Source organism: Acinonyx jubatus, chromosome D2, assembly GCF_027475565.1.
Source record: "Acinonyx jubatus isolate Ajub_Pintada_27869175 chromosome D2, VMU_Ajub_asm_v1.0, whole genome shotgun sequence".
NCBI classification, from domain to species: domain Eukaryota; kingdom Metazoa; phylum Chordata; class Mammalia; order Carnivora; family Felidae; genus Acinonyx; species Acinonyx jubatus.
The window spans coordinates 25,842,285-25,914,373 of NC_069393.1; positions in this window are offsets into that span (position 1 = coordinate 25,842,285).

The window sequence follows — 72,089 nt, forward strand, 5'->3', positions numbered from 1 at the left end:
ATTTGGGTCACCACACCAGGTAAAGAACCACAACCAGCTTGGTGCTTCCTAAATGCAAAGGGAATACAGAATTATTAGTGGAAGAAGGTAGTTATGAATACCAGGTGTTGCTACATGACTAGTTAGACATATGAGGACTATAATTGTCATGAGTATTTCTTCCTTACATTGTTATGAATATGTTTGTGTGTGGAGAGTCTGGATGGATAGATAGATAGATAGATAGATCTATAAATGTTGTTTTCTTCCCTCTATTATCTCTTTATCATATATAGTAAGTTATATTAGCTTTATTATAGTATTTAAACATTTTTAACAGTATATCATAGTATGTAGGCTATGAGATATAGCAAAAAGAGTATACATCAACCAAAAACTCTGCATCCTTTTCTGGTGAAAAGATTAATTATCATTTTCAATCATACACATGATTGCTGCATTATGTTAGGTCTGCCTTAGTATTACCACACCCTGTGATTGTAGTCAATGGAAAATTAGCATTATGACTATGCTATTGTCTTTATCTAGAGATCAAGTAGGATTTAAGGAAATGTGTGAGAGTGGCATTTTGACACAGCAGTTGGACTCAGGATATTTAATTTTGTGTGCGAACTTGCAGAGTGTTTTTGCATGAGATTAACATTTAAATCAATGTGCTTTGGGTAAAACACATTGCTCTCCATTTGTGGGTGAGCCTTGTCTAATCAATTGAAGATCTAAATAGAACAAAAAGACTGACTTCTCTGAGCAAGAGAGAATTCTCCAGAAGACTGCCTTCAGACTTCATACACACTATCAGCAACCTGGGCTTGGAGGCTGCTGGTCTTTGAACTGGAGTGCACCATTGGCTCTCCTGGATCTCAAGCTTTTCAGCATATACTGCTGAGTTTGGAGTTGCCAACTTCCATAATTGTGTGAGTCAATTCCTTATAATATATCTCTTTCTATATATGCACATCCAATTGGTTCTGTTTATGCGTAGAGCTCTGAGTAATACAGAAGTATAGGCTTTTGTTTTTTAATTTACTCACTGAATAGGAAAGACAAAGGAAAGATGCTGTACAAAGTGCCAGGCTTGGACCACAACTCCATGCCAATGACAATTCTTGCCAACTCTATGATGATCCAATTTGCAATATCACTGCCTCACTCACCAAAGCCGAAGAATAGATTTTACATCCTGAAAGGCAAGAAATCTGGCTCTTCTCTTCACATTTTCAAGGCGATTTTTGAAAACTGTGGATAAAAATGGAAGCTTAAAGGATAAGAAGCCTCGCTGGAACTTTATTCTGATGGATTGTTCCAGAAAGTATAAGAAATGAGAATTTGATGGCCCATTTCTGGAGAAGAGGTTTCTACATATTGAGGTGCTTTTTGCCAAATGTGGGCCTAATTAAGCCTGAGAAAACCCGTTTCTCTGCGGGCCTGGAGCTGCCGGGTAGAGACGAGCAGTGGTGTAGCGTCATGAGACTTCATTATAATGTTGGCAAGTCTTTTATTAGCAGTAGTTGGGAGGACACCTGGCTAACTGGGGTTTAGAGGATATATGATTCCTGCCACATTGCAGGTGGAATGTTAAAGAGCATAATGCAGCTTCTGGAGGAAGATGTTCTGCAGTTGCCAAAAGCCTTAGTGTTGCCTAAGGATGCCAAAACCTGTAACCTTCTACTTCGCGTTTAGAATGTTCTGCAAAGCAAGTGGAACATTTGAGATGGTGGAAATGGACTGATTCCTCAGGCCAGTAACAACAGTTAATGAGACCAGACCACCAAACAAACTTCCCAGACTGATAGCCATGAATTTCCTAAAAAACAAACAAACACACACACACACACACACACACACACACACACACACAGGGTTCATACAGCATGATCATACCTATAAATAACCCAGGCTAAGAAATATCCTTCCTCCCTACTCCTATCCTCAAATTAAATTTGAACTAGTTTTGGTTTGAGCTTTGAAAATAGTTTTGTTGGTGTCTCTTTGGAAAAGAATATTTTGCTTCAACATTCACTAAACAATGGATATCATAGGAATGGCTCCTGGGTTATTTGCTTATTTACAAAGAGTTTCATATACACTGTGCAGATTATCTTGGTCATTTCTCTCTCTCTCTCTCTCTGTCTTTTTAAGTAGGCTTCATGCCCAGTGTGGTGCCCAACATAGGGCTTGAACTCACAACCCTGAGATCAAGACCTAACTTGAGATCAAGAGCCAGGTGCTTAACCAATTGAGCCACCAGGCGCCCAAGTTTCTTTTTGTTAAAGCAAACTTAAACTTTGTTGTTAACAAACTGTAAACAACAACAAAAAAAACCCAAAAAAACAAAAAAACCCTGGAACTAATTATATAATTGCTATTATTCTAGAAATTTTAGCCGTCTTATATTAAATCTTAGCAGTTTTATGCACGCAACAAACATAAGTTTCCAAGATTTCTGACAGCAAACAGTGAAGGAGAGATGCAGTTTCTCAGATCGTCCTCTATTCCTCTTTCTATAACTTCTAGGATGTTCTTTTGCAATTTTAAAACAAAATACTTTTTGATGATCACGTTTTACGGGTTACATTGTATGTTTGCCACTATATAGAGTCCATCAAATTATAAAGAAATAGTAATTGAATTTTTTCAGTAAAGGATAGACTTTAACCTACATTTCATATACCTATTTCATTCCTTATATGTGTTTCCTGTTACATCATACCTTGAGATCATTTTCTTTTATGTCTCAATTCAATGTGGTTTTTTAAGTAAGACCTGGGGATTAGTGTATTATTATCCCACTTATAAGATGAAAATGTTTTCTATGGGAGCCCAGCCTCATGAGAGATACCAATATACTGTGTGCTTATAAAAACAGCATTTTGTTCATATATATATATATATATATATATGCACACACACAATTATACTGAGTATATTGCATATGTCCCTAATTTTAAGAAAAATCACACATAATTAATACAATCTCTTATTGTGATAAAGATTGTGTTTCAAAAGAAAAATCTTTGCTAACTCTTCAGTTACTTATGAACTGACCTTATGACATTTTATCTTTATCCTTCAGTATTCTTTCTTGCTCATCAATCACTGTTTTCTTCTGTTCCATGTCAGTGAGAAAAGTAGTGATGCAGCCACAAATAATGAATCATGAACAAGCTTTTGCCATTTATATCATAAATATGACAGGGCAGTGCCTGCAGACAGTGTTATTTCCGGTCTGCATTCCTGAACACTGAGGTCAATAAAATTGCTACCAGTCATAAAGCACGGGTAGGAGACATACTTGTATGCAGTGAATCTTCCAGCTGGAGAATGAATTACTGCTTCTGGATGACAAAATCAAGGCATCCAGGGCCTCTTGGTAGAAAGATGACTCTACTATATTTTGAGATTGTTCCTTACACATCCTTTTTATGATTTTCTATAACCCCCTAAGAATTGGTCTATTTCTTCGTTTCATCATTACTAAGTAAAGCTTTGCCTGGGTCTCTCTACTTCCCTTGATATGCAGGCATAATGGGTCTCTAAGTCAACTTCACCCCTTTGACCACTCTCAGAAGCAAGCATATATTTTAATCCTGTTTTAAGTCTTGTACTGCTCTGTATCCTAGGAAACAGTCATTGGTTAGGACTGATGAAGGTTCTCTCCTTGACCAAATTTTACTCAGACTCCTCTGAATTCTGTTTTCAACTAGGCTTTGAATTTCAGTGTCCGTGTTCATCTCTGTATTGCCTTATTTTAGCAAAAATCCTATTAAAGTTAGTTTATTCAAAATCTTCATCATCTATATCTGATCACCCTCGATCGGATCAGGTTCCTCAACCTTCACCATTCCCTAGGTGTTTTGTGATCACCTTGGCCCGGCCTTCAGCAAAAATCCTGTTAACCAGAACTCGCCTCCCCCTTACCACTGTTTAGTAATTTTCCAAGTACTGATCCCCATCCTGGTCCTTAAATTATAAATTACCACTTCCCCCTGTTGTATTTGGAGTTCTCTCTCCCATTGCAAAACTACATTCCAGTGATTCCTTAAACCTATTCCAGTAGTCTCCCTGAATAAAGTTTGCTTTACCATCTTTAATAAGCGTCATGAATAATTTTCACAGGATAATATATTTTTTCTTTTTTTAAAGTTTTATTTATTTATTTTTAGAAAGAGAGAGAGAAAGTGGATTAGGGGTAGAGGGAGGGAGAGAGAGGGAGACACAGAATCCAAAGCAGGCTCCAGGCTCTGAGCTCTGAGCTGTCAGCACAGAGCCAATTCAGGGCTCCATCTCACAAACTGTGAGATTATGATCTGAGCCGAGATTGATGCTTAACCAACTGAGCCACCCAGGCGCCCCTAATTTTTTTTTAATAGAACCAATAAATATTAAAAAAAAAACCAAAATCTTGAGTCTCAAATCTCAGTTTCCCAAAATGCTCAGATAACCTTTCTTTGTTCCCTCTCTAAAGTTTCTTCAATATTCATACTTGCTTTATAAACAAAGAGTTACCTAATATATATTCCTTCTTTGAACCACACATTTCATATATCTCCTTTCAAACTTTTTGGAGCTTTTGATAGCAAGAAAGAGTAGGCATTTAGTATCTTTTATGCAACCCAAGATCAAATGGAATTTATTAATTTATTCTTTGATTCTTGATTCCTTTTGCATGTGTTTCATTTGACAGGTTTTTCTGGTTATTCTTCCTTTGCCCCCACCCTTAGTCACTACCAGGATATTGTAGGGATGTAAGGAGAGACTCACCCCTTCCTCTCTGCCATGCAAGTTTTTCTGACCCTGTTGCAACAGTTACAGCTTCTGTCTGTAACAGATTTCTCCCATGGCTACAGATGTATTGGCTTTGTATGATACCTTCAGCCTGCCATGTCAGGACAAAAAAAAAAAAAAAAAAAATGGTAAAGGCTTCATGCTGATTCTACTTCCTTTGTGGCACATCATTGCCCTATTGATTTCTTTAACCTTGCCCAAACCTCTGTAAAAAGTTCTTGCCTGAAATTATTGTAAATTAAATTATTTTGAATGTGCCACCCATTTCTAAATGGGACCCACAGTGAAATGTCTGAACCATTCCTCCCTTTCCCTACCCTGGCCTCCTTCCTACACTTAAAGCCTCTTTTTGTTCAACACTAGCTCAATCATTACTTTCCCAGGAAAAACTTCTTCCACTAAGCAGTTTCATTACTAATTGTCCCAAGAAACTCTCTACCTTTTCTTAGGAAGTTAAAGTGTTATATTCCTTTACATAATTATCTTACTGTCTATCTCATTTAACTCCATTCTCTATGAGAGCTTGGTCCAGGTACTCCTTGCTCATTATATCTCCAGCGTCTAGCCAGACTTTCCAGCACATTGGAGGCACTCAATAGATATTGAGTAAATGACTTGCTATTCTGATTCAAGTTAATGTGTACTGTTTTCTCTCGTATCAGTAACTCTTTAGGCATTATTCTTTTTTTTTTTTTTTTTTTTTTTTTTTTTTGAATTAGCCAAGCTGGGCCATTTGCTGACTTTTCTGTGATTACATTTCAGTAGCAGATACTTCTCAAAATAAAATAAAAATTCCTTTGAGAAAAAAATAGGTTAGCAGGCTAGCCAATACATCTTTAAAAATATAATTGCACTCGTTGAGTGTGGTAGTTTTGCTGATCAAAATATTTGTTTGTCTAGAGAGGCATCTTTACTGAAAATAGCTAAGGGCAAGTCTAGGCAGGTCTCAGAAAATTTCTGCCACAGGAGACTGATCTGACTTCCAGATCACTTGACCTTTCCAGATCCTTGTAAAGGTCAAGATGCAATTCCACCAGCTGTACCTAAAGCTCTCTCTCTGATTTTAAATTTAGCTAGAATGCTTCCTCTCTCATTCTTCTTTTCCCTGTTTATTAGTTTAGTGCATCTATTAGATACTCTCAGTGATCTCACTGTATTTTTAATTTAATTCCCAAGTAACTGTAATGTAATTCTTCCTCTTAATAGAAATAGATTTATACTTGCTTGCCACCTCTACACTCAGTTTCTTATTTATTCTGAGTATAATAAGAATGTAATCCTACGGCACAAGTTTCCTTCATCTTGTTTAGCAAATAGTTTAGCCTGGTGACAAGAAGGAACTGTTTTGTTTTGTCCACTTCCTTTGGTAAAATTTTAAAATTCAGTATATTTCTGCATAAGTATTTCCATCAATAGGAAGTATGGGAAATTTCTAGTGGGAGAAGAAGCTGGGAGTGTCAGAAGTTGTAAATGATTATATAGCGTGATGTTACTTATTAGCATAATGAGCGAAACCACAGCCCTTATCTTGTATTTTATTTCCTCTTCAGTTTCCAAAACACTATGCTTAAATCAATTTTTAAACCAAAATTAGTGTAGTGATTGGTACAGCATCTTCAATAATTATACATTGACATTTGAATAATATATATTGTTTAGGATAGTTTATGATTTCTGATGCCAGTTTTTATCTTTTCTCAGACTAAAAATTGATTAGAAAACAAAGTTTTAAAAAGTAACTTGGATACCATTGGCAACAATAGTTCCATATGAGCAATATTCATAATTTTATTTTTTGTGTCATGTTTTTATTTGTATTCTAGTTAATTAACATACCGTGTGATAATGGTTTCAGGAGTAGAATTCAGTGATTCATCGCTTACATATGACACCCAGTGCTCATCCCAATAAGTGCCTCCTTAATGCACATCACACATCCAGCCCATTCCCCACCTACCTTCCTCCAGCAACCCTTAGTTTCTTCTCTATAGTTAACAGTCTTTCATGCTTTACCTCCTCTCCTTCTCCTTCCACCTCCCCGCAGCCCCTATGTTCATCTGTTTTGTTTCTTAAATTCCAAGTATGAGTGAAATCATATGATATTTATTTTTCACTTACAATGTTTAAATAAAAATCACAATAGCTACAGTTTATTATGCGTCGGTCATTTTCCATGAATTAAGACAAGTACTTTACATGTTTATTCTTTGTTTTTTATTGTGAAAACAATGTGAGTTTATCTCTACTTTATTGATAGAAGAATAGAGCTTAGAAAACTTAACAAGTAAGACACATAGCCAAATATTAAAATATAAATCGTCATCAATCCACGCCCTCTTTTTATGCTGCCTTAGAAGAGTCTGAAAAGGAGAAGAAGAAGGTGACTAGACAGGCTAAATACATTATACAGTTTACAATCTTGTGTTTCAATCATGTCTCTATCAATAGAACCTAATGTGTCTGTCCTTGAATACATTGCTTAACTTTAATTTAAAGTCTCAGGTTCTTCTCTGGCAAAATGGGCACAATATAAAATCTTTGTTTATACATAACAATGAAAATAAAATCCAGAAGAGTCTATTTTTGTGTATGCTGTAAGAAAGTGGTCCAGTTTCATTTTTTTGCATGCACCTGTCCAACCTCCCAACCTTTCTCCATTATATATCTTCTCCATTATGTATTTCTACTTCCATTTTTGTAGATTAATTAATAGTGTAAGTATCAGTATATTTCTGGCTCTCATTTCTTTCATAGATCTATATGTCTATTTTGGTTCCAGTATCATACTGTTTTAATTACTAAAATTTTGTAGTATAGTTTGAAATCTGGGATTGGATTCCTCCAACTCCATTCTTTCTCAAGATTGCTTTAGCTATTTGAGCTCTTTTTTGGATCTATACAAATTTTAAGATTTTGTTGTTGTTGTTGTTGTTCTAGCTCTATAAAAAATACCATTGGTATTTTGATCAGGACAAAAATAAACTCAAAATATATTAAAGACCTAAATGTAAGACCTCACACTGTTAAATTCTTAAAAGAAAACATTGGCAGTCACCTGTTAGACATCAACCTTAGCAGTATTTTCCTAGATATGTCTTCCCAGGTCAGGGAAACAAGAACAAAAACAAACAACTGGGACTACAACAAGCTAAAAAGCTTTTGCACAGTGGAGGAAACCTTCAACAAAATGAAAAGGCAACCTATTTAATGGGAGATGGTATTTGAAAATGATATATCTGGTAAGGTGTTAATATCTAAAATACATAAAGAATTTATACAACTCAACACCAGTAATAATAATAATAATAATAATAATAATAATAGTAACAGTAATAATAATAAAATTTAAAAATGCTTAGATGACCTAAAAAGACATTTTTCCAAAGAAGACATACAGATGGCCAAAAGACATATGGAAAGATGTTCAGTATCACTAATCACTGGGGACATAATAATCAAAACTCAATGAAATGTCACCTCATAGTAGTCAGAATAGCAAGTATCAATAAGACATAAATACCAAGTGTTGGCAAGAATGTGGAGAATAAATATCTCTTGTGCACTATTGATGGGCATGCAAATTGGTTCAGTCACTATGGAAAACAGTATGGAAGTTCCTCAAAAAGCCAAAAAATAGAGGTACTCTAAGATCCACTCTCTGGGTACTTATCTGAGGAAAACAAAAACACTAATTCAAAAGGATATTATGCAGCCCTATGTTTATTGCAGCATTATTCACTCTAGCTAAGGTATGGAGGCAACCTAAATGTCAAGTGATAGATGAATGGGTAAAGAAGATGTGGCATATATACACAATGGAATATTACTCATCCATAAAAAAGAATGAAATCTTGCTGTTTGCAACAACACGGATAGACCTAGAGGGTATTATGCTAAGTGAAATAAGACAGAGAAAGAACAATACCGTAGGATTTCATTTATATGAAGAATCTAAAAAACAACACAAATAAACAAACAAAACAGAAACAGAATCATAAATATAGAGAACAAACTAGCGGTTGCCAGAGGGGAGGGGGATGGGGACATAGGTGAAATAGGTGGAGGAGATTAAGAGGTGAAAACTTCTAGTTATAAACTAAATAAGTCATGAGGATGAAAAAAGTACAGCATATAGAATATAAACAATAACATTTCAATAAATTTGTGCAGTGATAAGTAGTAACTATACTCAACATGGTATTTTGTAATATATATATAATTGTCGAATAACTATGTTGTACATCTGAAACTAATATAATATTATATGTCAACTATAATTAAATAAAAATAAAATAAAAGGTGAAAACAATACAAAAGAAAGAAAATGTACCTGATACATGATAGGACCTCAATATGCTAAATATCATTATCATTGTTATTATTATTTAATACCCTTTTCCTAAGGCGTGTCATTGAACAATTAAAGACAACTGCTTTCCGGGCCACCTGAGTGGCTTAGTTGGTTAAGCATCGTACTCTTGGTTTGGGCTCAGGTCATGATCTCTAGGTTCATGAGTTCCAGCCCCACATCAGGTTCTGCGGTGACAGTGCAGAGACTGCTTGGGATTCTCTCTCTCTTTTTCTGCCCCTCCCCATCTCTCTCTTTCTCAAAATGAATAAACAAAATTAAAAAAAAAATCTTTATAAAAACAACTGCTTTCCAGAGGTCAGAAGTTTCCCCTATAAGAGAAGTTTGGGACTAAATGGAATAGCACAGGTCAACTTATTTCTTCTGTTGATTATGACTAACATCTAGACAAAATATACAAAGCAACCATCTGAGTACTCTAAAAAGTAAAAAATAAATAATCACTTAAAAATCAAATGATTTTTGTGGGCGCCTGGCTGTCTCAATCAGTTAAGCATCCAACTTCAGCTCAGATCGTGATCTCACAGGTTAGTGAGTTCAAGCCCTGCGCGAGGATCTCTGCTGTCAGCATAGAGCCCGCCTCAGATTGTATGTGTCCCTCTTTCAGCCTCTCCCTCACTCTCACTCTTTCTCTCTCAAAAAATAAATATACATTAAAAAAAATAAAGAGCTCCATTGCAGACAGAAGGGAAAATATTGAGAATGCCTGGTAGTTTAAAAATATATATAAAATGATTTTTAGAGGGGAAAATATGAAGAAGTAACTTTTACAGAAGTGAGTTTTCCATTTTACTTTCTTTTTTTCCTTGCACGTTTTCTTTCAAGGGTGGGACCAATAATGGAATTAAATAGCAGTGGTGGTGACAAGGGCTAAAATTTCAGAGAAATGTTGTCCTTCTGGCCAATGGGGGAAACACGTCCTCCTTCTATGCAAAGTATGATGAGTCCTTAACCTTCACCCTAAAAAATTATAAAAGTATGTAAAACTAAGCGGAGGAAGGGAATAATAAAGGTAAGAGATCTATAAAATTAAAAATGGAAAGCAATGAAGAAAACAACTGAAAGCTATTTCTTTAAAGAGATCAATAAAATTGATAAACATTTAGCCAGGCTGATTAATAAAAAAACAAACTAACAAAAAAAAAAAGCAAAGAAGATACAGACACAAGAATGAAAGGAGGGATGTGACTACAGACACTAAAGCGGCAAAAAAGGAAAGTAAGAAATATTGCAAACAAGTTTTTACTTAAATTTGACAACTCAGATGAACTGGATTAATTCCTTGAATGACACATATTCCACAAGTTCACTATTTAAGGAAAACCTCAATATTTCTAAATCTATTAAAGAGACTAAATTTAGAGTGAAAGTCTTTATCAAAACAATAACAATAAGAAAAATTTTAGGTTAGCTTAGCTATCTTACTGCATATACTACCAAGTGCTTAAAGACACACCAATTCTACATAAACGCTTCCAGAAAACAGGAGATTAAGAAACACTTCCTAACTCATTTAATGAGGCCCTCTTACCTTGGTTCCAAAACGAGACAAAAATACTACCAAAAAATGAAATATAAATCATGAATATAAATGCAAAATGTCTTAAAATACTGCAAATCTAATGCAGCAACATGAAGAGGACAGTGTATTGTGAAAAATGGGATTTATCCTGAAATTGCAGGCTGGTTCGATTCAACATTAGAATATCAATCAAGTATAAATTATTGTCAAGGGATTAAGAGGAAAAAAAAACATATGATCATCTTAGTCGATGCAGAAACAATATTTGACAAAATTCAATACCCACTCGTGATTCAAAACTCACACAAAACCCTGACTACAAGGGAATTTATTTAACCTAACATTGAACATCTCTAAAAACCTATACCTACCATCTTAATAATTAATATCCTTCTTAATATTTTTTTCTCTAAGGTTGGAAACAAGGCAAGAACGTTTATTCAGCTTTACACTGGAGATCCCAACCAGTGCAAAAGGCAATAAAAAGCAATAACAAGGATACCTATAAAAAGGAATAAATAAAAATATTTAAATTTTCAGCCCACACAATTTCCCAAGTAGAATCATCCCAAGAAGTTTACAAAAGAACACAAATAAAACAAAAAGTGGTTAGAACTAGTAAGTGAGGATAGCAAGTTTTCAGGATATTATGTAATAAAAATAAGCAACTGTATTTTTATATGCTAACAATAACCACTGGAAAATTAAAAAAATAAGTCTCATTTATAATAGGTATATATATATATATATATATATATATATATATATATATATATATAAAGCTATGAAGTACTTCATTATACACCTAACAAATATGTGAAAGATCTCGATGATGAAAGCTTCACAATCAGGCAGTGTTCAGTTAGCATGGCTCAACTGTGCACAGATTTCAAGCAACATGGTTCAGTTAAATAATGCCAGTTTCCCCAAACACAGTTCAAGTTCAGTGGCCATAGTACATGAGCCGTGATTGATTGCATAAAATATAAACTTCGCTGCTAGTTCTTCCGTCCACATACTTCTGCATACATAACAAACGTACAGCATGATCAGTAACCGATGATGCTCTTTTACAGGGTGCTGATCGGTCACTTTGCACCTGTTATTTAGTTCATGCTCATAGAGCAAAGTGTGTCATTGTGTTGTCTCCTTCTGTCCCCATGATAACCCACATGACATTTTTTTCAAAATGAATAATCAAAAGATGGAATGCCCAAAAGAGATGAACGTACAGCAAGGAAGCAAATGTTCATGCCAGAAGTGAAAGCACAATGGAACATAAATCAGGGCGCTTGGGTGGCTCAGCTGGTTAAGCGGCCGACTTCGCTCAGATCATGATCTCACAGTTCAGGAGCTCGAGCCCCGCGTCGGGCTCTGTGCTAATAGCTTGGAACCTGGAGCCTGGAGGCGGCTTCAGATTCTGTGTCTCCCTCTCTCTGCCCCTCACCCGCTCACACTCTGTCTCTCTCTGTCTCTCAAACATAAATAAACATTTTAAAAATTTAAAAAAAACAACAATTGCACATAAATATAGTTACAGAAGAAATAGGTGATGGGGAGATGTTGACTCCATGTATGAGCCAGAAGAATTTATAAAGGAGAACATATGCACATAAATGGGGAAAAAAACGATAATGTAAAAGATGAAGACACCCCAGAGGAAGTTATGTTGAAAGAAAACTTTGCATTAAGGAAAATCTCTAGGATATTTTATACACTGAAAGTATGAAAGGTAGAATGACAGAAGCGAATCCAAGCTTAGAAAGAAGTATAACAATTCATAAAAGCTCAGAAAAGATGCTTTCTCCCTATCGTTACTTATAAATGACAAGAAGAAATAAGCAAGCATTTTTCAAATTCCTCTAAAATGTGGACAGAAAATAAATCTATGAAAGTAAACATGAAAAGTCATGTAGCTTGGTAAGATAAGGTTGCAATTTGCTTTTGCCGTAGCATAGTCACTTACTTTTCTGTAAAGCTCCTCCAAACATTTTTAGAGTTATTTTATGTGGTTATCAATTAACGTGATCACAATTAATTATTCCTTGTTGCTTATTGAGCAAAATATTATGGTCATGAAATATGTTTAGTGTATTGTAATAATTTCCTGCAAAATATGAGTTCAGAATAATCAAAGATAGCTAACTTGTGTAAAATCTGTTAATTAAACCATTTTTTTTGGTAACCACTTTATTTTTCCTTCAAGGTTCAAACTATCACCGTTAAAATTCTGCAAATTGGTGGGCTCCTGGGGGGCTCGGTCGGTTGAGTATCTGACTCGTGCTCAGATTCTGATCACACAGTTCGTGAGTTCAAGGCCCACATCAGGCTCTGTGCTGACAGTGCGGATCCTGCTTCGGATCCTCTACTTCCCCCCCTCTCTCTGCCTCTCCCCTGCTTGTGCTCTCTCTCTTTCTCAAAAATAAATAATAGATATTTTTAAAAATCTGCCAATTGGAACAAAGGATATAAGAAAGCTAATTACCAAAAGAGGCAAATTAAAAATATCAATCAGACTAAGGTTTATTTTTGCTCTCTGTTATTATAATTATTCCAATTCCTTAAGATTTCATCTTATTGAAGTGCAATCTAACTCTGAAAAAAAAATGCAGTAGTGGTTCTTTGTGAGTCCTTATTTCTCCGACGACATTCTACCCTGGTATGTGCGGGAAGGACCTTTACCTGTTTCCATTAAATCTCAATGACTGGTTTTAGTTCAAGTGGTTCAGAGAGATACCATTAGAAATATTTTGTTATTTTTCGACTTCATTTACAACAGTGAATTTCAGTTCATTGAACTTTGATTCATAACTTTGGGATTCATCAGATTAACATGGTTTGTAATCCTTTCTGGTTCCTAATGATTTATTTTAAAGCAGTGGATTACCGCGTGTGAGGCAATACTGGAGGTGCAGCTTCCCGGGAAAGGAACACCCCCTTGTTTCAAAATCATGAAAAGAAAAGTCACCATCATCATTACCACTAAAGGCGCTTGTTTCCTCCCATCATCATCATCATTATCATTATGTCTAAGCACTTCAGACCTTTAACTCACTGAATCCATATGAAAGGAAGTGAGTGTTATTAACTTCCTCAGTTTACAGAAGATAAAACAGAGGCACTAAGAAGTGGATTGAATTCCTCAGTGTAACATGATGAAGCCAAGATTCAGACCTAAGCGTCTGAAATCCAGAGGTCATGATCTTCCCCACTATGCTAGACTGACTTAGGACAAGTACTGAGAGGAAGCCTATTGCTGTTAAAATGCATTTTCTCTGCGACCAACATGTCACATTAACATGATTTCGGATGCAGCGACTGACCACTCTCCGCCAAGTTTCATTTTCTGTAAAAGGTGAGGTTGAACTGCAATACAATTGATGGTTTTTATGCTTTTATATAGTTCTATTTACTTTGGATTGAAAGCTTCTTATCAACAGGTCATGCTACAATGACCTTGCCCACTTCTGCAAGGAAGTTGTTAAGGACTTAATAAATACTTATTTTCTCAAAACTAGGAGAAGGCGATATATGGGAAGTACACAGAAATCCAGATGATATTCACTTATGCAGTGATGAAATTATATGCTTGATTTGGTGGAATTAGAAAATAGATCTGACTCTCCTTCTACACTACCCTTGCCATCCTCCTATCCGCTTTGATTGGAGAAACTTTATTATACACTGAAGTGCTGATGAGTACTCACATACTAAAAACCCACATGCACACAAACTTAAATATAGAAACTGTAAGAGACATACAAACTAAATCAGTTTATGGAAGGTATCTGTAGTAAGAGAATAGTAACAATAGAAATATTTATTTTTCTGATAGTGCCACCTGCGAGAAATCTTTTCAATGAAAGAACAGTTATTATTTGAGAATGCCTTTAATAGAAGTGGAGTGGAACACATGTCTCAAAGTTCTGCCTTGGTATGTATGGGAAAGACTCTGTGTTATATACAGAGTATAGTTTATTGGTCACTCAAGTCACGCCAACCATGTAAGTATGAATAAATCAAATCAATGTCACCTTTGTACAAATTAGGCAAAGAGAAGGTGGTTGGCACTTTGCTCTCTTATGTCCCCTAGGTCAAGAATTTTCCTGCAGGGCAAATACTTTGCAACCATATTCGACAGCCCTAATAAAGATTAAAGAGCTGGCTGTTACTTGTCCTCAATATCAAGAGGGATTTTTGTTGTTTCGTTTTGTTTTTATCATTTCAAAAGCACTGGAGTAGGAGCAAATAGGTATCCACTGGTGACTTCAATTAATAGAGACCAATTCCTATTACACACAGGTGATATGGGGAAAGGTCAGTTAGGTCTCATCAATCAATTTCCTGTAAGAAGCCAAAGTCAAGCAGGGCCAAGATCCAAATCATTTGCTACCATTTGAGAACGGTAGACTTTCAGAGCAGGAAAAATTCTGAGAGAAGATCTTATGCTCTCGTTCATTAAAGAGAAGAAGGAAATTGAACCCGAATATGTTTGGAGACTTTCTGAAGATCAACGATGCCACAAGGACATGGCATATGATCCGCTTGTCTCAGTGTATTCTAGAGAATACATGGAAGATATAAACTATGGGCACATGAGTAAGTTTATTTAGTATGTCAAATATTTTCTCTTTTGTGGCAGCATAAATTATTTTTTAGACGTTTTATTTATTTTGAGAGAGAGGGAGAGCACACACAAGTGGGGGAGAGGCAGAGAGAAAAAGAGAAAGAGAGAGAGAGAGAGAGAGAGAGAGAGAGAGAGAGAGAGAGAATCCCAAGCAGGCTCTGTGCTCAGCACAGAGTCCAACACAGGGCTTGATCTCACAACCATAAGATCATGACCTGAGCCAAAATCAAGATTCAGATACTTAACCAAATGAGCCACCCATGCACCCCTAGAAATCATTTTTTTTTCTGCAAATAAGAGATACTACACATGTGGCTAATTGTTTCATTGACTCATAGATTCATTCAATAAATGTTTAGTAAGTGCTTACCAGTCCATTCATCTTGCCTTTAATGGTGTAGACATTATCTGAGGATATAGGCATCACCAGTTAAAGACTGGCCATGTTGATTATAGAATAAAATTTCTATACCAACACAATAGAGCTTATCTATTGAGTACAGTGCAAAGGGTTAATACATAATTTTATTCATCTTTGTTCCATTCTCATTTCTCTTTCTTCACAATATAGCATTGCAATGTAGAACATCTTGTTTATCATAAGTCTCATATGTCATGCTCATCATTTTCTATTCCCTCCCTCAAAATTGGCCATCATTTTGCTAGATCTAGACCCAGGAAATTCTACTAGAGCTCTTTCTATAACATAATGCCATCTCCTAAGAGTCAGATCAGTGTTGTTACAACAATTACATTTTTCTTCTAGTAGCTATGCTAACCTGAAGCATACTTGAAGACAGGCTATAAATGGAAAAAGGTACTTTATCCTTCATTCAGGGTTGAGCAAGAGGCCCCTTTATTTCAGAATACTTTTCATTTCCTATCCTACTTTTAAGTTCCTAAAAATAATATGATTATTTTTGAGCAGTGGGTGGAAAAACTAATCTTTAGCATATGGTCTCATCACGGATTGTGACAGTGTTATTTCTCAGCACCAACCGAGTCTCAGTAATTATTCCTTCCATGAGTTTGATTATCTCTAGGGAACCAGAATGAAGACAAACTTGGGATTTGTATTGGCAGTAAGCAAACAGGCTGGCGTGATCAGAAGCCTTAGCTTTCTCAACATTCAAACTTTAGTCCAATGTTAATCTCTGATTTAGTTACATAGTGTCCCGTTCTTATTAACAGGGTTAGGAAGCTTTGCTGATTTAGTGTTAGGATAACAGTTTCCTCTTGTTTCCTATATCTTCAAATACCCATCGGTACTATGTGAGGATATCCAGTCATTGATTGCCAAGGAGCTACTTACGAGTTGTGCACAAGGTACCATATTTAGAAGATCTGCCATTTCAAATTATTCAGAAAAGAGATGTACATCTCGACCACATTGTTGACAAATATTAATTAAAATTTAAGGACATATCCTACACAAACTTCATGGTGAAATGATATAGGATTTATTATCTAAAATATATAACAACAAGGCAGCTCAGATGACTCAGAATCAGAGAGAACAGCAACACTGTCCAAGAAATGTGAAGCATCCTGAGTTTCATTAGCAGCCACAGTGGTGGATGACAATGTTGGAGTGAGGAGTGTGTGTGTGTGTGTGTGTGTGTGTGTGTGTGTAAACTTCTCTAATCATGTTTCTATTAAGTTTCAGACTTAAGTTATTCTGAACGTAACCATAGTCTGCCTCATTTGGGCCTGATATAACCCATCCCCTGAAATATATATATTTCCAAATTAAAAGGTATATGTATCAGAATATATATAAAAATTGGAAGGTACAGAATACCAACACAGTCAAATTCCTGATATTGGACCAATTTGTCAGATGCCTCCATTCAACTTGTCAAAAAAAATTTTATTGTGTATTTTCTAACATTTGACAGGACATCCTGACTCTGCTCTAGGTAACTTGGTAAGACTTATATTATGACCTTTTTTTGGTTATTGTTATATCATTTTTATATTATTACCAGCAGCAAACTAAACATTTACTGGACTTCGAGGACATGTATCCATTATTATGCCATCAAACAGAGTGTTTTCACTCCACTAAAAATCTTTGATGCTCGACCGATTCGTCACCTGCACCTTTCCCAGCAATGGGGAAGTAGGGCCATCTATTTGTTGGTTCAACGTGCATTTCTCTGATGACATATGATGAAGAGCATCTTGTTACGAGGTGTCTGTTAAGATCTTTAGCCCATATTTAATTGGGTTGTTTGATTTATTATTGTTGTAAAATTGTATCTCTCAAGAAATGTGTTTATTTCATCTAAGCTATCAAATTTGTGTCCACAGTGTTGGTCATAGTATTTCTTTATTATCCTCTTAGTTTTTGTAGGTCTTTGGTGATGTCCCTTCTTTCACTTCTAATGTAAGTAATTTGTTTCGTCTCTTCTTTTCTTAGCGTAACTAGAGGCATATCATTTTCATTGATTTTTTTTCAAAGAATTCACTTTTGGTTTCATTGATTTTCTGAATTAATTTCCTGTTTTGTTTCTTTTTAATTATTTCACTGATTTGTGTTCTAATTCTTTTTTTTTTTTTTTTTTTTGGTCTCAGTTTCTTCACCTCTATAATAAAATACTGAATGAAAAACACTTAGCAGCGCCTGGTATGTAATAAATAACAGCAAATGTTAGTGATTATTGTTATGATCACGCCTTGTTTAGAATAGTGTTTTGTGGCACCTGGGTGGCTCAGTCAGTTAAGTGTCCAACTTCAGCTCAGGTCATGATCTCATAGTTTGTGAGTGCGAGCCGTTGTCAGGCTCTGTGCTGACAGCTCAGAGCCTGGAGCCTGCTTCAGATTCTGTATCTCCTTCCCTCCTGCCCCTCCCCCACTCATGCTCTCTGCCTCTCTCTCTCTCTCAAAAATGAATAAACATTTAAAAAAAAAGAATAGAGTGTTTTAGGGTATTTCGAATGTTTTCTTTACCCTTTCTCCTGCAGGAAGTAAGTGAAGATTTTTCTCTGATGTTTACTTTGAGAGTCTGGTTGAGCTCCTGGAGGTAAATCTCACCATGTTGTTGTCCCCCATGGCTGGGTGCCCCGGGAGTTTCTAACACTCAAAATTGTCAGACCTGACTCTCTAGTAATTAGTCAAACATGGTTTGAATTTCTCTACCTCAGTACTGGTTCCCACAGTTTTCAGCTCTGAAGTCTCTGTCCTAGTAAGCAACAGGGCCCTATATTTGCCAGCTTGTCTCTGATCTTGGGGTCAAAGGGTTGGCCCATGTCCTTCCTTCTCTTATGGAGCCAAGTAGAGTTGATTTTTCAGTCTGTTCAGCTTTTCACTTGTTAAGATGGAGTGGCAACTTCCAAGCTCCTTATATACAAAAAAATGGAAATCAGAAGTTACGCTTTTATTTTTAATTTATTTTTAATTAAGTAAATTCTACCCCCATTGGGGAGCTTGAACTCATGACCTCAAGATCAAGAGTTGCATGCTTTATGAAGTGAGCCAGCCAGGCATGCCTTTAATTCATTTTAAGTGCATTTTTACATTTAAAAACTATTTCAAAATATTTCTACCAAATTATGTTACAAGCAATGCAAATTAATGTAATTTGTAACATTCCTTATAGATTTAAATAATTTCCTATTTTGTTCCTAGTGTTAATTATCCCTTTATCTGGCTATAAATCAAATTAATACATAACACAACTTTCTTTTGGGTGAAAAAGTGGTATTTTGACAGTCAGAACAAAGAATGAAGTGAATCAGTCAGAATTTTCCTTAAATCTATGCATTTGACTTTTCAAAACCTGTAATTGATTAGGTCATAATGGATTTGTAAGTACAAGGTGATTAAAATAATGCCAATATCAGATGCTACAGGGACAAAATATAGGTGATAACAAACATTACCATTTGGCATCTTACCCATAATCTCCACATTTTCCTCAGAATTTTGCTATATTTTCTGCAGCAGCAAATGTTGCTCGGTTTTCTGATTACTCCCATTCACACTTCACTCTGTATTTTCCCTTGCTCACTGTGACTGTCACTGAAAGTATCACAACTATATGCAACTGACATCATTAGACCAAAGGGCAGGACAATGGTATGGCCTTCAGTGTGAAACTGTCATATCTATAATATGACAAACTGGCAAAAAGGTCCGTAGAGTCTTCAAAGTAGGTTAAAAAATAAGAAAAGAAAAAGACAACCACAATAATACAAACCAATTCTATCATTCACAAAATACTAGACATGTACAAATAATTATTAAAATCATAATAGCGATGATATAGGTAATAATGAGAAGAAGGACTGGAAAGTGTAGTTCCTCAGTGAACTGGCTGCAAAATGATAAAAAGGAGCAAAATAAACCCAAAGACAATGAAATTATAAAGGAATTGGTCAAGAGGTAAAATAACCAAAGTATTATGAGAGAGCCTGGATGATATAGGCAGGGTAAGCTGTTAAACCAGGTAATGATATTAGCTTTGAATTCTCACCCCAGTTTACAGCTCCTGGACTGGTTAAGGGAGTTTGTAATTTTTTTTTTTTTTATCACTCCTACTGTTTATATAGTACGTTATAGTTTACGAAGCATTTTAATTTTTTGTAAAATTATATTCTCATTTTACATATAAAAGAGAGACAGAGAGAGAGAGAGATGAGTTACCTTTTGGCGTAAGGTTCATAGTTCATGAGAGAGGTGGGCTTAGAACTCAGGGTCCCTGATCCAGTACCTTATCTGTTACATTACACCCCATAATTATATGCCTTAATCTTTCTATGACCCCCACCCTTTGTGGCCAGTTTTTCACCAAATTTACCTCCTGTGATGGTAGCAGCTTGGAAGGGATCTGGGCACTTGTAAAGCAATCTGGACGCACCCTCTACTCATCCTGTTTGTCTTTGGTCCAGGGATTCTGTACATGCAATCAGTGCTTGCTGGTGAGAATGTGGACAGTCTTAATTCTGAGAAGGAAGTTTTATATGTAACTGAGTCTCTTGAGTAGTTTTTTATACTAGTAAATCCTTTACATCCAGCAACTAGAAAAGTGGGCAGCTCAGTCGGTTAATTGGACGACTCTTGATTTAGGCTCAGGTCAACCCTCAGTTCGTGGGATCAAGCCCCACACTGGGCTCCTTGATGAAAGCAATGGAACCTGCGTGCAATTCTCTCTCTCCTTCTCTCTCTGCCCCTACCCTGCTCTCCCTCACTCAAAATAAATAAATACATAAACTTTAAAAATATGTCATTTATAATAAATAAATAAATAAATAAATAAATAAATAAATAAGGGTTCAGAGATTAACATTTATATATACATAATTTTTTACCTAGTATAAAATGTGCATATAAATTCAGCTAAACATTAAGAAAAGTATTCAGTTATTAGACTCTTAAAGACTTTCTTAACTATTCTTCACACATCTTTCTTTAATGAGTTCATAAAATAATAAGTGTCATCATAACAATTTCTTATTCATCAAGGACAAAAATGAGCAGAACAGTTTGTATACACCTGTCCTGGATTTTCAAACACAGCTCACAAAAACCCCAATTTTGAAATTAGTAAAGTCTTTCCATTAATTATTTTTACCGAATACTCACTTTCAGCATTAAAAAATCTTCATTTTTTAAAAAACCCTTTCAACTACCTGCAGGTTTCAACAAGCCCCATTTTTCGCATGTAATTCGTAGTCTCATGAATCACGTAGGGCCACCAAACTATAATTTACTGACAGATGGCTTTCTAATGAGACAAAAGAAATTCAAATTAAGCATAGTAATGAGAGGGCTCTAAAGCTAAAGTAGGCACAATACACTGACTGTAGACACCAACACTTTGTCTACATGTACTGTAATAAAAGTTGAGATAAGGTAGGGGGAAAAAATCTCATAAGGAAAGGATTACACTCACATTATGAATTTTAATAGACAGAAGCATAACTTGTAAACAGAAATCACTTCAGAAAAGAAATGACTTTACATTTGGCATTTAGCATGTGGTACTTTTTCAACTATTTAATGTGTTTTGCATTAAGGGAATCAGGAAAGAAACAGACATATGCAATTCATCAGTATATAAAAATGAAATCAAAATGGTTTTGTCTGATAGCTTTAGTACCTTTACAATCTCATATAAAGTGTTTACAAATGTCACAAGATTGGAGGCTGCTGAAATGGAAGATAAAACATCATTACAATACTTTGAAGGAGTAACTCAATAGCAGTTTTAAAATGCTAGTTTCTCTGAGTCCTCAAAAAGATATCCAAACTTCCCAAAGACATTTTTTGAAATCGCACTATGACTATTTGTGTATTTAAAGGGCTAACTGCAAATAATATGTTATGACGGTAATGCCAAGGTCTAGAAACATAATAGATAAGGAGGCAAACTCATTGTGACATCTAAGATCTCATACTAAGAAACATGTGGGAATATATTTTTAACAACTTAATCAACTGTCTATTGGGCCCTCCAACTTTCAAAGACCCACTTCTCAGTAAAATGCATCCCTGGTTATTAACTTGTTTACGGTTATATAAACCCTTTTGCTTAAAGATAGCTTCTTGGACAATAAATGAACATCCAGAAATGTCTGACCATGATAATATGATAGTGTACCCCAAATGTCCGAGGGAAATAACTGAAATTTTTAGAAGAAAAGAGAGGATTCAGTAAAGGTAAAACATATCTCTTTATAGAAAAAATTAGTATGTTAAAGATAACACAAAATAAAATGGAGAACGATACTATAATAACCACAGAAACATAAAATACAAACAATCAAGCTTAAAAAGTAGTGTGAAGTTCTTCCATAGGAAATATTACAAAATTTGACTGGAAAGATGAGAAATCTAAATGAAATAGAACTATGTAGAGATATATATATTTCTGAATGTGAAAGACTACTGTTTAGATGTCTATTCGCAAAACGTAAAGAGTATTTTGAGGTCAATGGGATTTTTTTCCATTTTAACTGGTGATTCCATATTATATATATTATATTATATTATATTATATTATATTATATTATATTATATTATAATCTATCTGCTGCGTTCTCTGCAGTGTTTGTGGACGTAGAAGGTCTTACCTGTACTTCCAGAAGATAGTCTTCCCTACTGGAGATTAAAGGCTTAGAAGCATATTTAAGGGTAAAAAGAACAAATTCCCAGCCCAAATCAAGACTCACTACTACAAGAGAGTCAGTCTAGCTATTGGAGAAAGTATACGAATTCAAAATTTCCTTATAAGAGCTCACTCTTGACAAAGAATTCTACCCTAATTCATCGTCATTTAGGGCTAGTTATTAGGAAGAAAGTGGGGACATTTGCATATGGTAACAAGCTCCAAAAGCAGAAACAGTTGAATTCCTGGTATCTTCCCTTTGGTGATTCAATATAATTAAAACTCCCTGGGCTGACTAGGATATTTCTGACTGAAGTCAATTGGCTAGAAAGCCACCAAGGACCTCTCACTATGGACACTGGTCTAGGTATCCAGACACAAGAGGGTCTTGAGGATTTGTGGGAAGATGGCTAACACCAGGAATATATCATACTGAAGCTGAAAGTTGCTACAGATCAGATACCTGACATACTCTTGTGCTCTTGGGAAAACGTAAGAGCATTTATCTGTAAGTCAAAAAAACTGAATCCTTGGAAAATTGCTTAGGAGAAAAGTTTATTACATTTTAAAGCCAGGTTGACACCAAAGGCCATATCTTACTCCCATCTAAAGAACTATCTCTATTGAATGTTAAGCCATATTGAAATTTCCATATGAAATTTCTATATTGAAGTTCCATATTGAAATTTCTTTTTGTGAAATTAATTAATATATTTGTTTAAGGATACTTTTCAGAATATTTCTTTCCATTATTCATAATGTTCTTCATGAGTTCTGTGGGAGAATTTGTACCCCAGAAACGGTATCCACAACATTTGTAATGCTTCTTGTCAATTAGTCTTTATCTTGTGGGGCCTTGTAGATTTCCTGAATGACTTCCCTTTTTCCATACTTTAGCCCTTTGAAAATCTATTGCTAAATTTATAGTTACAAAGGCAATTGTTTAGAAGATGGTTGTATGCATTCTTACTTTTCCTTTTTCTAACTTTAATGTATGCTATTTGATGGGGTTTGGTATAACTTTAAAAGTGACCTTAAAACCTTTGTGTTTTTGGGTAAACTTTACAGAGCATTGATTGCCATTCCTGCCTGATATTCCATAAAAAAAAATATGGTAAAATAATAAAAAGACAACCCTTTGTCCTTTGGGTTTATTCTCTGCTATTGCCATCACTTTAATGTGATTTTTAAAGGACAAAGAGATAAATGCATACCTTTAGTTTGCCTTGTTCATAAAGCACAAACTTTTAAAAATAATAATCTGTAAAATGGATTGGATCTTAATTACATTAAGGGAAATATTATGTAAAATTGGAAATGGTGATAATAATAGTAATTTTAGCAACTATTTGTCTCCTAGGTGCCAAGTACTATGTTTTGAATTTTAACATATATTGCCTCCAACCTTTATAGCAGGGTTGTATACAGGTAGTAATATTGTTTTACTTATTCATGTTTATTACTAGATAAGTCATTTATGAAAACATTCTTGATAGGAAAAATTAGGTTAAGATACACATATACGAGACAAAACTCAAAGGTCATTTCTCAATTTCTCCTATTCTATTCTCCCTGGAGACGCCTTTACCCTACAGAATCACATTAAAGAAACAACCTGTTAGTAACTATGATGGTCCAGATACATGTTTATAATTCATATTGGTGCTGTTCAGATAATCTCTACAGAAGTTACGTTCACCCTTGATAAGTGATCTTTTAAATTCACATCAGTTGACTGGAACCAAAATTCCCCTAGTGAGTAAAGAATGCTCAAGTCAGATGTGTTAGCAAATTTTTCTTAAGGTGAAATCTCTATTAACTGTAAATAATTTGCAGCTTAACTTTGATAGCATCCATTTGATTTACTCAGAAGACTGATAGAAAATGTACACGACATTTTCTCATGGCCATACACACAGAGAGAGAGGTAGAGTGTGAGCAGGTACAAGGGTACAAGAGAGAGAGAGAACATGGGAAGGAGAGGACAGAAATTGTCACCACCGAATGCTGACACATGATTAAGTACTGCACATTCAGATAGGTGATTGCACATGAAAACTGGCGCTTGCCTGTCACAGAGGCTGTTTGTGAACATAGTTAACCATTCAGCACTCAAAGGTGTGTTTTTCACAATTCAGACATTAGTAAGTGCATATTTTCCACTTCACAAACTTATTTAAGGGTCCTATTTTAGCACCTGCATTTAAAAACACTGTTGCTTGTGTAAATGCTCATTTGTGAGAACTTTACTCTTAATGCTTAAAATTATAAGAAATTATTTGAGTGACTTTCTTTTATATAACTTTATTCAGAAAAAAAAACACTAAGAAACCTCCTATTTTCTCCACAATTAACTCCATTAAAATGTACAGATATAGTACATGTTAGTAAATAAGAATATATCTGACACTTCTACACTAGAACCAAGCATTTCAAAGAGAATGGAGCAACTTGCACCACCTCTCTGATTTCATCCAGAACATTAGTAGAAACTATATGTGCTCTGTTAGTACACATAGGAAACCAGTGCAAGTAACTTTGTTATCATCACTCCCCTTGAAATTTTATGTGAAATATTCTTCAACGATAGTAAGAAAATAAATAAATATGCTAGGTGTTATGGGTTGAATTCCTTCCCGTTCCAAATTTCTACGTTGAAATCCTTATCCCCAGAGTCTCAGACTGTATTTGGAGATAAGGTCTTTACAGAGGTCATTAAGGTAAAATGACGTCATATGAATGGGCTTGACTCAAGTAACTGATGTCCTTATAAGAAGAGGAGATTAGACACAGACAAAACAGAGGAAGACCATATGAAGACACAGGGAGAAGATAGCTGTCTACATGCCAATGAGAAAGACCCACAGAGAAAACCAAACCCACCGACATTTTGATGTTGCACTTCTAGCCTTCAAACTGGGAGGAAATAAATTTATGCTGATTAAGTTACCAAGTTTGTGGTGCTTTGTTCTGGCTGCCCTAGAAACCTAACACAGTAGGTGTTAAAGAAACATGAGTTTGAGTTACTAGAGACAAAGAAACTATAAAAATGGCACAAAGGACAATGGTCAATAACTTATTTTATATTTGTAATCTTGTGAATTAATATATAGAAAATAAAATAATGATGAATTTGAGATAGGCTTTGCAATTGACATAGGTTTCTTTATTTCATGTCTAAATTTTTCAATTCTACAAGGATTTCCAAGGTACGAATTTATGAATTCACCAGCTTTGTTGAATTATGAGATGCACAATATAATAAGGGACTTCTTGGATCAGTACATCTTATTTGTATAACTATAGGGTTAGAGGAGACCTTGAGTCAATTTACAGATTTTTCCTTTGACTGAAACCAAATGGAATATACTTTCCAGTCTAATCATGTGAAAGTGGTTGTAACTTGTCATGAACATGAGTCTATCTTTCCACCAGGAAGCCCTTTACATTTCCCATGATTGTATAACTCTGATTTCTATCACACCATGTCAAATTAGCAACAATCAACCTCAAATTGGGAACATTTTAATATGTATAATCTTCTTTCTTGTTAAATATTCTGGTTACTTCTCTGAGTTTGAAACCTAAAGTAAGGACAAAATAAAATGAAAAAACAGTTTTCTTTAAAAATACAAATTCCTTTATAGGGTCATTAGGCAGATTATAGAATGAACAGTGAGTTTTAATTTTTTTTAATGTTTATTTATTATTGAGAGAGAGAGAGAGAGAGAGAGAGAGAGAGAGAGAGAGAGAGAATGAGCATGGGAGGGGCAGAGAGAGGAGGAGACCCAGAATCCAAAGCAGGCTCCAGGCCTACGCTGTCAGCACAAAGCCCAACACAGGGCTTGAACCCACAAACCATGAGATCATGACCCGAGCTGAAGTCAGACGCTTAACTGGCTGAGCTACCCAGGCACTCCAATCAGTGAGATTTATAACATAAGGCTTTAGTTGGATGTCCTTGGAAAATATATTTAGTCTATAATCAATCATTTTCAAAAATACTAATTTTCATAAATACTAATATTTATGTCATAGTACCTTTGTGAAGATTCCATTAGATAATGCTAGTGAAGTGTTACTGTAGTGATATTTACACTATTGGCTAGAATTAATACCTTGCAAGTTTGTTTTGAGAATGCAATACAGTGACAAATACCCATTCAATACACAGTGGGCACTTGACATATATTAGCTTCAGTAAAAAAACAAACAACCCCCCAAAAGACCAGAAGGTCTGAGTTGGTGATTTGAGAAAGAGTGAGAAAGCAAGAGAAGAGGGAGACCGGTGGTGCTGGGGAGATAGGGAAGTTGTTGGAACTTTTGCATTCAGACCATCTTTGTGTACATAAGGGTAGCTACTTCCCTTTCCTGTAGGTACATTTTGAATTCACATTCCCTCCTCATTTTTAAATAATTTAGCCTCTTGCATTTAAACATTATGACTAAATCATTCCTAGCTGATAATATTTTTATTCTTATCAAGGAATGTTTGCCAAATATGAAAGGATCACTGAAAGATAAGTTTATAATTTCTTCTTATAACTAATTGGAGTTACTTTTATTTCTATACTAACTTAAATATCTGGAAATACATGTGCACACACCAGCTACTTTCTCTGTACAGTTGCCATTTATCTATATATTCGACACGTGTCCTTTCATATCTTTTTGCCCTGCGAAATATTTTGTTATCAACTAATTAAAGAGGGTTTTTAAAATTTATTTGTTTACCTGTTGGCAAATAAACTAGAAATGTTTGTACCATGACCTGAAGATCTCTTTGATTATGAGGTAGCAGAGGTAGAGAATATGTATGACCCCAGTGGTAGAAGATATAATTGAGATTTAGGTGAAAATACATGTCTCAACTCAGCCAGGAGTGTTTTGGAGTTTGTTACTCTGATTTTCCATTACTCTTATCACTAAACTTAGAGTGCTGAGGGTAACTATTTCCATGAGTCTAACGAAGGATTGGGAGGGGCTGAGAAGGAACCCATGTTGAGTCTAAAAACCCAGGAGGTAAAGGGCAGATTTCATTGATTTCAAAGGTCGCTGTCCAAATCTATTGTCATCAATAAAGCAACTTTTTCCATTCGAAAGTTTCAATCAGCTGAGCAGCAAGCAGCAAATTGGAAGAAATTTCCCATCTAGATACTGCTGCTTTTGCTCCCTTATCATGTACTCGGGCAGGTTGCTAATCAGGTGGTTTTGTGACGGTAAGTTCAACATAATTTGAGAAAAATGACAGATATTCATCAAAGCTAATGCAGGAAGTAAAAATAGCTTCTACACAGTTTATACACTGCAAAATAAAATTCACGCTTCAGAAAAGAGAAAAGCCAATTTCTGGCTTTTAAGGTGTAAAAATAATTGAGAGTTCCCAATTTCCTTAAGAGGTAGCCTGTAGTTACTGAGTGTTAGTTGTGGCTGTAAGTCTAATAGGAAGGAAAATAATGTAAACATATAATATACTGCAAAAATTGCCTCAGTAAAGTGCTTACCTACATTTAGCATAATCATTATGGTGCTATCGAATGCACTTAAATGTAATTGAGTACAAAACAAGCGTGTAATAGATACCCCATTGTGAATTCTGACAATTACTGCTAATTTTATGTTAAAATATATGCTTATGTTTTGAAAGGAAAGAAAGTTATTTGAGAGACACTAAAATAGCCTTCCTACAAATTCTTTTGCCCTGAAAAATAGATTTACTGGTTTTGCTAAGTCTTTTCAGGGTTTAAAACATAAACAGGAATCCCCACAAACAAGTCAAAACTATTTCTGAAAAACCTTACCTGGAATACCTAAATATATTAAATAATCTTCCAATATGTTGTTGTAAATGTGCTATTATCTGTATAAGAAAATTACAGCTCCCCTTGAGGAGAGAAAAAACTGTGTATTTTGGGTACAGGTACCTACCTACATGGAGTGTTATGTGCTGAGTGAATTCTTGATGTGGAAGATGTTACAGCTGCAGTAACCTTACCTCCTTCCAAGATCCGCAATTGTTCCCTTCGTTTTGCAAACATCCAGAACACAAAATGGTCTTGTGAGAAACAATTTCCTTCGAACTAGATGAGGGTTAGTGTTTGGCCAAGAGTCATAAAGGTTTTCAATCTGGAAGCAAGAGGGGAAAGAAAAAATAGGTGATGACTTCTTATATGCAAATCATGTACCAATGTCATTAAATTGGAAAGTTCATTATGACACCTAAAACTCAAGTGATCCATTAGTCTTGTTTTTAATCTTTTTATTACCTGGAGTTTTGATGAACCCAGCCTATTTAATTTGAAATTTCGAAAGTGTCAAGTAGAACATCTAAGACTGAACTAAAAAATGAAATAATAAATACTACTATACACTTAAGAGTCAAACTATGATACATTTTACTTCTGGAACTTCTGACATATGTATCAAACAACTCCAGCAGAGTGTCACTGATTAAATGTGAAGAGAAAATTGGGGCACACAGATGGCTCAATCGGGTAAGCATCCAGTTCTTGATTTCGGCTCAAGTCATGATTCCAGTGTCATGGGAACAAGCCCCACGTGGGGCTCTGTGCTGAGTGTTGAGCCTTCTCAGGGGTCTTTCCCTCTCCCTCTGCTTCTCTCCCCTGCTTGCCCTCTCCCTCTCTCAAAATAAATAAATTATTTAATAACAATTTAATAAATAAAGACTTTAATGAATTAAAACAAAATCTAAAAGGGAAGAGAAAATCAATATCTGATGTCAACTACTTTGTACCCTTTGATTTAAGTATATCACACATATGTTAAACCCACAAGAACAGATCCCAGGACGTAAAACTACCCAGTTCTGCTTTTGCAATTGGTATAAGTGGGTTTTCACTAACAAAAAAGGATGAGAACCAAAGTTGTTAGGAATAATAGTTTTCTTTAGATATCAAGCAAAATGAGAAGAGAAATCTCGAGCATGCAAGATAGAGAGTTCATAAAGATGCGTTACAAGATAAGATGAATAAGAAGAGGGACGCTGAAAAAAATGAATGAAATGAAATGAAAGGGACAATGAAAACAAGGAATACAGTAATAAGCCAGAGCTTACAACCATGACCTACATCAGACCACAGGCACATTTGGTCTGCTACCGATGCTACGACTCCCACGCCTCCTTTACAGCATACAGTTTAGTTCATCTGAGCAGACCAATCATCTCTTCCCTCTCACTCTCTGTTTTCATCAAAAAATGCCCCAAAGATGCCATTCTGCAAAACCACATTCTTACAGGGTCATGTATGTTTTTACTGGCCAAATAGTATCAACCGTCAGGTTTCAACTGTAGGGTAAAATATTCAGATAGATTTGGAGTTATAAAGATACTTAAGCTGGACTTGAGAATCAGCTCAGAAGATAATCATTACTCAGTGTTCCTTTCCCTAAAGCCAGAGAATAGTTTTGATGAAATAAATAATTCATACATAATATTTATGCAATAAAGTGGAATAAACATTTTGAATATATAGCACTGGAAAGGACGATTAACGTCTCTGTTATTTAGAAATCCTCATACTCTTCTTGAATGAGACCACTCTTTATCTCCACACAGTCTGATCAGCAAACCAGGGTGGAAGATGGGGAGCTTTTGAAGATTCCTCTCTTCTAAAAAGAAAGGCCAAAATTCCCACTACCTCACAAGCTGACGCTCTTTTGCATTCCCAGTCTGAACAGAGACAGGGAAAGCACCACTGTGTCTCTGTTTTTCTTATTTAACCAGTTTCTAACACAAGATTGAGTAGTGAGGGTTCCCTTTTAGCAATCCTCTTGTTTCACAAATAATTAACCAAGGTCCAGAGTAGTTACTTCATATTCATCTAGCTAGGGCCAAGGCCAGGATTAAAGCCCAGTTCAGCTAATAATTTCATTTCCATGTCAATTGCCTCAAGCAAGCAAGTTATCAGGCAATGCATTTTGCACAGAGCTCATTAATAGCTATTTTGTGTATTGTCTGAAGACCATCAAACTATTATGAGGATTTCTTCCCGTCAGCTATACAGGATTTTACAACATTAGGAAATTTACTCAGTAATTAAAGCCATAAAAAGCATGCATTTATGACTTTAACAGATCATCAAAATATACATAAGTACCATTCTTGGAAAATGCTGAGTCTTAGAGAGAATTTTCAGGGAGTCATGTATTTTTATAAGGCATATTCAAAAATGTGCACTTGCTCTGCCAATCTCTGCTATACACTTCACTGCTCAGGCAAAAGGCCTTCTTTCCACTGTAAAACAGCTTCTTGCTTTATTCTTTTCATGGCATTTGCTCCTATCTGAAATCATCTTGTCTGCTTGCTGTCCTCTGCAAAATGGAAACTCCATAAGGGCAGAGACACTGTTTTATTTTTTTCAAAGTAACAACTGTTACAAATGAATGAACCAATGAATGAATGCAAAGGCAAGTGTGACAAAATGGGGACAGGGCCATCTAATCTCCTAATAAATTCCTTATGAAACTCAGAAGATTTTGGACTGTCGTCATAGACAGAGTTGAGGAATTAGTAGTAACTTGAATCTGCTGGCTTTTCCCTGGAAAGGAAACCCAAAAAAAACTAGTCACAGCTTTGCCGCCTTATTATATGGATTTGGAGAATCCTGAGCTTCAGGCTTAAAAAGATTGGCACATTTTCTGAATTAATGATGGGATTATTACATAGATGTCTGGTTCCCTTCCATTCAGTTCTATTATTCTCTCCTTCCTCTTCTTGAGATCATCACCAAAGCCAATTTTGACTTGGCTACCACCATTTTGTATCTGGTCAGTACTGGTTGCCTAGGAAGCATATTGTAATTTCAAATCATCTCAGTAAAAAATTGAATTGGAAAAGTGAGTTCTGTTCCCTTCCAGCTTCTCATGCTCTGAGATTATAAGAGATCCAAAATCTTATAGAAATTACTCGAGGTTAGGCCTTTCTAGATTGGAAGAAGCAACAAATACAAATTAGAATTTCACAAGACCTTGTTGACAATTAATTTGTACTTAAAAACATAACCCAAACCAAAACAATCTTCTTAAAGAAAAAGGTTGCCCCCAATCGAGATGACATTCACTTTGATTTTACATTATTTTATTTCCATGTTGGTTAATTAGAAACAAAATTAATTGATTGGCAATTGAAATTCCTCAAGTCACTCTTCCTTAATCTTTGAAGACTTTTCAGTATACCTCTGGAACTGAGAAAGAGGGAGAAAAAAGTTCTCCAAAATGGACATCAATTTGCATTAGCTTTTCTTTATAGTTAAATGTTTATATAACTATGTCTCTGAATAGGTTATAACCCTGGAAGCTAGCGACTAGTGTTTTATTTGTTTTTTGTTTGTTTTTCTTCACATTTCCCAAATTTCAAAAACAGTGCCAGTAATAAAAAAAAAAAAATAAGGCAATTATCATTTTTACAACACAAGTTATTAATGTTTTAAGAGAGGTCTCATGAACATTAAGATAATAAGACACTCCAAAATCCAAAATTTTTGACAATAATTTCGTGTTGCCAAGAAGAGAGTATAAGATAGTTGTGCTTCTCAAGGGAATAAATTCAGTTTTATTTAACTTTGAATTCCCAGTTTGTCCCATAGCAGGCACTCAGGAGATAAGTCCTGAATTTAAAAAAAATGTTGAATTTTTAAATAAATCATAAGAAATTTTGATGTATGTAGTTTGGCATCTTTACACTCCTTCAATAATTGATCTTTTTTAAATTCTTGGAATATTCAATATTATTTACCACATCTGGCAGTAGATGATTTTTTTCTTTTTAAAAGAAATATGGAGAAAGCTCTTATCCACGTGGATATATATATATATATATATTCACTTCTAAGCAGATATTATATATATTGCATCTTTTTGTAAGGCAGAATCAACAGAGAAGTCAGTGGGAGAAGCAAGCAAAAGAGAGTTTAGAAACCTATTTTGGGAACATTTCTTTCTAGTTTAAAAAAATCAGGTTGATGAAATTCAGGAAGAAATTCAATGTTTTAATATTTTTAGACTTTGAACACCCACACAGAGCGCCCTCAGACTCCTTGAATCTGATAGAATTAAAATGGCCTGTCATATCGGGTTCTAAAATTAAAGCATCCTTTCATATCTGTAGAAATGGCAATAAAATCAATACTGTGAGCGATTTAATTTAAATGACCATTTTACTGCTTTATCTTGACCTAGGATAATATGTCAATATTAATGCGATCATTAAAGTATGTTATATTGTGTTCACAGCAACAGTACTCGTTTTAGTAGAGTATGATCACATTTTAAATATGCAGATCTTGTGCAAATGTCAACATTGATAAAGTTACACCTCTGTACGCAATCCTAATTGAACATTGAGATAGACTCTGTTTTTTCTTCTGCCAATAACAGTTAGGACAATTATGGTTTATCTTGTAGCAGAATGAGTTAATGAATTTTTAACTAAATACAGCTTTTCAAATGCCAGCATAACAGAGAGAAGGAAAGAAATAAGAGTGTGTCTATGATTCTTCTCAAAGTATTAAAACACTTTTAAAAAGCATGACATTTTGCCTCCACTTGTATATTTTCCTATAGACACCTAAACCCTTCTCTGAGATATTTATAGGTGAGATAGTTCTTCAAAATCCTAACAGTGTTGGCTCTATAGATGGTTAAATGTTATTTTTGTTTATGTGATCTCAGTCCAAGTTTGAAAGAAGATATATCATATTGTAAAACTATCATTAAAAACGTAAATTAAATTTTAATTGTTTCCCCCAACTTTATTGGGATAAAATTGTCATATAATATTATGCAACTTTAATGTGTGTAGTGTATTAATTTGATACACTTATATATTGCCATATGATTACTATCTTAGTGTTAGCTAAGATTACCTCTGTCACCTCAAATAATTACCTTTTTTTGTGTGGTGAGAACATTTAAGGTTTACTCCATTAGCAACTTTTAAGTATATACTACAGTATTGTTATCTATAAGTACAATGCTGTGCATTAGATCCCTAAAACTTATTCATCTTCTAACTGAAAATTTGTACTCTTTGAATAACATCTCCCCATTTTCCCCACCCCAGCCACTGCAAGTTCAACTTTATTATATTCCACAAATAAGTGAGATCATGAAGTATTTATCTTTCTGTCTGACTTATCTCACTTAGCAAAATGTCCTTATGGACCATCCATTTGGTTGCAAATGGAAGGATTTCATTCTTCTCATGAATGGATAATATCTCATTATATGTGTGTGTGTGTGTGTGTGTGTGGGTGGGTGTGTGTGTGCATATGAAATCTTTCTTATCCATCTATCCATTGATGGACAATTAGTTGTGTTCATATCTGGCCTATTTTCAATAATGCTGCAATAAACATAGGAGTGCAGATAATTCTTCAGTATTCTGTAGTAAGTTGTTGTGATTATATACCTAGAAGTGTTTTACCGACTTATAGTATATTTATATTTTACCTGTTATACTATATTATGTATGCGTGTATCCATGTTATACATATTAATATGTTTAATTAAAATGTTAAATTTAATTTATACATTTAAATTAAATGAAACTAATAAATGTGATAACTTTATTTAATTGAAATTTTAATAAATTTATTAAGTGTAAACATATTTATTTACTTACTTGAGAGGGAGATAGAGAGTACAGGAGGAGCAGAGAGAGGAAGAGAGAGAATCTTAAACAGGCTCCAAGCTCAGCATGGAGTCCCACACAGGGCTCAATCCCATGACCCTTGAATCACAACCTGAGCTGAAATCAAGAGTTGGATGCTCAACTGACTGAGGCACCCAGGCAGCCCTAAACAAATAGTTTAAACATCAAAAACATAACAAATGTGTTTAAATTCAAGATATATTAAATATATTGTTCATATAACATTCATTGAAGTATATATATATGTTTCATAATAAAGTATAAATATGTATACATATATATGCTATATATATGTGTGTGTATATATATATATATATATATGCTTTCCTATGTGTATAAATATGAGTAAAATATTATGAAAAACTTTCCAAAGTTTGATGATAATGTTTCACTTGATATAATTAATGAAAAGTTTGTCTTCTTTTGTACTGTCTCTATGTTGTGAAATTTTCTATGGTGTGTTTGTAGCTCTTTGTAAACAGAAAATATAAGTAAATGAAATATAAAAATGTATAAATATATTTTTGTTATTTTTATGTACATTTATTTTTGTCTCATGTTTTGACATTGGTATTGTGAATATACATGAACATGAAATGATAGAAATTCCTATAAAATAAAAATAGAAATGTATCTTCATATATTTTCAATTCTTAAATGTATCATTATGAAGACTATTATTAGCAATACTTGCTTTTTCTTTTATTTATTGTAATTTAATTTACACTTTAAAGTTTGAGATGTGTTGAAATTTGTAGGTTGTTTCACACACAGAAAAACTGTGTCTATAAGCACTCTGAATTCTCATCCCTTTATTTTATTTAAACAAATGTTATCCCTTATTTCTGTGTGTCTTACCATATTCAATGGTTTTAAAGAAAGTTGGAAAGCATTTTGGGGTGCCTGGGTAGTTCAGTTGGTTAAGCGTCTGACTGTTGGTTTTGGCTCAGGTCACGATCTCCTGGTTCTTGAGATCAAGCCCAGAGCATGCTTGGGATTCTCTCCCTCACTCTCTCTCTCTCTGCCCCTCCCCTGCATACATGTGTGGGCTCTCTCTTTCTCTCAAAATATTTTTTTTTTTAAAAAAGAAAAGTTGGAAAGCATTTTTATTCACGTTCTTAAGCACTAGGTCATCTTGTACTTTGTACATGAGATATGATTATTGTACCTTTATCTTGCATGAGGACATGGCATTATCCATAAAATTTTTCTAATGTTAGCAAATTATCTTACTGACTTCTTGACATTATAAATTTGCTGAGTTATTTTCCTTTGGGCAAAATGCTGTTACCTTTTCTTTTTGCAAATAGTTTGGTCTTTTGTTTGACAAAATCAGTAATAATATTATTTGTTTGGGGTCATAATTTATGGATGCTGTGTAAGTAGCATTAACATACCAAAGAGCAAACTGTGAGAGACCCTGGATTTCAAATCTATTCTTACCATCCTTTGGCTACCTGACCTTAACTGCATGTCTTCAAATATCATATCTTGTCTCTTCATCCATGAAGCAAATGGAAACAGAATGGAAAAAGCATTTCAGGTATGGTTTCTGGGCTCAGCTTCTCAAATGGTGGGTTGCATCATTGCAATCTATTGCATCATGATTCAGATTACAATAGAAACTGTGACACAGTTTTATTCCTGCGTCCAGTGACTATTTGATGCCTCAAAATGATCTAGTATAGACATAGTCTTTGTGCTGTTTAAGAAGCTAACTAGGTCAGTATATTCCAACTTTAGTATAGAAGGAAAATGGTGTATTCTCTGTTTGAATCTCCTTTTTAATTGCTTTTATCCCCACATGCTGTGGCTGAATAAACTGTTTCTTTTTATTGTCTCCCTAATATTACTTTAAAATATTTTACTATTATTTTTCTCTAAAACCAGAACAACATAAAAGTCTGTCTTTTCCAGTTCTCTTTGGGACACTAGTTCAAGAGTTTGAAAAGAAGAAATGGCTTTGTTGTGGCTAGAGTTTTTATACACACACTCCCCAGCCTTTTTTTTTTCTCATATAGAAGACTACTTCTCAAGAAAGAAAAGGTTTTGCTTGCTGTATCTGCTTTAATGATGTTATGTTTATGGGATTAAGTATAAAAACTGGTATTTGAGAGCAGTCTGTTTCCTTATACTTATAATTTCAGATAAACTATATTTTAATTTTAATAAATAATAATTATAAATCGGATCTTTTTCATTATCAGAAACACTTAATCCTCTAAGAGAGGCTTGAAATATTAAGAGATAACTCCCATGTTTATTTGATTGGCCTAAAAAATCAAGGAATATGGCGACATCAGCCTAGATTTGCCCTTACGAGTATTACGTCTGTAGTTTACTGTATCTGCAATATTCTAGGCAACAGTGGGGTGATAAAGGAAGCACTGGAATCATAAAGAATGCTTAATAGCATGAGTTTTGGAGTTAAAATTTAATTCTTGTTCGGAGCTTTTAGAAAGTTAAGTAACCTCTCATCTGTAAGTGGGAGGCAATTGTACAAACATTCTCATGTGTGATAAGGTGGTAATAAGAAAGAAGTTCCTCATAGGGTTTTTGTAAGGATAATGACTATAGATGGTAAGTAATTTTCTAGCATCCAGGTAACATTCAGCAAATGATACCTATACTTGCAAAGTATAGAAAGGGGAGAAGAAGAAGAAATTAAAACTGGGTCAAAGAACTGGCTCTGGAACTCACTAGCAATAACATCTTGGGCAAAGTGCTTGAATTCTCTATACTTTTATTCTCACACTGATATAAAGATGAACATGACTATATCTAACTGTCTTAGCTTCTGTTATTGCCTAACCAATTGCCACAAAGTTAATGGATTAATTTTTCAACCAGTCAGTAGTACCCATTGATTTACAGCTTGTTTAGTACAGAAGTCTAGAAGACTAAGCAGAGTTTTTTTCCTCACGGTTTTACCAGGCTGCAGCCAAGGTGTCAGTTGGTTTACATTCTCATCTGGAGGCTCACTGGGCAAGAATCTGTTTCCAAGCTCAGTCAGGCTGTTTGAAAGAATCTATTTCCTTGTGGTTATATGACTGAGGACACCTCCTTCTTACTGGCTGTCAACTGGAGGCTACTCTGAGGTCCCAGAGGTTGCCCACAGTCTCCTGCCACCTAACCTTCTCCACGGATTATCTGACAGTATTATTTTTAAGGTGAACAGTGGAATGTTTCACTCCAGTGTGCAAAGATGGAGTCCTATAGAACATAATACAATTGTGTGTGTGTGATATCTCATTGTAGTTGCCTTGCAATGGAACCTAATCAAGGGAGTGACATCCCATCACCTTGGCCATTTCTATTGGCTAATGGCAAGTCCTGAATTCCTTCTTTAGTGAAAAGGGAGGGATTTTACAAGTGTTTGACTTATAAGGTTGTTACCTTACATTATGTCTTCCACATTATATCATAGGTTTGAGGGGAGACAAAATGATCAAAGTATGTTTCTGTGTGTAATTACAAACAGTCTTTCTAAACTTTAAAGTATTACACAAACCTAAGAAGGCATTATCTTTTGATAAAGTATTTCAAGCAGGATTTATTTAGTAATACTGAAAGAAAAGCTGAAAAAGATCTTCAATCATCAAAGAACTTTACTGGCATATGTATGGGTAAGTAGATGGATGGATAGATAGATATTCTATGATTGATGCAATATAGTATACACGTACATTTTTGAAAAGATCACCCAATATACTAGCTGATTAACATTCTAAGTGGGTGCAGAAAAGAAGATGCTGAATTTAGTTAAATTTTGCCCTTTTAACATCTCAAATAACATAGTTAATTGAATTATGGTTTGTCGTGGTCATCTTGAGTAACTTGAAACATTAGAAAGCTTGATTTTGAAGGATTTAAACTGAGTTTTACTAATACAGTGTCAATAATATTAAAAAAATAAAAGAATGGGGCGCCTGCATGGCTCAATAGGTTGGACATCTGATGTTGGCTTAGGTCATGATCTCATGATTTGTGAGTTTGTGACCTCATTGAGCTCTCTGCTGTCCCTCCAGAGCCTGCTTTCAGACCCTCTGTCCTCCTCTCTTTCTGCCCCTCCCCCCAACTTTCTATCTTTTTCTCTCAAAAATTAAAAAAAAAATGGAACTTAGATGAGTGTATGAATTTCCAAAGAACTGTGATTTTCGCATTAGTTCCCATATATATTGTTTGATCGTGGTGATATAACATTTAAAAAAAATATATCTCCATTTGGTACTGGTTTAATACTATTCTTTCAGTAAACATGTTTCTAAATCTCATTAAAAGATTGGCTAAAATGTGGCTTTTCCTTTATATAATGAACAAAGTTTTTACAAGAATTTTCAGAAACGTTTTAAACTTTTATGTAGTGTAATAATAAATATTATTCCTCGTTGGTTCGACCTTCACATAAATGCCAGGAATCTCACAGTAAGCTATGGGTATTGAACTCCTAACTGGAAACAGTAACTCAAAAACATTTTGTAATCCTGAATTCCTCAGAGTAACTATTTTGAGCCTTCTTTGTCAACAGAGAGCATAAATGGAGACCAATTTCCCCGGGAGACAATATGTGCACTGGTCTTCTTTAGAAAGGGCATGAATGCTTTCAACTCATGAAAACATAGTTTAAAAGATCAAGCATAGTAGTCATTTAAATTATTTTGTATGGAGCTCAGCATAATCATAACAACATTTAAAATTTATTAAGTTCTTTGTGTGAGAAATTAATGTCATTTTCCCATATATTAACTTTATCTTTTTTTCAACAATTCTGAGAGGAATATACTCACAAGGAAACTAAAATGCAGGAAATTGAATAATTTATCCACAGTCATGCAGCTATTTAATGGCGCAGTCAGGATTTGAACCCAAGCAGTCTGACTGGAGAGCCCTTGCATTTATCGAGTATGCTCAACAACCTTCACGTCTCATATTTTTGCTTCTGATATTAATTCATAATCTACTTATTAAACTTAATGTTAGCATGATAGCACTATACTGGCAGAATCTCAGAGAAATAAGATTCCCTTCAATTAATTCTAAGTAGATGCAGGTTTATTTTGCGAGGGTAGCAATTTTAAAAGGAGAAAAAAAAATATTTCAAGATGCTTTAAAACCTACTAAAGTGCTTAATGGACTAAATGTATTTGAAAATCACTAATAAATAACTGACCAGAAAAGAACACATTTCTGCCCTAATAACCTAGAGTTACATGATTCTGAAAACTCAAAAATAAATGAGGGAATTTATTCCCATTTTTTTCTTAATCTCCCCATGTGTTTGTTATTTTTAATGAAGTCTAGAAAATGTGCTATGTGTGTATGGGTGAGTGTGGGTGGGTGTGTGGGTGTGTGCTTGAATTGGTCAATGTATTTTTACCATGCAGTTTAATAATATCAGTATAGAGTTAGAAAATAGGCCAGAATTCACATTCTGGTTCTGTTAGCCTTTTTTGGATAATGCTACACAAATAAACTAGTTCGTAAATAAAACAAATTAATCCAGTAAATAAAGCAAACAGGTAAACAAATCAAAATCTTGATGGACATTGCATCTTACCTTGGAAGAATTTGTTACATGTTAGGCCTAATTCATATACCAATACAGAGAGCTAATTATCAGATCCTCACACATTTTGGAGGTTAAGCAAAAAGGAAGAGGTCGTGGAAAGTGTGGAGAGATTTTTAGCTATAGAAATGACAAAACCCAGTGTTGATCAGAATACTTTCTTCCCTGAGCACTGTTATTACTGTATGCTTTTTTATTATAATACATTTATGTGATCTTGTGGTAGCTTAAATTATTTTTCTGCAAAGTGGAATGTGCAAAATAATCCAATGGGGTACAGAAAGAAAATACCAAAACATCTGTTTATATTGTTGTTTTATCTAAACAAGCAAAAGCAATGTTAACACATGCAATAAATTGAACAGAATTCCTGCATCAGCTAAGCACACACCACAGCGCAGAAGACACAAGGGGAAAAGGAAAGTTCCAACAGTGTGTAGGCAGTAGTCCCTTTACAGCATATTGTTTACTTTGGGCAGTAAAAGAAAACGCCTCTATTGTTATTTACTTTTAAACATTTTGGGGGCACCTGGGTGGCTCAGTCAGTTAAGTGTCCGACTTTGGCTCAGGTCATGATTTCAAGGTTCATGAGTTCAAGCCCCGGGTTGGGCTCTGTGCTGACAGCTCGGAGCCCGAGTTTTGCTTTGGATTCTGCGTCTCCCTCTGTCTCTAACACTTACCTGCTCACACTCTGTCTCTCTGTCTCTGTCTCTCTCTCAAAAATAAATAAACATTAAAGTTTATTTTGAATTTTTTAAGTTAATTTATTTATTTTGAGAGAGACAGAGAAGACACGAGTGGGGGAGAGGCAGAGAGAGAGGGAGAGAGAGAATCCCAGGGAGTCTCTGTGCCATTAGCACAGAGCCAGATGTGGGGCTCAAACCCCCAAAACTGTGAGAACATGACCTGAAACAAAACCAAGAGATGGATGCTCAACCAACTGAGCCACCCAGGCACCCCAAGTTATCTAATTTTTAATGTTTGTTTATTTTTGAGAGATAGGGGCAGAGAAAGAGGGAGAGAGATTATCCCAAGCAGGCTCTGTACTGTTACCGCAGGACCCGACCTGGGGTTTGATCCCATAAACCATGAGATCATAACGTGAGCCAAAATCAAGAGCCAGGTGCTTAACCGAATGAGCCACCCAGATGCCCCTAAATTATCTATTTTCAATTATACTGATCCTCAGAAAGTGGATAATTTTAAAATATTACCTATGAAGAAATGGTAAATCTAAAGTAGCATTCGTAGGGACTCCTGGGTGGCTCAGTCCATTAAGCTCCCCACTTCTACTCAAGTCATGATCTCACCACTTGTGAGTTCAAGCTTCACATCAGGCTCTGTGCTGATGGCTCAGAACCTGGAGCCTGCTTCAGATTCTGTATCTCCCTCACTTTCTGCTCCCCCACTCGTGCTCTGCCTCTTTCTCTCTCAAAAGTAAATATACAGTAAATAAATAAATAAATAAAATGGCATTCATAAAGCAAGCTCCAGAATTAAACAAGAAGATGGCTAGTAGGTACTTTCATTTCTACTCTTGAGTGAGCATTTTTGTCAGCCAATTACATTATATACAGTAACAATATATCAGAAATGGCATATTTTGACATATGAATTTATTATATTCCATTAATAATGAGCCTTTATCAAAGTGGATATTGAATAATATATTTATTGATTCCTTAGAGATTATATGTTTAGCTACGATAGAGATAACAATTAAGTATTAAAGTGGACTAGGAACCTAATCTTAGATCATTGCTTTCACTAAAACCATTAAATTCATTATGAGTAAAGGGGAGTAGGAGATATAGGCTTCCAGTTATAGAATGAAAAATTCACAGGGATAAAAGCTATAGCACAGGAAACATAGTCAATGATCTTGTAATAGCGTTGAATGGTGACAGATGGTAGCTACACTTGGGATGAGCAGAGCATCGTTACAGACTTGTCAAATCACTATGTTGTTCGCCTGAAATAACGTAACATTGTGTGTCAACTATACTTTAATAAAATAAAAATAAAAAATAAAAGTAAGTAAACTAAAAAGAAGCAAGAGAATATGTAGTATATGTATACACAGTAGAATATATATTTTTTAATGTTTATTTGTTCTTTTGAGGGAGAGAGAGAGAGGGAGAGAGAGAAATCCACGTAATGCCAGCGCAGATCCCAGTGTGTGTCTCGACCTCACAAACCGTGAAATCATGACCTGAGCCAAAATCTGGTCAGACGCTTAACCAACTGAGCCACCCAGGCGCCCCTATACAATGGAATATTATCAGCTCTAATAAAGAAAATCCTGCCATTTGGGGTAACAGGGATGTAATTTAAGCCCTTGTCCTAAGTGAAATAAATCAAACAGAGAAATAGTGTTAATAATGATAATAATAATTATAACAGACAAAAAATGGTTTTTTGATTCATAACTACAATATTTATGTTAAATTGTTGTGTGATTTACCTTTTAAAACTTGTATCCTTATCTATGTTTTAGAGATCATAACATATTAGTAAAATAATACGTATGTAATTAAAAAAAAAAATATATATATATATGGGTGCCAGGGTGGCTCAGTTGATTAAGCGTCCAACTCTTGGTTTCAGTTCAGGTCAAGATTTCAGGGTTTTTGAGTTTGTGAATCCCCATGTCAGGCTCCACGCTGGCAGTGTGGAGTCTGCTCAGGATTCTCTCTCTCTCCCTTTCACTCTTTCTCTGCCCCTTCCCTGCTCGTACATGCTTTCTCTCTCTTTCTCTCAAAATAAATAAATGAACTTAAAAAAAAAAGCATATACGTGTGTGTGTGTGTGTGTGTGTGTGTGTGTATATATATGTAATTTTGTTTGCTAACTTGGATTTGAGGTCTTTCTTTTTTTTTTCCCCTTGAGAGATGATTTAAATAATTTAAATATTTGGAAATCTTTCTTCTGAATAACCTGTAAGTATTTATCTTATTTCTATACATAGTACATTTTATTTATTTTATTTTTGAAAAGTTTATTTATTTTATATTTTGAGACAGAGAGAGAGAATGTGAGTGAGCAAGAGAGGGACAGAAAGAGGGAGGGAGAGAATCCCAAGCAGGCTCATGTTAAACCCACCGATCCTTTTAAGAACTCTTAGTCTTTTAATGTATTTTGAACATTGCTTTGTCATTAATATTGTTTTATTTCCTTCTTTCTATACATCCTTGTTATTTTTAGTTTTTGATGTTATAAATGACTATCACCAGCCTTCCCTCTGTAGGCTTTCATGGTCAATCTATCCAATTACTTAATTAAATTCCATATATATATGGAATATATGTATATATATATATATATATATATATATATATATATGGAATATATATATGGAATATATATGTGGAATATATATATATATATATATATTTTTTTTTTTTTACCCTTCTTCTTTCAGACATGTCTCCTCCTTTCTTGAAAAAAATATTTTTGTCTTGTTTTTCTGATATAGTGCTCTTCAAATTTCCTTTTGCTTCCCTGACTGCTCCTTGTCATCTTTCTAGGATTATTCTCCTCTACTTTCACATTAAATTTTGAAATTCCTTTGAGATTTGCACTGTACCACTTCCCCTCTCATACTCTCTGCCCTACATACTCCCCTCAGATTATCTAACTCATCCCCAAGAGTCCATTCATTATCTTAAAAAAAATGAAGAAATCATGTCTTTAGCACTAATCTCTTTTCTGAACTCACAATCTATATATCCAGCTGCTTTCTTTACATATTTTGTAAATATCTCATAGACTCCAAAAGTCCTATGTTCAAAGGAAAACTCATGATCTCCATTCAGTTCTTCCTGGCAACTCTTCAGAAAACTTTGTCCATAAACCGTAAGTTCAGGAATCAACTTGGACAATTCTGCTTCCTCATTCCTATGTGAATTTTTCCTATTTGATATATGTAGAAATCTGTTAACTGGCCGCTCCATTGACCTCTATTCAAGTCCAAGCCACCATCATCCTCATGGAGTCAAATACAATAGTTTCTGATTGGGTTGTGAACATCTCCGTTCTAAGCTTTCACCAGAGCCAGAGAAATATGTTACTATCTCAGTGCCTAATGCTATCTTCCCACCATTTAAAGCTAATTTCAATTAGGTGCTAAAACACTCAGCCTCGACCTCAATCTCAAGACCCCTCCTTTACCATAACCTCATGTTATCCCATTTACTCTCATATCATTGAACTACTTTCAATTACTTCTACTTTTCACACCTCTTTCTCAGTGTCTGTTACACCTCTGTTGCACGTGTCCCATATGCCTCAGTGTCTGTTACACCTCTGTTGCACGAGTCCCATATGCCCCTTGTTTATTAACTTATTCTCATGTTCTAAGTTCAGATTGGTGTTTACCTAGAGGAAGATTCTTCTTTGGTCTCCCTACCTAGGTCATTTTTACCATCACAGGCATCCATGGTTTTTCTTCATGAGATTTACCCCAGTTGCAATTTTATATTTGTAAAATTATTTAGTTAAGGGCTTGTCTTTACCTATATCGTTATAGCAGCCCTCTTTGCCTGTCCTTAGTAATTTTCTGAAGACAAATTTTCGGAAGTGGAATTGCTGAGTCAAGGAGACACATACAGTACTAGAGCTCTGAATGAGTGTGTTCCAATCTTCAGAAAGAAACATTGATTTGTATTTCAGCAGCAGCTGTGAATTATCTTCTTCACTGCAATGGAAATTTGATATTTTCATTATATTATTAAAATAATGAGAATTATGAATACCAATGGAAAATTGCTCTGGATAAGTGATCTACTTGCCAGCATTGGTGCCAAAATGTTATTTATCTCTGTGGAGAAAGATATCTTATAATATTAATTAATAATGCTGTCACAAATATGCCTTCAGGGAAAAAAATCTATTTCCATCATGTACATTGATGAGTAACTGGTATTATTTGAGATGTCAATGGTTGAGAATTACCAGCCTGGATCATAGTTTGGTTTGAAATGAATAACATCATCTACAGTAACATTTAAACATATTTTTTAATGTTTATTTATTTTTGAGACAGAGAGACAAGCATGAACGGGGGAGGGTAAGAGAGAGAGAGGGAGACACAGAATCCAAAACAGGCTCCAGGTTCTGAGCTCTGAGCTGTCAGCACAGTGCCAGACGCGGGGCTCGAACTCACGGACCGTGAGATCATGACCCGATCCGAAGACGGACACTTAACCGACTGAGCCACCCAGGCGTCCCAACAGTAACATTTTTAAAAGATAAACTATACTTTAACTGATTTCATAAACATATTTAAATTACAAAGCACCTCTTGTATTAGTTTCTGTAAACACAAAAGTATGATTCAGAATCATAATCTAAACTCCATAATAGCCAATAATTTTAATAAAGCAGTTATGCCTTTTTATTTTTTTTCCATTTTATATACACTTAAATTAATGAGAAAATAAATGGCCAACCAACTCCACTACAGCTGAAGAAAATAGGATAAATTATGTATAACTCCATAGTTCCAGAAGAATGTCTTAAAGGTTTTTATGAGTCTTTTTACCCTGAAAGATATAACAATTAGAAAGATATTGATTTATGGAATTATATGTGTCAACTCAAACAAGATTGGTTAGTGTACAGAAGAAACACTTGAATCTCCATTCCAGACTGTTTTTATTCAGTTGATTTGCATTTACATTTCAAATGATATTTATATTCAGGAGGAAGAAGCTTATAAACTGTCATTCTTATTTCTCAATAGGCTGATGATTTCAGTTAAATTAATTTCTAGCTAAGTCACTTTAAAACCATTGAACATGCTGATTTGCTTCTATTTGATGGAATATATTTCTGTTTTTCTTATGCTGATTATAATAAAAAAATCTATAAATGTTAAGGACATAGGGCACTCACACGGTGTTTGGCATAATGGAAAGCGTCAAACTGTTCTTATTGATGCTGACAGGTTTTATACAATTTGTACTATTTTAATGGCATGGTAAGACCTATATGTTTACTTGGGTATGAAAAAGTGGAGGGAAAAAAAAGTGCTCCAAATGTGAAAAGCAATAAAAGAAATCACTTTTTTATGAAACGCTATATAAAATTTGTTACTGATGATGGATTTATAGTAAACTAATTTGTGGAATAAATGAAGTGTAGAGATGGAAATGTGCTTGAAGTATTAAAACTTACCTTGCATTACCCATTGTGATTACTGATAACTCTAGGTGCTTATAGAAGATTGAAAATGCCTTTGATCTGAAAGCACTGTGGTTGTGAGGTTTCATCATATTTTGGGAACTTCATCCATTCATTCAACATTTTTATTTGTTATGCAGTAATAACTATCATCATGAAGAATCCCCTTCATGGAAACATACATATTTTTCAGAAATTTCCTATTTAGAGGAAGAATAAAACTAGATTTGCAGAGGCACATTCTAGAATTTAATTTTTTTTAAGCCTGTAGCATTAAAAATCCTAATGGAAATGTCAATAAATATGTTAGAATTAATAAAATATGTCTCTGGGGTTTCTGATTTAGCTAAAGAGAAAATTGTATTGGGGGGTCACATTAGAGATACGTAAGGAATAATAGAAATCAAGTTGTGCTAAGAAGGAAATTTTTTTCTGATGAAAAAGCTGACAAATCAGAGACATGAATCTCAGATCCCATCATCAATGACTGGTGATGAAGTGATACAGATTCTTCCACAGCCGAAATCGCTTGAGACGATTTTATACATCTCCGGCTACACCAACAACTGCTTCCACACTTGCTCTAGAGATCTGAGATCTCTTTGTGAAGAACAGATTTTAGATTTCCCGACCAGCTCCACCTATCCTTGAGTTAGCCCCTGGACCTCAATTATACAATAGGATAGCCACTAGCAAGTATGGTAGCCCATGTAGCCATGAACACCAAGATGTGGCTAGTTCTGAGTTGAGATGCGTTATATGCCTGAAACACACATTTTCAAAGACTTAGTTCAATAAAAGAATGCACGATGTCTCAATATTTTTTACATTAATTACATATTGAAATGATAATGTTTTGGATATTATTAGTTAAATAAAAAACACTATTAAAATTCATTGTACTTTAAAAAACAATTTTTAATGCTTTATTTTTGAAAGAGAGAGAGACAGAACACAAACAGGGGAGAGACAGAGAAAGAGGAAGACAGACTCCAAAGCAGGTTCCAAGCTCTGAGCTGTCAGCACAGACCCCGACACAGGGCTCAAACCCACAAACTGTGAGATCATGACCTCGCTGAAGTTGGACGCTCAACCAACTGAGCCGCCCAGGAGCCCCTAAAATTCATTGTACTTTTTATGTTTTAGTGTGACTACTATAATATTTAAAATTACCTATAAGGCTCATATGATGTTTCTAGTGGACAAGTAGCATAGTTGACAATGCGTCCAGCAGGATTCTCCTCTCTGCCAACTCAAATCTCCCTACCTAATTAATACCTGAAATTGCACTAGGTTTGAAACAGTGAAAGAGAAAAAGAAAAAGTTAAAATATAGAAAGCTGGAAGTGCTAATGTCTGATTGAAGCAATTGTTGTAATGTGAATAATTACTTACAAAGTGTATACAGTCAATGATTCATCTTAAAGGGATGCTACTGATAATCCATGGGATCCTTTCTTGTTCTGGCTCAAGGATGGTCAGCTGGAGTGAAGGAAAGAGGAGTAGAAAATGAAGATAAGATAATTTGGGGCTCTTGGGGGGCTCAGTCGGTTGAGCATCCAACTTCAGCTCAGGTCACGATCTCACGGTTCATGGGTTCAAGCCCCGCGTTGGGCTCTGTGCTGACAGCTCAGAGCCTGGAGCCTGTTTCAGGTTCTGTGTCTCCCTCTCTCTCTGTCCCAACCCACTCGCATTCTGTCTCTGTCTCTCTCAAAAATAAATAAACATTAAAACAATTTAAAAAAAAATAAGAGAATTTGGAACGGATTAACGGAAAGGCATTGCTTGCAGTAGGAGATGTCAGAAGAAGGCTGCAGGGCAAGATGCTTATGAAAGCAGAGTACAATTTTTATTGCTTTGTAAATTCAGAAATTACCTACCCTCACTTACATCATAACAGTACGTAACTCTGTAGGGAGGTATTCTCATCATGAAGCTGAAGATCCAGCCATTTCTTCAATGATTTAAAAAACAATTCTGCTTTAAAAATATTGATTTAAAGCAGAATTCTCCAGAGAGTTCTTCATCTGACAACTTCTTTTTTAGTGAATGTAAACTCTAACGTGACATTAAATCCAAATCTCTTTTAGCTACATTACAATGTAGATAGAATGTAGATTGTAATATATTACAATCACTATTTTGTCAAAAAGTGATTTTTGAAATAAATTGCTGTGGAGATGTGAAGATATCTAGCCTAATACATCATGGCTGCACCAAGGCGAAGCAAATGTTTTGCAAATGCCAACATATTTTTTTTCTCCTTTCTGGGTGATAAGGGGCTTATCAAAAACAATAAACTAACAAAAACAACAAAAGGAATATTCACTTGTGTGGCATATTCATACTGTGTAAGCATTTAGAATGAAGTACAGTGATGAAGCTGGGCTCAAAAATTCGTGATTCTTTTCCTTCTTAGTTGTGGTCATTCTTATCAACTTTTGAAATTAAAAATCAATGACTAAATGATATTCATGTGCGTGTGCATTATCACATCTTCTTTATCCATTCACTTATCGATGGACATTTGGACTGGTTCCCATAATCTGGCTATTGTAAATAATGCTGCAACAAACAGGGGTACATGTATCCCTCTGAATTCGTGTTTTTGTTTTGGGGGGGATAAATATCCAGTAGTGTGATTACTGAATTGTAGGCTAGTTCTAGTTTTCATTTCTGAGGAATCTCCATACTGTTTTCCACAGTAGCTGAACCAGTTTGCATTCCCACCAACAGTGCACAAGGGGCGAAATAGGTGATGGGGATAAAAGAGTATACTTATCATGACGAGGACTGAGTAACGTATAGGATTGTTGAATCACTATCTTGTGCACCCAGAACTAATAAAACACCATGTGTGAACTATACTGGAATTAAAATAAAAAATTAATAAAATATAAATATAAAACATTTAATATTTCAATAAGTAAAAGAAAAATCAAGAAAAATAAAAAATTTCTTATACTTGAGCAGTATATAGTAAAATATACATCATTGTTTGGTTTTTTTCTCTGCAAACATGTCTTTTTATATCAGGGCACAAAGAACGAAAAAGACATATAAACATGAAGAAATAAAAAAATCCTTAATATTTATAATATGATGCTCTTATGGATGTGAGGTAGCATAGTATGAACTCATATGAGTACTGATCTGGAAAGCTTTTTGAGGTATATTAAGTGAGAAAAAGAAACATATATTCTCATGACTTCATAAAAATATAAGTGTATATTGTTCTTATATACATGTAATATGCATATGTAATATACATACATTGCACATATAATATGCCTTATACTCTTTTGTGCATAAAATTCTAGTACAATACTCCGACATTATTGAGTATTTGCCTCGAAGAAGGGTAGCTGAAATAAGTCTTGTTTTTCATTTTATAATGTTTTACATGTGTGATTTTTAAATCATTTTTTATCTCAAAACATAATTATCATCCATGAGACTAGAGAGAAGATAGTAATATTTCTGAGAAAATATGAAAACATAGAGCATAAATGATTAACAACATAACCATTGCATTTCTGAAATTCTGCAATTCTAAGATGCGCATATAAAAGCAAATATATAAGTGCAAGGGTGGTTAATCTGGGACATTTATTTCCCTAATTGTCTTGTTAGAAATGGTTCTGCTCAATTAAATCATGTTAACCAAATGAAGATGAGTCCATATGACTGGTGTCCTTATAAAAAGGGGGAAATTCAGGCAGCCATATGCAGAGGGAAGGGGATGTGAAATGGCCATGTGATGAATGAGGCAGAGAAGGAGCTGATTCAACGGCAAGCCAATGAATGCTGGTCATACAAAGCAAGAACGAATTCCAAGAGACTAAGAGGGAGCATGGCCCTGCAGACAGCTTGATTTGGGACTTGTATATTACAGGACTATGTGACAGTAAATTTCTGTGGTTTTAGCCACTCAGTTTGTAGTACTTTGCTAGAGCAGCCCTAGGAAACTCTGACAGTGGTTCTTTTCTTTTAAGAATTTAAATCTCTTCTTATCCTTGCCCCTCTAAAAATAAAGTGATTTTTCCCACTCTGGCTTCGTTCAAGATTTTTCTCTTTGTCTTTGATTTTCTGTGGTTGTAATATACTATACGTAAGTGTAAATGCTTTTATATTTGATTGCTCAGAGTTATGAGAACTTTCTGAATTTGTGGTTTGGTGTCTGTCATTAATTTGGGTAAATGCCCACTTACTATTTCTTCAAATGTTTCTTCTGTTTCTTTCTCCTCCTGTTATTTTAGGCCTTTATAAAACCCCAGTTGGTTAGACTTTGGTAAGAAGTTTCCATTGGGAGGAGGCCTTATTAAGAAGAACAGAATGAAGGGTGCCTGGGTGGCTCAGTCCGTTAACTGTCCGACTTTGGCTCAGGTCATGGTCTCGAGGCTTGTGGGTTTCAGCCCCAGGTCGGGCTCTGTGCTGACAGCTTGGAGCCTGGAGCCTGCTTCAGATTCTGTGTCTCCCTCTCTCTCTGCCCCTCCCCTGTTTGTGCTCTGTCTCTCTCTCTTAGAAATGAATAAACGATGAAGAAGAAGAAGAAGAAGAAGAAGAAGAAGAAGAAGAAGAAGAAGAAGAAAAGGAGGAGGAGGAAGAAGGAGAAGAAGAGAATGTTGGGCACCTAGGTGCTCAGTCAGTTAAGCGTCTGACTTTGTCTCAGATCATGATCTCATGGCGCATGAGTTCAAGCCCTGGGTTGGGGCTCTGCACTGAAAGCTCAGAGCCTGGAGCCTGCCTCAGATGCTGTCTCTCTCTCTCTCTCTCTCTCTCTCTCTCTGCCCCTCCTCCACTTGTTTGTGTGCACCTGTGCACACCTATGCTCTCTTTCTCTTTCACTCAAAAATAAATAGACAAGTAACATTAAGAAGAAGAAGAAGAAGAAGAAGAAGAAGAAGAAGAAGAAGAGGAAGAAGAGGAAGAGGAAGAGGAAGAAGAAGGAGGAGGAGAGGAGAATGCTCTGTACATATTTCCAAATGGCTGTTTTATCCTCTCTGATGTCATACTGCACCAGATCAAAAGTGTGTTGGTAGCCAAAAAAAAAAAAAAAAAAAAAAAAAAAGATTTAAAGTGAGTAATTTGAAAATCTTGAAAATATGCACATAGCTATATCTTCTTTCTCAATATACCTTTGTTTTCAGATTCAGAACTCTTTCCTTTAAAAGTATAGGTAACTTTGTTCATAAACAGCACACATTGGTACCTATGAGAATTTTTAAAATTTAAAAAAAAAATCTTTATTTATTTTTGAGAGAGAAACAGAGTGTGAGCAGGGGAGGGGCAGAGAGAGAGGGAGACACACAATCTGAAGCAGGCTCCAGGCCCAGAGCTGTCAGCACAGAGCCCGATGCAGGGTTCGAACTCACGAATGGTGAGATCATGACCTGAGCTGAAGTCGGACGCTCAACCAACTGAGCCACCCAGGTGCCCCTGTACCTATGAGAATTTTAGCTGGAAAGTTAGATAAACCTGAATATTTACTCTACAAGCATATTTCTTTGGCACCCGTCTTTAGTAACTAACTTTGGCATCACCATTTGTTGGTCCACTATCTTTGAATAAACTAAGATTTAGTGAAATAAACGTATTCTTAAAACTAGAGTAAATTTGTTACCAGAAATAAACTTTGAATTTTAAATGTCTCCAATTGTGAGACTACTCATGTAAAACTACTGTTGATGTTCTGGGGCCTTGTTAAATAACAACAAAAATATTATCCTATGTCGTCTAGATGTAGGGAAACAGGAAACAAATTACTCATGAAATCCAGTTTCAAATAAACTACATTTATAAACACTAGCCTAAGAATTATAATTGTATTGAGTTTCCATTTTAGCAATTGTATAATCAAAAGTGTGTCAGTCAAACTGAATAAGAAAAATCAAATTTATTTCAGAAGTGAGAAAAATATTGTTGTTTCTGGATCAATCAATGGTATCATTAAATAGCAATAGCAAAAAGGCAAAACTGTTTTACTATATAAAATCAAATAAGATGGAAGCTGTTAGTTAATAAAATTCACGTTTTTATAATACACTTTTATAAAACATTGCTCTAAAATTTATGATCCAATGAAGTCTCAATGTGAGATACTAAATAATAGTAGTAAGCCAGAAGCAATATATATGTATATATGGGGAGAGAGAGAGAGAGAGAGAGAGAGAGAGAGAGAGAGAAAATTAAATTCTCGCTATGTTTTTTATTTATTGTAGTGGACTTATTGGCAATAACAAATATATTAATTATGTTACTTAAAAATAGAGTAAATTGTTGGGGTGCCTGGGTGGCTCAGTCGGTTAATCGGCCTCCTTCAGCTCCGGTTATGAGCTTACTTACTGTCTGTGAATTCGAGCCCCGTGTCATGTTCTGTGCTAACAGCTCAGAGCCTGAAGCCTGGTTCAGATTCTGTGTCTCCCTCTCTCTCTGCCCCTCCTCTGCTCACACTCTGTCTCTCAAAAAAAATAAATAAATAAACATTAAAAAAATTAAAAATAGAGTAAATTGCAAGACTTAATTTATGAGTCCCATTTAAATAATCTATAGCTATGAAACATTATCTAAGTATAATAATCCTATCAAGTTTCATTCAAGCCACCGTATAACCACTTAACAGCAACAGCACTAAGGTTTTTTAAATATTTCTCAAAACAATTTTTGGTTGTATTTTATAGATGCCCGCCTCTCCACCTACATGGTTGATTTTGTCACAAGCTTTAGAGAGATTTTCCTCTCTTATTATACAGCAAAGTTGCTCTAAATTGGATGTTTGGTGAAAATTCCATTGATTTTTCTTGGTTGCAGTAAGGAAAGACTTGTTCCCATAGAGGATTCTACCAGAGCCATTGCCTCTTCCGTTCTAATTGTGTGCACTGGGGTAGGGGCTTCTCCTGCAGGACTAGACTCAAACTTTCTGAGTTTGGTAAACTATTGCACAATCCTTAAGTGCCTTCATTGCACCCTCTACAGTTAATACAGTGTGCCATTAGTTTCTTTCTTCTTCAAGGGTTTTCAAGCAAATATTAACTGAAGTGCCTCCATCTGTTTCTTAAAAAAATTTAAAAAAAATGTTTTTAATGTTTTTATTTATTTTTGAAAGAGACAGAGAGACAGAGCACGAGCAGGGGAGGATCAGAAAGAAACACACACACAGAATTGGAAGCAGGCTCCAGGCTCCGAGCTGTCAGCACAGAGCCCGATGCGGGGCTTGAACTCACAAACTGTGAGATCATGACCTGAGCTGAAGTCGGACGCTTAACCGATGGAGCCACCCAGGTGCCCCCCCACTTTTTTAAAAAAAATTTTAAATGTTTTTATTGTTTCTTCAAAATTTTGTGTTCATCTTTGAAGTCGTCTCCATTCTCTGATGCATCTTGTTACACCCAATTCCAAGTTTCCACCATCTATGTTGCCTTCTCCCCAAAATGTAGTCTGATCACGCATCTTCTGTGTCAACCCAGGGTTTCATGTACCTGTAGAGCTTTTGATTGTTTTTCCTGTATAGTAAGTTTATTTATTTTCATTTCGTATTCTTTAGCTACTTTTAAAAGCAGCTTTAGGAGTGCTTTTAAGGGTGTCTGGGTGGTTCGTCGGTTAAGTGTCAGAGTCTTGATTTCGGCTTAGGTCATGATCTCAAGGTTCGTGAGTTCAAGCCCCACGTCCGGCTCTGAACTGATAGTGAGGAGCCTGCTTGGGACTGTCTCTCTCTCTCTCTTCCCCTCTCTCTATCTGCCCCTCCTCGCTCGCTTCGTCTCTCTCAAAATAAATAAGCTTAAAAATATTTTAAAGAGTAAAAGCAGTTTTCGACTTCCCAAATGGCAAGAAGTATTCTCCACAGCATCTTAGAGCTTTCCTGAGGCTGCTCTTCATTCTTCCGATGGGTCATGAAGGATGTTTTTGGTGGCAATTGCTTGAAATTGCGTGTGTTCTGCTGTACTTGGAAAAGACTTTCTTTCATGCGCTATGAGACAGAGGCTCAACTTGTTCTAAATGATGAGGTTTGTTTTCTTTAGTTCTTTTTAAAAGGTGTTCGTTAAAAGTTGCGTTCTTGGGGTAATCTCATTTGTTGTAATTATTTTTATATGTTGCTTGCTTCAGTTTGCTAGCATTGTTTTAAAAATTTATTTTGTCCAAGATATGTTGGATGGCATATAGGAAGTGACATATAGATATTATTTTATACTTTTGTTCATAAATGGCATGTTAACTTCCTGGTTTATTGTCTTTTGTTCCCATAGACAATTGTATATTCTAAATAACTATACCTTCATAGAATAATGGCTGAATTCTCTATTCTTCCTGTTAATATGTTTGTGCTACATAATTAGGGACTAGTTTTATATCACTAAGTATGAGACTTCAGATGTGCCATATAAAATGTGTGTGCCTCAATTTCCTCATCTGTAAAATAAGGATGAAAATAATACCTACTCACAGAGTTGTCGGTATTACAAATTAAGGCATGTAAGTGCTAAGAACAGGCTTTATTTACCACATAGAAATGACCGATGAATAAATTCTAGTTACTAACATTTATATTAATATATATTATTGATATTATTATTAATTTGGAAAATTTTTCTGACAGTTCACATATATTTATTTTTAAAGATATACTTTTTGGGGCACCTGGGTGGTTTAGTCAGTTGAGTTTCTGACTCTTAATTTCAGGTCAGGTCATAATCCCAGGATTGTGAGATTGAGCCCCACACTGGGCTGCAAACTCAACATACAGCCTGCTTGGGATTCTCTCTCTTCCTCTCTCTCCCTCTGCCCCTCTCCCCTGAACTCTCTCTCTCTCTCTCTCAAAAAAAATAAATAAAAATAAAGATATACTTTTTTACTATTTTGTTAAGTATAAATGGTGTCATACAATTGAGGTGATATTCATTTATACTTTTATTTTGTAACTATTTTTGTATATAATTACAATTGCAATTTTTGTCTTGACTTTCAATCAGCCAAGTTACTGATTTTCCTTATCTGTCGAATAATTCTTCTACTGATTCTCTTCAGATGTATAATCATTGAAGCATATCATTTGTAAATCACACTGTTGCCTTCTCCTTTCCAAACTCTTTAACTTATTTCTTTCTGTTGTTTAATTTCTTACTTCATTTCATTGGCTAACGCTTTAAGAAAGGCGAGTGAGAATGTTCTAGTCAGCGTGGGCTGCCAGAACAAAATACCATAGACTGGATGTCTGAAACACAAGTCTTTATTTTTCATGGTTCTGGAGATTGAGAAGTTCAGGATGAAGGTGCCGGCTAGTTTCACTCACTGGGGAGGGCTCCGGCCCCGGCCAGCCACCCTGTCACCATGTTCTCACACTGCAAAGGTAGACAGAGAGGGCAACAAGGTCTCAGGTGTGTCTTTTTTTTTTTTTTAACGTTTATTTATTTTTGAGACAGAGACAGAGCATGAACGGGGGAGGGGCAGAGAGAGACACACACAGAATCCAAAGCAGGCTCCAGGTTCCGAGCTGTCAGCCCAGAGCCTGATGTGGGGCTCGAACCCACAAACTGTGAGATCATGACCTGAACCAGACTTCTGGCCTTCTGGGTTTTAATCATATACCCGTTAAATAAATATTTGTAAATTTCAGGTTCAAAATTGTCCTGAAATTCAGCTGAAAATGCAGTTTTGAAACAGTGACCTTGGGTCTAAAAAACACGACTGCCCAAACTAATGAGCCCTAAATTCAAGACGATATGTAATAAAAGGGTTTAAGTATTTAGAAGCTATAATTTTGTAGGAGGGCAAAGGAGATAGAGCCCAGTGCAACTTCAACACAAGTTTCCAGGAGCCATGACACTTCATCACAGATTGGAAATTCTAGGGTATTTGGATAGTTGTATGCAAGGAAATGAAGTCAAATTCCACATTAAGCATGTAAATAAAGTCCAAAAGCATTTTGTTAATAAATGTGATATTTTACAATTTTTCTATTATTCAGACTCTATTTTTAATAAACCCAATTTCAAACATCGAAATATTTGATTTATACATAATTATTTATAGTGCTGAAAACATTAAAAATGATGAAGAACATGGGGTGCCTGGGTGGTTCAGTCAGTTAAGTGTCTTTGACTCAGGACATGATGTTGCAGTTTCTGAGTTCCGGCCCCGCACTGGGCTCTGTGCTGACAGCTCGGAGCCTGGAGCCTGCTTCAGATTACATGTCTCCCTTTCTCTCTGCCCTTCCCCTGCTCTCAGTCTCTCTTATTCTCTCTCTCTCTCTCAAAAGTAAACATTAATTTTTTTAAAAAATGATGAAGAACAATTCATGTTAATAGAAACAAAATTTTGAAAGTAGGGTTAGTAAAAAAAAAAAATCATGTACTGAACAAGCATGATTATTCTCCTGGACTGTCTTAGAACCCCTTAAAAGCTGCATGTATGTAGAACGTCTGTTCTACCACCGAGTTGAGGCTGTTTAGCTTTGGCAGGTAAGATAATCAAGCCACAATTTGTAAAAAGTGTTTTTATTTAGAGGAAATGACTTTATTTAGAGGAAATGACTTTATTTAGAGGAATGACTTTATTTAGAGGAAATTTATTTCTTATTAAACATATAAGTTGTGGAATATTTTGTATATGTGCTCAGAGAATCAGATGCATTGCTAAAATAGTACTTCATGTTTTCCAATCATAAAGTTTTTCTATCAAACACACACATACTAATGACAAAACAAAAAACAGAGATGTGAGGGGCGCCTGGGGGGCTCAGTCGGTTAAGCGTCCGACTTCGGCTCAGGTCACGATCTCGCGGTATGTGAGTTCGAGCCCCGCGTTGGGCTCTGTGCTGACTGCTCAGAGCCTGGAGCCTGTTTCAGATTCTGTGTCTCCCTCTCTCTCTGACCCTCCCCCGTTCATGCTCTGTCTCTCTCTGTCTCAAAAATAAATAAACGTTAAAAAAAAAAAAAAACACAGAGATTTGAAAACCACTGGTGCAGTTTAGTTTCAGAAAATGCAGTTATTTACTTATTTATTTATTTATCACTCATATCTGTACATACACACACGTATACACATATACACACACCATAGACATATCCTCACTTATACATACATATATACATATATATTCTGCATATATAATTGTGTATGTGACATATATAATTATATGTTCCAAATATATAATTTGTAAATCCACATATGTAATTGAACAAAAAAGTATGAATGTGATTTATCATACATAACTGTCGTATTTTTAAATGATATCCTTATCTTCATTTCCCTTTTGCTTATTGTCTCAACCATTCTCCTTCCTCTAATAAATTACACTTAAACATTCAAATATCTCATATTACCAAGATGATATTTATTTTTTCATAATTTCCTATATACTTGTATAATTATATATAATAGAAAATATGGCATAAACACATAATTCAAATACATACATAGGTTTTGTCATTACTTTTACACAAAAAAACATCAAATTATGCACAGTTACACCATCTTGTTCTTGTCACTTGTGTATACAACATGGGAATCCCCTTTTTTTTTGTTTTTAGGTTTATTAATTTTTGAAAGAAAGAGTGAATGTGCTAGAGCAAGTGAAGGAGGGGCAAAGAGAGTGAGAGAGAATCCCAAGCAGGCCCGCGTTATCAGCCTTAAGCCTGATGTGGGGCTGAAACTCGCAAACCATGAGCTCTTAACCTGAGCCAAAACCAAGATTTGGTTGCTCAACCAACTGAGCCACCCAAGCACCCTTAGAATCCCTTTAAGTCACCAAAATTTAAATGAATTCTTCCTAACAACGTTCTGGTATTTCTAGATGTGATTTGAAGCAAAATACATTCCTCTCTTTACCTATTAGTAGGAATTCACTTTGTTTTGGTATTTAAGTAATACTGTAATAAATATCCATAGTCTTGTATACTGGTACTTTCCTTTCTATAGCAAAGATTATCAAAAATGGAATTGCTGAATATTTTTTGTGTTTTAATAGACAATGCCATACTTTAAAATTTAATTTAGTTTGTGATATCAGGTAATATATATATTTTTTAACACATATATGGTCAAATATATTTATTAGTTTTTTAAAGTTTCTGAATTTTTAGTTTTAATAAACAGCTTCCTTCTTTTCTTAGTAGTACAAGTAGACTTCTAAGATGTCTTCTGGAAATTTCTTTTTTTTTTAAACATTTGTTTTAAGAATGTTTATTTTTACATTCTAGTTTTAAGAAAAGGGAGTAAATTTAGTTTCTTCCAGACAGATACCGACATAATTTATTTAATAACCAATACTTTCCTGATTACAATATCATCTTCACTATTTATTAAAATCTCATGTATACACTGGGATTTATATTTTTATTATTCTCCATTTTGTTCCACGTAACTATTTTTTCTTCCCCATGACAATCCCATTTGATGTGATTACAGTGTATTTATGTATTTATGCTTTTTTCTTGACTACAATAAGGCAATTCATTTATATTTCATTATTTTCCTTCTTGTGCACTTATTGATTCTTGGAAACTTAAAAATTGCTTTAGCAAATTCAGAAAAAGAAAAAAAAAACTTCTGAGCTTCCTAATCAGAATCACACTATATAAATACATTAATTTCAAATATCCATCACTTTTCTATATAATATAAAATGTCTCCAGCCAAATCCAGGCATGTCTTTCAACTTTGGCACTGAGAATTTTGGTGGAGTATAAGATTCTTTCAATAAATCCTGGCTCTTGATGGTATTTACAATCACATTGGTCAATACATAAATCAATTAACTATTTGAGCATTTAATTAATGTAAAGCTCTGGACTCTAGGAACACCTCACTAATGTGGAGAAAATAAATATACACATGAAAGTTTGATTGACATAAAACCATGCATGAGACATTAAATGTTTGACTACTGGCAAGCAAAGGATGGGCTTAGGCAATTTAAAGCTACATTCTGAGGGAACACGGGAAAGGGAGGCCTTTGAATTAGGTATTTCACAAAAAAATTCAGTGAAGTGTTGTTCTAAACTAGATTTTGAAAAAGAATAAAATTTAAATAGGTAAATCAAAATGGAAGACAATTACAGAATTGGAAGGGTATAAGCAACGATGTGGAGATGAGGCCTTAAATTTATTTACATCAATGGGAGACCAGTTAAACTATTGCAGACTGTGCATGTGAGGTTAAGAAATTGAGATTAGAATAGTATGTAGGTGTTTGCCTTCAGAAGTTTTTGAATCTAAGTTTATCCTGAGTATTAATAGTCAATCACTAAAATTTTATTTTATTTTTGTGAACGGGACAAAAGCATTATTTTGCAAAGAATATTCTGGAAGCAATGTTGGAAATGAATTGGATATAACTTAAAATGGAGGTGTGGAGATCAGTATTATTCATTCAAGCTGCAGTTGATAAGAATAAATTAAAGTGTTGGAGGTGGAAACTGAAGGAACAGATGTAATCCTTTCTGAAAGAAAAATTGGGCTTTAGTGTTTTTATTAGAAACATTTTCTTTATTATGTACTCAGGTGTGTGAAAAGCTTATGGTTATGTGTGTCTGATGCCAAAACTTTAGATTTAAAATTGGCCAGACAGCCAGATATCATAAAATTATTTTATATGACAGGTGCTAGGATTTATAACACCAACCACATGTTAGATTTTCTAGAGTTATCATATCCAGACATCACATTTCATTCCCACCCATGCCTCTGTCCCCTGAGATTTTCTCTGTCTGTGCATCCATGCCCAACAAATGCCTCATTCTTTGCTAGAAAATTAGAAAGTCGCTCTTCAGGGCACCCGGGTAGCTCAGTTGGTTTCAGTCCAGACTCCTGATTTCAGCTCAAGTCATGATCTCACAGTTCATGAGATTGAGCTCCTGATTCTTGAGATCAAGCCCCACATCAGGCTCTGCACTGATAGCACAGAACCTGCTTGGGATTCTATAAATAAATAAATAAATAAATAAATAAATGCCACTCTTCAATGGAAACTTTGTCTACTCTGAAAAATAGTTTTTGCATGAATATTAATAATATAATATATGTTGTTGATGGATTAGAACATAAAGCTCTCGAGCCACTCATTTCCATGCTACTTGACCAACAGTAATCTCAGAAGATGTATTCATCCCTTGAATGCACCAGTACAGCCTGTAATCTCAGTTTAAGGATAATTTTATTCCAGCTCTCATTCCTTCATGCTGCCTATTTCCCTACATCACCATGTTTTTTTTTCCAATCCAAGAGCTGTGATTCCCATAATTCAGATTGGAAATAGAGGAAATTAGGTCGAGTCCTGGTACCCATCCAAATTCTATTAAATAGAATTACCAATTAATTTGGTAATTAATTAATTCTACCAATTAATTTGGTACCCATCCAAATTCTAATAAAATATACTACACAGAAAGAAGGCATGACGGAATGAAAGGAAGAGAGGAAAGAGGGAAGGAGGGAAGAAACTGATATAACTGCAAGTCAGAATTTTTACTTTATCAAACATTAAAATTAGTATGTACACAAAACTCATCTATAAAGAGAAGAATTTGCAATGTCAGAGAGCTTGTGAGTCTTCTTTATTAGATTAGCTGATCAACATTTCTTAAAGACTATAGTTCTACCAAAAGATTCCACAATTTATAAGACTGCTAACACCTTTGGAAGTTTTCAGGTATGTGAGATGCATGAGACTTCCAAAAATCTTCAGTTGTCAGGAAATGTAACTTACTGCCTTCTTATGATTTGTTCAGGTTTAGGAGACATTTCCGCTGCATGTGGAAATTATCCATATGAATTCCAACCACAAGCCTAGCCAAGACACTGATTTATTAGAAGACTTTATATCAACATATAAGGAAGAGTCGATTCAACCATCCAAAAGTGAAATAGAGAAGAGAATCTAAAATTGTCAAGGACAGCAGACTCAGCTCTTCTCCTTCCAAAGAATACATACCACTTATGTTATGCAATAGGGAATTGAAAATTAGAATATATTCACATTTCATACAGAACAATGACATCTCACTAGATGTTGAATGTATTTCCCAAAAAGAATGTAGGAGTTGAAGCACCCAACATAGCTTGTTCATTCCTATATGAGGAGAAAGTTATAATTATTTCTGAAGCAAAGTGAAAATTTTCCATTTCTTTTAAATGTGTTGTATATATAAAACTTTTATTTTTCTGTCATACTCCTTTAGCGGCACACTTGGAAATATACTTATTGTACTAAAAATGTACCTTAAAAGATTAAATTTCTAAGGTATACTTTTTATTTCAATGAGACAAATTTATTTTCAGAAAATGCTGAATATGTAAGCAGGACGTTTCACTCCTCATTTAAATAATGGATATCTTAGTTATCATAAATCATCTTTCCAAGGAGTATTTTTTCATTAAGAACAATGGAAGGAATGACTATTTAACAAGTAAAATTACATAAATAAAATTGATAATATAAATTTTCATAAACTATATATCTAAGGCATATTTGTTTCATTGACTTCTGTGAATTTTCTTCATAAAAAAACAAAGTATTCAACATTTAAAAGTATACAAAATAATTAAAATAGTGATCATCTCATTTTAGAGAAAGAAGAATGAGTATAATTGTAATTATTATTAAAGGGTAAATTAATAGAGGGCTAATAGAATGATGCTATATGATTTTACTAGTTCAAGATTATATATGTTGATTATTTTACTAAAACGTTCATTAAACATGGACTGATAGCAGATAGGACAAATGAGATATTGTAATTTGAGAAAAAGAAAGGTCTGCAATTACCAAGAACATATAGGAATATAGCCTGGAATGGTCCTATTGGCTTCCTATACAGGCATCCACAGTCAGACACCATGTTGTTGCATTTACTTGATCAGCCTGCATCCAGGGGGTTTCTGCATTCCTTAAAGATGGTTCACATTAACTGAGCTCTGAGTCTGATGAGTAACATCAGAATCCAATTTATTAATTTACAACTTATAGAGTCTCTCTGTCACAGGGATCATGTATACCAATATGGAAAACCACATTTTATTCAGAAGGTTGTTTGATGGGTATGGGCTTAGAACAAGACAATTCAGTTACGTGATCCCAAGGTTTAATGCCATTAGTTATCCATTCCAAAATAAGGTCACCTGCCAAATCTTCTGCATTATGAATTTGCTTGGCAAGAACTTGCTGTCATATGTAGAATGTCCAGATTTCCAATACAAATGACGCCCTTGTGACTGTCTTTTTACTTGTTCTGTTGGCTGACAAAAACACTTACTGAGTGACACATATTTTTAAGCAAAGTATAGTGTCTTCAGTTTACAGTCTTTAGTTTGTATTAGGTATATCTGTACTCAATTGTATGTGAGACAATTTATTTCTAATTTAGTAAGGAAAATGTCAATGTGGTTCCAATATGTTAATAATAATATAAATAATGAGGAATTCACACGGAAATGAGAATCAGAAAACAGAGATGTAGCAAAAAGACTTTAATATTCAATTTTTCTATAATAGATAATTATTTTAAACTATATGTGAAGGTTAATTTGTTCAAAGTAGAAAAAAATGTATTTTTCAATATACCAAAATTTCAAAATTCTGTTGAGATCCATGAGAAAATTTGCAAAATAGCAAACATTTTAAGTTTAAATATCAATATCTCTGCTCCTAGCATTCTTAACCATACCTGGGTTCTTCCCTAGCCATCTCCCCCTGACTCCAGGCCCCACAACAATATCTAGGGATCAATCTCACCTTCTCTCTAGAGTTTTTGCCTAAAGACTTTTTCAAAGCCAAAAGGCCCATCCATGCCATCCTTCCATCACCCACTTCCAAAAGTAAATCTACTCTGTTCAGGAATTGAGAACCTTGTAAATAACTATTTTGCTTTTGTAGCAATTTGGTAGCAATTGTATTTGCACAGAAATAAAAACAATTGTAACAGAATATTATGAGAACTAATATACGACAAATTGGACAACTTAGAAGAAATAGATAAATTCCTAGAAAAATATAAACTACCAAAACTGAAGCAGGAAGAAGCCGAAAATTTGAACAGACCAATTACCAGCAATGAAATTGAATCATTAATCAAAAAACTCTCAAAAAAAAACAAAAATCCAGGACCAGACAGCTTCACAAGTGAATTCTACCAAACTTTAAAGAAGAGTTAATACCTATTCTTCTCAAATAATTTCAAAAGCTACAAAAGGAAGGAACACTTCCAGATTCATTCTATGAGGCCAGTATCACTCTGTTACCAAAACCAGATAGACACCACACAAAAAAAGAGAACTACAGGCCAATATCTCTCATGAATATAGATGCAAAAAACCTTGGTAAAATATTAGCAAACAAGATCTAATAATGTATTAAAAAAATCATACACCACAATCAAGTGGCATTTATGACCAAGATGTAAGCACGGATCAATATTTGTAAAGCAATCAACATGATATGTCGCATCATTTGAAGAATGGATAAAAAACATATAATCACATCAACAGATGCAGAAAAAAAGCATTAGACAAAGTACAATATCCATTCATGGTAAACATCCTTGCAGAGTGGGCCTACAGGAAACATATCTCAACATAGTAAAAGCCTTATATGAAAACCCACAGCCAAAATCATAATCAAGGATGAAAAACTGAGAACTTTTCCCCTAAAATCAGGAACAAGACAAGGATGTTCCCTCTCACTACTTTTATTGAACATAGTACTTGGAGCCCTAGCCACAGTAATTAGAGAATGTAAAGAAATAGCAGACATACAAATTGGTAAAGAAGAAGTAAAAATCTCACTATATCCAGATAACATGATAATATATACAGAAACCCTAAAGACTTCATAAAAAAAAAAAACAGCAACAACAACAAAAAAAAAACCCTACTAGAACTGATAAATTCAATAAAATTACAGGTTGCAAAATCAATGTATAGAAATCTACTGAGTTTCCATACACCAATAATGAAGCAGCAGAAAGAGAAATTAAGAAAGCAATCCCATTTAGAGTTGCACCAAAAACAATAAAATATTTGGGAATAAACTTAACCAAAGAGGTGAAAGACCTGTACTCCGAAAACTATAAACACTGATGAAAGAAATTCAAGATAATGCAAAGAAATGGAAAGACATTACAGGTTCATGGATTAAAAGAATAAATACTCGTAAAACGTCTACAGTGTCCAAAGCAATCTACACATTTAATTCAATCTTTCTCAAAATTCCAACAACATTTTTCACAGAAGTAGAACTAGCAATCCTAAAAATTCAAAGTCAAAAGACCTTGAAAAGCCAGAGAAATCTTGAAAAACAAAAACAACACAAAACTGAAGTGTTACAACTCCAGATTTCAAGTTATATTACAAAGCCCCCACAAAAAAAAAAGAAAAGAAAAAAAGTTATATTACAAAGTGATAGTAATCAAAACAGTGTAGTACTGGCATAAAAATAGACACATAGATTGGGACACCTAAGTGGGTCAGTTGGTTAAGCATCTGACTTCAGCTCAGGTCATGATCTTGCAGTTCCTGGGTTTGAGCCCCATGCAGGCTCTGTACTGCCAGTTCAGAGCCAGGAGTCTGCTTCAGATTCTGTGTCTCCCTTTCTCTCTGCCCCTCCCCTATTCACTCTCTGTCTCTGTCTCTCCGTTTCTCTGTCTCTCTCTCTCTCTCTCAAAAATAAATAAACATTTAAAAAAAAGTAGACACACTGATCAATGGAATAGAACTTAAAACCCAGAAATAAAGTCAAAATTATATGGCTAATTAATCTTCCACAAAGGAGGAATGAATATAAATGGCAAAAAGATAGTTTCTTCAACAAATGGTGTTGGGAAAACTTGTTGGCCACATGCAAAAGAATGAAACTGGAGTGCCTTCTTTCACCATACACAAAAAGAAACTCAAAATGGATTAAAGACCAAAATGTGAGACCTGCAACACTAAAAATCCTTGAAGAGAGCACAGGCAGTAATCTCTCTGACATCAGCTGTAGCAACATTTTTTTCAGATGTATTTCTGGAGGCAAGGGACATAAAAGCAAAAACAAACTATTGGGCACAACATCAAAGTAAAACGTTGCTGCACAATGAAGGGAGTAATCAAGAAAACTAAAAGGCAACTTACTAAATGTGAAAGGATATTTACAAATGACATATATGATTATATATATATATATATATATATATATATATATATATATATATATATTTAGGATTTACACAACTCAATACCCAAAAATCAAGTAATCTAAATAAATAAAAATGGACAGAAGACATGAACAGGCATTTCTCAAAAGACATCCAGATGTACAACAGACACATGAAAAGATGCTCAACATCACTCACCATCAGGGAAATACAAATCAAAATTACAATGAGATATCATGTCACACCTGTCAGAATGGCTAAAATTAACAACACAAGAAACAAGAAGGGTTGGCAAGGATGTGGAGAAAAAAGAACACTTGTGCACGGTTGGTAGGAATACAAACTGGTGCAGCCACCGTGGAAAACAGTACGGAAGTTCCTCAAAAATTTAAAAATAGAAAAACCCTATGATGCAAGAATTGCACTACTGGGTATTTACCCAGAGAACACAAAACAGTAATTTATTGGATGCATGCACCCCTATGTTTATTGCAGCATTATTTACAATAGCTAAACTGTGAAAGCACCCCGAGGGTCCACTGATAGATGAATGAATAAAGAAGATGTGGTATGTATATACAATGGAATATTATTCAGCCATAAAATAATGAAATCTTGCCATTTGCAACAACATGGATAGAGCTGGAGAGCATAATGCTAAGTGAAATAAGTCAGGGAAAGGTAAATACCATATGATTTCACTCATATGTGGAACTTAAGAAGTAAAACAAAGGAGCAAGGGAAAAAAAAGAAAGTGAGTCAAACGAAGACACAGACTCTATACTGTATAACTATAGACCACAAACTAATGGTTACCAGAGTGGGGTTGGATAGGGGAATTGGTTAAAAAGGTGATAGGGATTAACGAATGCACTTGTGATGAGCACCGGATGTTGTATGGAAGTTGAATCACTATATTGTACACCTGAAACTAATATAGCATTGTATGCTAACTAACTGGAATTTAAATAGACCTGGAATTTAAATTAAAACTTAAAAAAATAAATAAGAATAAAAGATGTGAAAGATAACAGTATTTATTGCATCCTATTTTTTGCGACATTGTATTAAAATGGGATCTTATTATTCTACATAGTTTAAAAGTTTTTCCACCAAAATGATATTTTATTTTATTCATTTGGTATTATGCACTAGTTTTGATGGGCTCCCTTTATTATTTTAAAAGGTGAAAAAGACTAGTATTTTATTAATCTAAGATTATAATGTGTATATACCTTTTTTCAAAAAGATTTGAAAAATTTTATAATGAAATAAAATCCAACAAATTATAGTGAGTCTTCACTGAGTAAGGAATCAAGAAATTAACATTTGATTCATATTAAAATCGTTGTATATAGCTCATTGACAAACTGATGCATTCAAAACATTAGCAAAACTATCTCAGTTCACTTTATATCACAGCTTTGGAGTTCTTCCAGGAAATTAAATGTTTACTCAGAAAAAAAAATTAAGGTGAGTATAAGTCATGCGTCCAGTGGGTGATCAAAATATATCAGAAATATGAATATTTTGATTCCTTAAGAAGTGAAGTTGAACTAGCTTCATTGTTTGGATTGCCTATAAAATGTGAATACATTTTTGGAAAAGTATGCCTGCTACTGTGTGAGATTTAAACCAAAAGACATGGCAAATAGAAAAAAAAAGAAAAGAATCATTACGTATAGCTCTACATTGGGATATGCAGTTGTTCAAATTCTGCAGGTAAGTCATGTTTACCAGAGGGTTAAGTTAAACCTTTATATTTAATATTAATATGAAGTAGCTCAAGAGTATTCCCTAGGGGGAAATGGCATGGAGAAGATAAGTCCACTCCATTTTAATGTTACTTTAGATAATATTTCTTATTTTCTCCAAAATAAGGAAATTTAAAATAGTGGTGCAAAGGTGAATTTACTCAGCTCCTTATCATTTAGTTTTATATTTAGGAACATGGATAGTGCTGAAAAAATATTTTTAGTGAATATTAAGAAATAAATGATGTAATTCTAGAGCACTGTCATTGCTACCTTTGAAATTAAACAAAAATTACAGAGCTGAACAAAACCAACTGTCATAAATTCACCTAAGATACCTGAAAGCTCAAATATCAGTAACTAAATTCCAACCAAAGCTAATAAATAAAGCTCCATCCTGTATGACTACAGAGATTTTAAAGGCAGTTCTTCAGGATTCAGGGTTACAGCAAGATGATCTTCGCTTGATCTTAATTTCCCTGAGCAACCCATATAAGTCTTCTATGCAGAAAATGCTCTTAAAGAAAGAGCAGCAGGTGCTAGTGAGAATATCACCAGAATGAGAATTAGGAGGCTATAAATTTTATCTCTATGACCTTCTTTCCTCATTTGTGGAGTCAATTCTACTTCAGTGCTGGGAGCACTGGGAATCACAGGCAATTTTTCTAAAGCACTGCCCATCTCTGGATCAATTGAACACCTGCAAATGGAGTAATGTCTTAAAGACCCAAATACCACGGGGTTCCTACCCTGAAAACGACAAGATCTAGGTTGCACCTAACTACTGAACATTCCAGCACAAGTCACCTTCTTCCTGTGAATTCAAGTAGCTTTTGATCTAATTTTTTCATATATAGCTTCACAATTTACATGTCCCTTCTTGACAAATGCATTATTCTCATCTCAGCCAAAATAATGCCTTCCTGAAAGCTGGTATTCAGCAGAAATTTATTTGCATGGATAAATGAAAAAATAAGTGAATGAAAACAGATCCTAAGGTCTGGCAAAAAAACAAACCTTTTGAGAAAGAAATATGACATAGTTAGAGTCTTATAATAAGTCTGAGGTACTCCCTACATTATGATATAAATCTTAAGAGAAGAAATTACATTGTATGTTTGTCTCATAGAAGACAGTCAAACTCTTATTGAGTGAACGAGAAAGTGAATGAGTGAATGGGTGAATATAATTCATTATTATAATATATGGAAAGCTTAGACTTTGATTTTTATATAATGTGAGCTGCAGTAATTAACTGCTATATCCCACAATCAGTTCACAAATATTACTTTAATAAGCTATATAACATTTGGCTCATATGTTTGCTTTAATTAAAATTTAAATCCCATTTCATTTCTCTAATTTAACAATGCAATATTGTACACAAATTATTGGAGAAATAAGTTTATGTTTTAGAACCAAATAGAGAAAAATAGGAAAAAGAAGTTCAAATCATTTAATCTGGTGGAAAAATGTCAGAGCACTCCTTTCAAGAATTATGCAGAGAAAAAACTGTAGTATGAAATGAGCTCAAATATAACATCCATTATTCAATATCTGGATCATGCATATTAATATGGTGCTAATGGTAGCTTGGGAGCAAAACATTTGGCCCCTATAATCCCAGAGGTCTGAATTTAGGTAAATGCTGAAATGAGAGATATAAATATTCAGAAAAAAATTAAAACAATGGATAATCAAAGATATTTTACTTAATATCTTAGTATTTATCAATCTGTATTAACTATGCTTTTGTTTGTTTGTGACTAGGACGATTGTAATGGCTGTTCATAATAAAGCATAGGATCTGAAAAGGACAAAAAGTTTAAATTATATTCACTGTGTTACTGATAAAATACTCCATTATATTGTGTTTCTTTGAAAATGGATAATATTCTGGGGCGCCTGGGTGGTGCAGTTGGTTAAGTGTCTGACTCTTGATCTTGGCTTAGGTCATGATCTCACAGTTTGTTCTCTCTCTCTCCCAAAATAAATAAGTAAACATAAAAGAAAAACAAGAAAATGCCTAATATTCAAAATATGTACATATATTCTCACAAACATAAAATCTTGATTGCCAAAGCATAGAATTTACCAAATATGCTTGAAAATTAAGTTGTCTTTATACACAAATAACTCCTTCATAGGCCTATTCCCAACAGAAACTTTATTAAAAGAGGGTATATTCAAACTAATATAAATATTCTAAGATCACATAGTAACATTCTCTGAAATAAACCTTCAAACATAACCATGTGAGATTTGCAAATATTATACATAAATTAATTTTTTATATCCACACCAGAGGAAGCAAATTCTAAGTGTAGAATATCCTGAACTTTTCAATACAAAGGTGCTTTCTAAGACAAGAAAATTTCTTTTTTTATTTATTTTTATTTTTTTCAAATGTTTTTATCTATTTTTGAAGGAGAAAGAGAGAGCATGAACAGGAGTGGAGCAGAGAGAGAGGGAGACACAGAATCTGAAGCAGGCTCCAGGCTCTAAGCTGTCAGCACAGAGCCCGACGTGGGGCTCGAACCCACAAACCGTGAGATCATGACCTGAGCCTAAGCCACCAGACACTCAACTGACTGAGCCACCCAGGCGCCCCTAAAACAAGACAATTTCTATCTTCACGTTTAAATAACTGTATTCTAATCATGCTAGTGACATTCAAATTAATAGTTGCATAGCTTGCTATGAGTGTAAATATTAATAAGTACTTGATACTTCCAAATGCTGATCATAATTGGCACTCACTGAAAACCGTAGTTAGTTTAATGAATAATTCAGCTATTTCTTAATTTGGAAAGAAAACCAATGTTTCTGAGATGCATGTTCTATTAGGACTTTTACAGAAACACACAGACCCAGAGTTTTCAAAATATGATTCCCCGACCAGCTGTATCAGCATCATCTGTGGACTTAGAAATGCAAAATCTTGGGATCCATCCTAACATATAGAATTTTCTGTAGGTAGAAGCCAGAAATCAGTGTCTATGAAGTCATCCAACTGGTTACAATGTGGACCAAAGTTTGAGAACCACTGGAATCAACTGGCCCATAGTTAATATCCTTTAACCTCTTCTGGTAGAGGAAAGTGATGGCTGTCATAAAGCAAGCTGTATCTCCTGGTCTCACAGAGCTCAGGGCAGTCCCAGCAGAGGAGGGACAGGTGCCAAGACAGTCAGGGTTTAGATAGTGTGGGAGGATAAAAATGGGCCCATATTTTGGAGGGGTCTTGAGGTCAGAGCTGGAAAAGGAAGTCTAACCAAAATTATCAATTAAGGTAATTAGAGAAAGGATAAGGAAACTGAAGCCTAGATCCAGGCACAACAAAGGAGATCAAAGGGCCATAAATTCCAAGAGAAAGTAAACTATCATAATCAGATAAAATGGTGGGCTTGGACACAGATTAAGCATATTTGCAACCTTAAGAAAATCATTTCAGCTCTCTAAAACCTCTCCATCTTTGAAATGATAAATATAATACTACTTGTAGAATGATCATAAGATTTAATAGCAACAGTTGCCATGAAATGAGCACCTGCTATGTGCCAGAAATTTGGCAAGAGCTTTAACGCATTATCTCCATTAATCCATAATTAATTATGAGATTGTCATAATTATCACCCCGAGTCTACAGAGCAGGAAACTGCAGTTTAGAGAGACTGAGTAGCTTTCCTAATTTCATATGGCTGGTCAATCATGGAAATGATATATAAACAGAGAGAAAAGTACTGGCAACTATTCTCTGCAGATAAAGTACTAGTACATTTTCACAAAACAGAGTAAATCCTCTAAAAAATGGGGAAGGAAAAATGTGCAAGACCATCTGGAAGAATCAACTAATAAGACTAGAAATGCCTTCTTACCCATCAAGGTTCAACCTATTTCTATTATCCATGTCTATTTTTAAAGACAAAGATGAAATGGGAAATTAATCTGGATGCTATTGTATTTGTTCTCTTTAGTATCATTCATATTTTGAAATTTCTTTCACTGCATTTGGAAGATTACAACATAACTTATAATTAAATAGTTAAATAAATACTAACTTGCTGTGACAATATACAGTATATTGGACTTGAATATCCATATCTAAGAAAGTGGTTGCCAGAGCTTTAGTTTTGCTTAGTCAAATTAAAAACATGGAAACCGGGGCGCCTGGGTGGCGCAGTCGGTTCAGCGTCTGACTTCAGCTAGGTCACGATCTTGCGGTCCGTGAGTTCGAGCCCCGCGTCAGGCTCTGGGCTGATGGCCCGGAGCCTGGAGCCTGTTTCCGATTCTGTGTCTCCCTCTCTCTCTGCCCCTCGCCCGTTCATGCTCTGTCTCTCTCTGTCCCAAAAATAAATAAAAAACGTTGAAAAAAATTAAAAAAAAAACCAAAACATGGAAACCAAGAGGCAGAAATAGAATGGGAATACCATAGAAAGTACAGCTAAATAAGAGGTCATGGGGCGCCTGGGTGGCTCAGTCGGTTAAGCGTCTGACTTCAGCTCAGGTCACGATCTCGCGGTCCGCGAGTTCGAGCCCGGCGTTGGGCTTTGGGCTGATGGCTCAGAGCCTGGAGCCTGCTTCCGATTCTGTGTCTCCCTCTCTCTCTGCCCCTCCCCTGTTCATGCTCTGTCTCTCAAATAAATAAACGTTAAAAAAAAATTAAAAAAATTTAAAAGAGGTCAGTAAGGGAATTACTGTTTCTCATTTTTATCCTAACTTTAAGTCAAGAATTTGTGAGACACTGTGCCTCCCTATGTCATACAACTCTTTCCTGTTGAACAAAATATGATGCAACCAGATCCAGTCAATCATATTTACGATTAGCTCCCATGGATTAGACTACTGTTAAAGTGAAATGTGTCAAAATTATTTACCAGGATGAGGAAGATAATTTCCAACTCTCTGTGATGTGTGTCACAGTACTTGAGAACAGCTGGACTATATTTAAAAACAAAAAAGTGGCGGGGGGGCGGGGGGTGCTCCACATAGAAGGAGAACCTGAAATCTTCCTGAAAGAATGTCTGCACAGGAAGTCTGTACAGAAGAGGGCGCTGCTCCCCTGTGACACAGCAGAAAAGACCGGGGGCTTTTCACTAGTTGCCAGTGGAAATTGGGCCAACAATTCTGAGGTGTCTTTGGCAGAAACACTTCTTGCCGCGTCTACTGCCATTGTATTCAAGAAGCAAAATCAGAATTTTGATGACAAGTTGGCAATAATTTGCACAAGAAAAGCTCCATAATTTACCATCCTCCTCCACCCACCTCTCCCCCTTCTCTTACTGAGGGAAAAGTACACGGGGGAGTGTTGCTCAAATTCACAAATCCTAACCTAGATGTGATGCTTACTTCTTTAGCCTTTGGCAACTTACTTAATCTCT